The 71,911-nt window shown below is 33.8% G+C and overlaps 4 protein-coding genes across 11 annotated transcripts; 2 read left to right on the top strand and 2 right to left on the bottom strand.

Moving 5' to 3' along the window:
• The first annotated feature begins 6,298 nt into the window (after positions 1-6,298).
• On the top strand, positions 6,299-10,875 carry LOC110807885 (uncharacterized). Of its 3 annotated transcripts, none has more exons than XM_088211760.1 (9): positions 6,313-6,974; positions 7,251-7,882; positions 8,017-8,222; positions 8,819-8,899; positions 9,028-9,114; positions 9,207-9,339; positions 9,479-9,550; positions 10,225-10,362; positions 10,548-10,875. In XM_088211760.1, exons 1-9 carry the CDS (start codon positions 6,493-6,495, stop codon positions 10,679-10,681), a joined length of 1,965 nt encoding a protein of 654 aa, XP_088067886.1. In that variant the 5' UTR covers positions 6,313-6,492; the 3' UTR covers positions 10,682-10,875. The 3 variants fall into 3 exon arrangements, with proteins under 3 accessions (XP_088067887.1, XP_088067886.1, XP_088067885.1); XM_088211759.1 differs by having other exon boundaries at positions 7,245-7,882; XM_088211761.1 differs by lacking the exons at positions 10,225-10,362; positions 10,548-10,875 and adding an exon at positions 9,691-10,218 and having other exon boundaries at positions 6,299-6,974; positions 7,245-7,882.
• Positions 10,876-25,634: 14,759 nt separating this feature from the next.
• On the bottom strand, positions 25,635-27,491 carry LOC148240091 (uncharacterized). The gene has a single exon (XM_088210631.1). It carries the CDS (start codon positions 27,010-27,012, stop codon positions 26,110-26,112), a length of 903 nt encoding a protein of 300 aa, XP_088066757.1. The 5' UTR covers positions 27,013-27,491; the 3' UTR covers positions 25,635-26,109.
• Positions 27,492-29,164: 1,673 nt separating this feature from the next.
• Positions 29,165-34,107, top strand: WNK3 (WNK family serine/threonine-protein kinase 3). Of its 4 annotated transcripts, none has more exons than XM_022033151.2 (8): positions 29,165-29,634; positions 29,843-29,880; positions 30,037-30,264; positions 30,359-30,582; positions 30,664-30,821; positions 32,281-32,464; positions 32,562-32,699; positions 32,784-34,107. In XM_022033151.2, exons 1-8 carry the CDS (start codon positions 29,596-29,598, stop codon positions 33,575-33,577), a joined length of 1,803 nt encoding a protein of 600 aa, XP_021888843.1. In that variant the 5' UTR covers positions 29,165-29,595; the 3' UTR covers positions 33,578-34,107. The 4 variants fall into 4 exon arrangements, with proteins under 4 accessions (XP_021888843.1, XP_021888845.1, XP_021888842.1 ...); XM_022033150.2 differs by having other exon boundaries at positions 29,166-29,639; XM_022033153.2 differs by lacking the exon at positions 29,843-29,880 and having other exon boundaries at positions 29,165-29,639; positions 30,022-30,264.
• A 621-nt stretch (positions 34,108-34,728) lies between these two features.
• Positions 34,729-39,651, bottom strand: LOC110807867 (protein DEHYDRATION-INDUCED 19 homolog 6-like). Of its 3 annotated transcripts, none has more exons than XM_088210632.1 (6): positions 39,357-39,651; positions 38,316-38,772; positions 37,480-37,619; positions 37,022-37,099; positions 36,702-36,934; positions 34,729-35,108 (listed from the first exon to the last, which is right to left on the bottom strand). In XM_088210632.1, the coding sequence occupies exons 2-6, from the start codon at positions 38,629-38,631 to the stop codon at positions 35,006-35,008; spliced, it is 870 nt and encodes a 289-aa protein (XP_088066758.1). In that variant the 5' UTR covers positions 38,632-38,772; positions 39,357-39,651; the 3' UTR covers positions 34,729-35,005. The 3 variants fall into 3 exon arrangements, with proteins under 3 accessions (XP_088066758.1, XP_088066759.1, XP_021888849.1); XM_088210633.1 differs by having other exon boundaries at positions 37,480-37,616; XM_022033157.2 differs by lacking the exon at positions 38,316-38,772 and having other exon boundaries at positions 37,480-37,616; positions 39,357-39,644.
• Between the last annotated feature and the right edge of the window lie 32,260 nt (positions 39,652-71,911).

Here is a 71,911-nt window from a genome sequence, read left to right as displayed (position 1 = left end):
ATTCTTCATTGAAATGTTTGATTCTCATAACAAGTTTGTCTATTATTATATAAATTTAAAGATTATCAATTTTAATAATACCTTCATGTCAAAGAGACAACCAGAATGAAGTAAATAAGCTTATTACCAAGATAGTGAACACGATAAAATAAAGAGGTGATCACTATATCAATATTTATGTCAAATAAGCTTATAAGAACAATTTAAGAGTATAAATAAAATGATGGTGATGAAAGATATGAAGGAGGTTATTAATGAGTAAAGTGCAACCAAGGATGAAACAAAGGAGCGGCGACAAATGATGACAAGAATGTTCAACGACTGTTTCATGGTTGGGGAAGGAGGTATGATAGCTAAAAAGTAAAACAAAGAGTCGAAGCTGTGGGTGGCTAAAAAACTCTAACGTAGACAAATAATTAGGTGAAATGAAATTAGAACTTCTTGTTTCAACTTGAATTAGAGAAACACCATAAACACATTCAACCATATTCAATTTCACAGCGGTCTTAAAACAACCGCCTATAGTAGTTTTCTAACTATGTATTATGGCTATGAAATTTGGTCACTAGGTTGTGCATCTTAAGTAATATTGAAAAACTACTAAAGTTATATTATGATAATAACTCAGCAGTTCCATATTCTAATAATAGTAAGAGTTCGACTCAGTCAAAACATATTGATATAAAGTTACTAGTTATTAAAAAATGATACAGAGTAGACAAATTTTTATAGAGCATATTAGGACATAATTGTAGATATGTTTACTAAGGAATTAACATTAAAAATCTTTTATTGGTGTTATATCATTTAAGGATATTCTAGTCTAGTGGGAGTTTATTTGTGTGTTTTTTATTACTTTATTCTATATTATAGACACATTTTAAGTATTCGGATATTTTCTGCAGAAATAAAGTATTTAGTTTATTCATACTCTATCTTATTGTGTTAAAATTTGATCTCAATAAAGTTTAAAATAGAACAAGTTAGAAAAAGGCATGCTTGGATCATGTTACATGTAATTTCTATGCTACATATCTATGATTGATCTATGTCATTTGATTATAGTGTGACTACTAGTAAATTTAGTTACGTTAAGTATAACAAAAATTTCTTTAATCCCATATCAATATGGTCAATTTTGCGAGATTGTCTGTAATACCTAATATGAAAGTAAAGTTTTGAGTTTATAAGATTGTACACATTTATAAAGCAATATCTGTGACCCAAGTGAGAGATTGTTAGAAAAAATTTCAATAAATAAGCACATATATGTGATTTTATGTGTATTGTTATCTTAAAGTGTAATTAATTTAATTAGTGGTTTAATAAATTTTATAATTAATTTTAAGGTATTAAATTATCATAGATTTAATATGTAGAGACCAAATTGTCATTTTTAATTTGATGAGGGATTAAATTAGAAATAATAAAAACATATACCTTTTCATGTATTTTTTTACAGGATTATGGTCCCTAATTTAGTAGTCAAAAGTTTTTTCTTTCTCACTTTAATAGAAAAATTTACAAATCCTAACATTGTTTTAAATTAGAAAAATCAAACCCTAGCGATAAAAAATAATCAATTCCACAATGAATCAATGTATTTTTCTATTAGTTTTTTTCTTTTATTCTCATTAAATTGACAGGGAGGATGATTTTGTATTTTAAAAATTTATTTAAATCCAACAAAAAATTGACGCTCTTAAAGAAACTAATAGTTTAGATGTAATAAGAAGGATGGACAAATGATTTATTTAGGGTTAATATATTTTAATATTTGGTTCATAAAGTAAATCTATCATAAATATGACCGTATTAAAATTGACTACCATTAGATAAAAAATATTCAAATAACTCGAAATCTAAAAAAAAAAGAATCATACTCACTATTTAATGTTCAATCTAAATGGATAATAATATCAAAGTATCCATGCGAAACTAAAATTACATAGTACATATTCAATAAACTTCACGAATATGATAGGTATAATCAACTTTTATGTCTCTCAACAAAAATAATTTTGATCTTTGATTGTTTATCATAAATCTTCTCAAATTCTACAGAATATATACGTAAAATAATTGTTATGGAGACTGTGTTAAATTTTTATTATTTTAGGAGAAAAATTTACAAAGAAAATATTATTTTGTTACTATAAATTTTTTTTAAAAAGACACGTCTATTACGATACACCGTCAATATCAAATGAAAATTTTTAATTGGGTTTAAGAAAAAAAGTATTAAAAATTAAATTGAAAATCATTTGGAGATTCTAGAACATTAAGTGAGAGCACATACCATGATGATGTAAATTTAAATTTATTTTGATGAATAAAGAATTAATGAATTATGTAATAACCTAATATAGTTGGACCACTTTATTAATTGAGTTTGTTTTTACGAATGAACTAAATGTTTATGTATAAGTATGCATGTTACTTACAAGATACGGAATTTTCTAATTATATGAATGTATGTGTAGTGTTTTAAATGAGGTTACTATATGATGTAGTGTATTATATTTTATTAAACTAACTTTCAAATGCAAGTATGAGTTTCATTTATATCTTTGATGTTAAATTATCTTATGATTTAGACAAAATGCTACTTATGTAAATTATTGTTTGTTATTTAATTTAAGAATTAGTATGATAAGATGATGAATTATTTCTACAAACATTACAATTTTCTTTAGATTAATTTTTTATTCTAAGTAAAATAAAAAAAATAAATTGAATAAAATGCTAAAATTCTAAAATTTCCATAAAACTTTTTCAAAATTATTCATAAACTATATAATTTTTTCAAAATTCTCCTTATACTTCCTAAACCTTTTTCTTAAAAAAATTATTCTCACTTTTAAAAATAGTCAAAATTTTCAATCTACACTAAATTTAGCTTACAATATTTGCAAGATGTTATGATAATAAAATTAGTAGTGCAATTTCACTAAAATCATTTAACTTTTTAATCAGAACTGCCTTCAGTTGTTCTTTTTTTTAGTCCTTACAAATAACCCGTTTCTCAGTCCAAACCGAACTTAATCCACTTCTATATATTCAATTCATCCCTTCATTCCTAAACGACACCGTTTCACTCCCACATCTTATAGCCTTCTTCATTTCTTTCCTAGTACTCCATCAATAAGAGAAACAACAGCTCGTGCCATTCCTGAAAGATGATGATGTGAAGCAGAGAAGAGAGTCGGTGTGAAAAAGGAGGGAAAAACAAATGAAAAAGGATCAAAAGCGCATCAGAGCTATAAACATGGGCTTGGCCTCTCGTATGCTTTTAATTTCTTTCATCTTCTTCCTAATAGTTCCTTAGCATTGCCAAGACTTACAATTGTTGTCATGCGTGCTCCTCCACTATCACACAATGACCCCATCATCTTCGTCCTCTTCATCCAAGGCTTTATCAATTTCTTGCTCGTTTATTCTCTTTCCCTCTCTTTTCCTCTATTTTTTTTACCTGTCTACATTTTCTTGCTTTGCTTCTCTTTCTGAATTAGGTTTAAATGAGTTTTCTTTGGTCGAGCTTCTTTGTTTAGTGGGCCAAAGAAAAGTGATTCAGTGAGATGGCTTTTTGATTTTAGAAGAAATAATGAGATAAGTAGATAGGGCTTTAATGAAGGCATTAATATAAAAGGGTTTTGGGTAAATTTAAAAAAAAAAATTGAAATAAGTTTTGTATTAGGACCATGGTTTAACATGTAATTTACCATAATCTTAATTTTGGCAAAAGAAATTAATTTGTGACATTTGTGATAAAAATTAGAAAATAAGAGAAAGTTGGAAAAAAGAAAAAAAAATGATGGGGTTAAATATGGAAATAAAGGGATTAGTAAGGGCATAATTTGAAATTAAAGAAGGAATGGGGCCGAATTTAAATTTAACAAAATACTGAGGCAAAATTTAAAATTAAAAAAGTAGTAGAGGCAAAATTTTGATTTAGAGAAGAAAAGAAGATTTTGGAAAAAGAGAAAAGAGAGAGTCATGGAGAGAGAAGAAGAATTTATGTGTGAGAGAGAGGACTTTCTAGAGAGAGAAAGACATAAAGAAAGAAAGAAAGAATGCTTTACAAAGAGAGACTGATAGAGAAAGAAAGATAGAAAAATAGAGAGAGATAAGAGAGAACAGAGAGAAGAGTAGAAAGTTTAGAGAGAAAATATAAGATTTTATTTAACAAAAATTATACTCATTGGGTTTGATTTATAGTGATTATTTATAAATATGAAATAGTACATGAATAACCTTTATCAACAATTACAACTTTTCGGGTATATAATAATCTTTATCAACCATTAAAACTATTCATGATTTTTTAAAATCTCAGCAATTCACTCTCCTTGAACATTAATAGTTTCTTAAAGGTTAAGATTCAACTTCTAGCATTTGGTATCCAAGGATATTATTATTATTTATTATAATTATATATATTGAAATCGATATATATATATATATATATATATATTACTATGCTACCAAAAAACTCCTTTTGGATCTTTTGTATCTTTTTTTCTCCTTTCATTTTTTCTTTTGTTTTTTTTCCCCTTTTTCTTTTTTCTTTTCTTCTTTATTTTTTTTTTCTTTTGTTTCATTTTCATTAATGAGAGATCGAGAAAGAACAAAAGAATATGAGTGACAAAGAGATTGAGTGGTTTGGTTTGGTCCATTGGGGTATGACTAGTCCAATTCAATGAATTAATTCGATTTGAATCGGGTTTGGTCTGGCTCCATATTGTCTTTAGACTAGTCTAGTTTGAATTGGACGACTTCAGAATTTTTTCAACTAGCTCAGTCATTAAACTGAACTTAGGATTTTTTCCTTAAAACTTAATTCACCGTTTTTTTGTTTCATCTTCTTCATCGCATCGCAAAGGGAAAAGAAGAGTCTCACTTTACATTTCGTGCACGGCTGCAACAGCAGCTACTAATTTTGCATCCTCTAGAGAGGCAACATTGCTGCTTAACAACTGGATCATCATAACAAGTTTTTTCTCTAGTCAATCGAAAAGTTTTGCACCATCGGCCATTATCGCCTTCCATTGGGATCTGGAAGCTAGCTTTAATATCAAGTTATTAGGATCCAACCTTGACATGTAATTTACTGAAATCTTAATTTTGGCAAAAGAAATTAATTTGTGATACTTATGGTAAAAATTAAGAAATAAGAGTAAGTTAGAAAAAAGAAAAAATAAATAAAATAATGGGTTCAAATTTAGACATAAAAGAAGTAATAAGAATAGAATTTTGAATTAAGAAAATAGTAGGGCCAAATATGAATTTAAAAAAGTAGTAAAGTAAAATTTGAAATTAAGAAAATAATGAAGGAAGAATTTGAATTAAAGAAAAAAGAAAATTCTGGAAAGAGAAAAGAAGAGTCGTGAAAAGAGAAGAATAGAGTTTGTGTGTGAGAGAGATGAGCTTTAAAAAGAGGAGGAAATAAAGAAAGAAAGAGAGAATCTTTTAGAGATAGAGAAAGAGAAAAATATAGAGGGAGATAAAAGTAGCAGAGAGAAGAGAGAGATAAAAAGTTTAGAGAGAAAAAATATGATATTTATTCTACAAAAATTACATGTCTTGATTTTGATTTGCAATTATTATTTATAAATATAAATGATATATGAAAATTTTTATTAGCCATTATAATTGTTCATAATTTTTTGGAATTTCAACATTTTATTAAAAATTATATTCGGAATTCTAAATGTTAATCATGACTCTAAAATAAATTGAGCTTCATCCAAAATATACTATTGCATTTTTTTTTTTTTAAAAAAAATTATCATTGTAACAAGAACAAATGTTAATGTTGAGAAAATTAGAGTATAAAGATAATGTTATTACTTTTTAAAAAGTAAAAATTATATATTTTAATTATTAAATAATATATCTATACTATACTTATAATAATATAATGAAAGATATAATTTTATTTGAATTTATATTTTTATAAAAAAAATATTAAGTATCGAATCAAATGAAATTTAGAGGATATTATAGAAGTTATTTATATACTTAATGCATGGAGATTATGTAGAATAAACTCGAAATAATATGAAGATGTGCCTCTTTATTACTAGTATTTGCAGTTAATAATTCCAAGTAAAATCCCAATGCACTAGGTTGGTGTTGTGTGACAAATTAAGTTTCATTTTTAAATAAAAAATTACCTTCAAATTCTTATCAACTAACTAGGAGATTATAAGCTAGCTAGAAAACATGTCCTTTTAATTAAAATCGTGGAAGTAAATGTTTTGTTTTATTCTAAGAACATTGATCGTAAATATAATATACATATATACACCACAGCCACCCTTTGCCGGCGAAAACACTACTCGATCATGTCCACTTTCGACCTCTCTGATATTACCAATGTTTTCGATATTAAATTACGTACATGCAACCTATATACCTTTTCTTCCACAGTGTTGCTTATAAGCTGCAGAAGGTTTAACCCATACCTCTCTGCTCGTTTATGTGCGTCTCATGGAGAGGAGATATGGCAGCAGGGAGCTTTCAAGAGAGAGGACAGGCTCAACGAGCTTGCCAAAGAAAGTTGCAGAGAATCGAATAAGAGCCACCAAACTCCAACACCAACCGGATCTCACCGACTTCATGAACGACCTCTTCTTTGGGACTGTAGATTCCAACAAGAAAGCTTACAACTTGACTGGCAGTAATCATGATGATCATCATCATGCTACTGTAGCATCACTAATGGACGCTGATGATGATGACGATGATGATGATGATGATGATGATTTCGAGGACAGCAGGAGAAGCAACAGCAGTAGGTCAACGCAGGAGTGGCTAGAAGAAGCAAGACGTTTGGTGGGTTCGTCTCCATCAAGATGTGATTCGCCTTCCAGACTTGTTGGCTCCCCAAGGTTTGGAGCTGCTCCAGCTGCTGCAAGGTTATCTGCTTCTTCTTTAGATCGAAGGAATCCTCTCTCTAGGTCTGCTAGAAGGTATGCACGTAGCTACGTACACAACATATATATGCATATAGTATCACCGTACAAATATACTGATAATGCATATAAATATATGTACTTACAATTATATTGATAATGCATATACATAAATTTTATAGTATAAACATCTGTCGTCTCCCCAAAAACTTGTCTGATGAAGTAAATATTAAGCCTAAATAGTAACATATACAAATGTGTGAACAAGTAGTTTAGATTTTTCTACAGCGGTTAAACTGTTATTGGAGAGCAAACTGTTTCCAACAGGAACAGATCAGTGGAAGGTTTCAGTGGAGAAATCCTATCAAAATCAGCGAAACACACTCGTAATAGATCTGAATCTCTAGACTCCGCCACAGACGACTCATCCTCTTCCTCCGCCGTCCAAAAATGGTTCACAAACATCCTCAAACCCTCCCACGATCCTCCCTCTTCTCTTCAACCACATCGTTTCTCAACATACCGCAAGTCCCGCTTCAAGACAGATTCCCCTGCACCTCAGCCGCAGGCTCTTCCAATTACCTCCCGTCGGTCTTTCACTCTCCAACAACAAGGTCCATTACCGGGCACCCATTCCCAGTTGCTTTCCCCGCCCAAAACCCTCCTCGATTCCGCCCAACGCAGATCCATTTCCTCCTCCACTTGTTCTTTACCCGATAAAGCGCCGCTTTCCCCACCCAGAAATCTAATTGAATCTGCTCATCGCCGCTCCATATCCAAATCTACGTGTTCCCTCGAGAAAAAAACCCTGAGTACTAACTCAAACGGCTGGCCTAAGGAAGAAGATGAAGCTCGGGAACTTAGCCTCAACGGGTTCCTTAAGGAGCAGAGAATAAAGATTGAGAAGATTTTGAACGGTGATATTAATTCCAAGGCCAAGATTGTGCTCTCTGGACCTTCAAACAGTTAAGTAGTAATGTTGGATATCTAGTTTTTTGACCTCAAATGAAAACAAGAAAAAGAAAAGGCTAGGTTAACAAGCAAGGTAATCGTGAGATTAGTGGACAATTTTGGAGTAATTTCGTGTGTAAAAGTGCAGGCACGAGTTCAATGGTGGCAGCTCTGTGCTACGCGTGGCTGTTAGAAAATAGGGGAAGGAATAAGAAAGTAGAGGGTGAAGTGAAAGAGTACGTGGTGGTTCCTGTGATGAATGTGAGAAGGAGGAAGATGTCGAAGTATAGGCAGGCTGCATGGCTGTTCCATCATGTTGGTCTGGATGCAACCTCCTTGCTCTTTGCAGATGAGGTAACTGCACAATTGCCTCTAATTCATGCTTCATTGTTTTCAATCTTTGTGTCAAAAAGAAACATAACTATTTTTGCTGCTTGGGAATATATGCTTACGTTTGGAAATGAGAGACTTTCTGGCACAAATGGAAATTTCCCCTTTGCAGGAGAAATGCTCAGAAGGCCTCAGGATATACAAACCTTCTTGTTACATGACAGATCACAGCTAATTAGATATTGATGATTGTTCAGGCATATATGTTTTGTTGACTCGATTACACACGAATAGTAGCAAATGTTTGTCTTTGTTGAGTGATGAATGACTTTGTTCAAAGCATGAAGATATAGTTGGTCTAGATTAGCTGTTTATGAACTGACCAATGCGTGATGTCTTCTTTTCCATATTTGTCATTCTTATTTCCAAATGAGATGGTGCGTAGTACCCACTGTTTTTAATGTCATAGCCATAGATTAGATTGTGATGCATTCTGTTGAACCACTGGTAAGAATCCATTTTTACAGTACATGAGCTATTCATTGCTGTTTACAGTTTAATCTTCTTTTGAATGGACACAATTTTTTATCACATACTGATTGTGTTCCTGAAAACATCAGGTGGATTTGGAGACTCTAATCCTGTCTGGGCAATTGTGCATCCTTGTGGTTGGACAAGATATTCTCAAAACTAACGGAGAGGTCAGTAGATGAAAGTCAGTAGACATTTTGAAGTACAAATCAGGACTAGTGATTGTCGTGAGGAAGCACTTCATATTACATAACTTGATCATCTACATGAAAAGTAATCGCCGTAATTGTTTTTATAGGTCGGATCACAATGCACCATTCTTACGGACAATTACTGTGAAGATGCCTATGATCTACTTCAGACCCCCCTGCTGAAAAAACTTCTGGTGTGCTGCTTTATTAATCCACTAGAACAATCTGAATGCTAGTTCTACTGTCTCTTCTAAGTTAGGATACCAAATGGCCTTCTCTCATACAGCTTGCAGGTATCCTATTAGACACACAAAATCTAAATGCATCTGATAGATTTTCTATGACAAGAGATGCAGAAGCAGTTCAGCTGTTATTGGTTGGGTCATCTCCGAATTACAGAAATGCTCTTTTTGATCAACGTCTGTCTTGCTTTCCCTTTTTTTTTTTCATTTTCATCTTCTCCAGGCTTGAGATGAAGACTTTCAGTTTTACTTTCTCACTATTTCATATTCCTTTTCTTTTTTGGGGGGCCTGGGTGGGGGCGTGGCTCTGTTTCAGTGATGCAAGATCAAAGAGATAAATCCTTTTATGCCGCTTTGCAGCACAACTATGGCCAACTTCCCTGTGAGAGTAAGTTGTGGATGATTATGATCAGTCAAATTATGTTTTTTGATGTTATAGTAGTTAGTCGGAAGCGGGAATTGAATTTGGAACTGAATCTTTGTTTTTTCTTGTATTGTTGGCTACTGATTGATGGAATTTAACTGTAGACTCAGCATTCAATGCAGAGGGAAAACAATTATCATCATTAAGCTCAGGAAAGGATTTATCTTATCCTTCTATCTATGGAATAAAACATAAATGAGGATATTTAGCAAATACCACTTGTCTCAGTGATGAGAATCCTGTTTGCAACTTCTGTGAGCACTGCTTGCAGTTAGTAATGTTCTGAATGTAAAGCTTTATCCTTCTATTTGCTCAAAAAAATGGAAGCATGGTATTAGTTCTGCTTATGGAACTGAAGACAATGATACTTGTACTGTAGGCTTTATTGTAATCATAAAAATGGTGCACTTAGTTGGGTTCTTCATTTTCAACTACCTTTTGAAGTATCTCGAGTGACTTGTATACAATACTTGTTCTGTAGGCTTTATGAGTGATTTGTATATACTTTAATTATTATCAGAAAAATAGTGCATTTACTTGGGTTCTTCATTTTTAACAACCTTTTGAAGTACCTTGAGTCTTCCTATATAATGTCAGTGACTTTCTTATCTTCTTCCCTTTTTCTTGACAATCTCCAGATGGCCATGATGTTGGGGAAGCTCGAGTGAAGCATAGGGTTCCAGAGAGGAGGTCAACCTCCATATCTCAGCAAGAACAAAAATCAGATAAAAATTCTAATGAAGCGAGAAACGCAAAAACTGTTCCACCAACAACAGGTGATTATTTTCTGCTCTTTCCATACTTTTATTGCTCAATGATCGTATTGATATGTATTGGTCAAAAACGAATTAACATTGCCAAAGTTGAAGTTATCATAAGTTATTTTGCATGGTTCTTTTTCTGTGCATATCTTTGTCATAATTATCCTTCAAATCTGTTTATACAATTTTGAACCTTCCAGCTAAACCTAGTTCATTACCGGCACAAGCTCCTCCTTCAGCAGAACCAGCAAAACCAGCAAAACCAGTGACCGATGCTTCTCATGGAAAAAACAAGTTCTTCCTTGCAAGGTGGTTCGGTTTTGGATCAAAGTGAAGACTAATAAATTGGATTAGGTTATCTATTGTAAATTTCATGTGGAAATCTTAAATTATGATGAGCGGAAACCTAAAGCTGTGATGATTCAACATACAAATTCTATTATTGTTTTTATGTCAGATAATAATACGGATAGGTGGGTGTAGGAACATTATCTCATGCTATAACATAATCTATCATCTATATTTGCAGCTGTTTTGTTGTGTCCCTGTTGTCGAAGTTAATGTCAAGAATCTTGCTCTTAAAGAATTAGTTTCTTTCTGTCTGTCCGATAGATCAAGCGAGAACTGCTTTGGCATTTGCATTATTGTGAAAGATCAAGCATTTAACTTTTCGATATAAATTGAAAAAACCTATTTCTAGCTTCTCGACAAATAAATAAAATAACATGAAATAGCTAATTATAATGGTCTAGAGTGTATTGACCTGCAGATTACCGTTTTAAGACTCTTAACATGGTAATTATCTCTTGTTGAGACTATGAAAGCTGGGATTAAGAAATTTATGGGGAAAATTTTAGTCTCTTGATGAAGATCTAGGTGCCTATCATCATAGAAAATATTGGAATCTTTATCGCCCATATGGGCCACATGGAGATAAGTAGAGGACGGACACAATTTAAGACGGACTTGGGTCACATGGGAGGAATATCACAAGACTATATGCCAAGAAACTCAAGCAACCCTTTTAAGCTTATGTTAAAGAGTGGATTAATGAAAAAGGAAGACTTGGACTAAATTTGGAAGCCCATGGAAAGATGGAGGTTGAATCCATCAAGCCAAGGGGAGAGGCGGCCAAATTCCTCTCCTACAACCTTTTAGACTCTCAGTCAAACTCTCCTACAACTTGTGGTGGAATGTAGGACTCTTCCAAGCTGATTATTAAGCATCCCTATTCCTCTACAAGTCATGGTAACCAATCTTCAAAGAGTCATTACTCCTTAAAGAGTACTTATTTTTATGGAAGTCAATTATAGAGTCTCTATCCTACATGGAGGCCAATCACTAAAGAGCTTTTTTCCATAGATTATGGATGGTTTCAGCCCCAGTCTCAGAAGGAGTAAGAGTTCTTATTCTCCAAAACATGGTTGGATTTGTTGATGTATTAAAATTTTACTTAGAAATATTTAGATATTTTCTATTTTGCAAGTACAAAGTATTGTAGTATATGTGTGGTCTTGCATATTTCTAGTAGTAAAATATGCATTTAATATTTTACAGTAATTAGTGTTATGATGATCTTTTATAATTTAAGAAAATTGTTTACTTATGCAAGAAACCTTTGTAAATCAATCTTTTGTATCTTGAATGTTATCAACGAAAAATCACATTTCTTACCATATTTGCTATTATTTTTTCTCTTTTTATTTTCTACCAAATGATATCAAAGCCTTTTTTCTTGAAAAACCTATGAAAGGTGATTTTGAATGTTTGTTAGGTGAGAGTTCAAACACTTTGTGAAGCAATTGCTACATGGCTTCATCAAACTTTTTAGGAACTGATCCTTCATTATTTAATGGAGAGAACTACTAGATTTGAGCAATTAAAATGAAAGCTTATTTAAACGCTTTAAACTTGTGGGAAGCTGTTGAAAATGGAGGAGAACCTACACCACTTGGATTAGATCCAACATTGGCTAAAATTAAAAACCATGAAGAGCAGAAAGCCAAGAAACCAAGGACCTAACATGTCTGCATTCAGCTTTGTCTGAAACTATATTCTTAAGTGTGATGGTGTGTAAAACTCCTAAGGAGATATGGAACAAGTTAAAGGAAGAATATGAAGGAGGTGAAAGTGAAATCAGTGAAACATCTCACTTTGAAAAGGGAGTTTGAGATGCTATGAACGAAAGAGGGTGAGTTTGTTAAAGAATATGCAGTAAAGTTACGAGAAATTGTTAATAAAATTAAGTTATATGGAGAAGCATTTTCTGATTTCAAAATAGTTAAAAAGATTTTGATAAGTCTTCCAGCAAGTTTTGAGCCTAAGATTTCTGCTATAAAGGAATCATGTGATCTTAAAGTCCTCTATGTTGCAAAACTTATAAACAAATTGCATGCTTAGGAACAAAGATCAAACCTAAGAGAAAATGAAGCTGTCGAAGGTGCATTTCAAGCTAAGTAGAAATGGAGACCTCAAGGAAAGGAGTATAAGAAGGGGAGTGATAAGAAATGGAAGGGTGTTGAAACTTCAAAAGATCAAGGAAAGAGAAATAAGTTCCCTTCTTGCAATATCTATCAAATAACAAATTATCTTGAGAAAAATTGCAAGTTCAAAGATAAACCAAAGATTAAATGCAAGTATTGTAAGAAGCTGGGGCATATAAAAAGAATTATTGGGCTAAGAAAAATCAAGCAAACAAAAAGGCGGGCAAACATGCAAATTACACTGATGAATAGGATGAGGAAACATAAAAAATTTTTATGGTCTCTCAATGCTCTTTTGACACTTGCAATCACACTTGGTATGTGAATTGTGGTTGTAAAAGTAACATGGAAAATAAGGAGAACATGTTCTGCTAACTTGATAAAACAATCAATAACATGAGTCAAACTTGGAAATGGACAAATGGTTGAAGCTCAAGGCAAAGGTAATGTTGTTATTTAGTCTCTAAAATATACCAAAAATATTCAAAATGTTCTTTACATACCAATCTTAACATAAAATCTTCTAAGTATTGTAAAAATAATTTTCAATTGCTACTCTTTGGTTTTTAAAAATCACAGTTACTACATATTTGATCAAAATAATCACTTAGTTATTGAAATGAAAATGATAGATAAATATTTTCTGCTGAAATGGAATGTTGTCCTTGATAGTGCTCTTTATAGTAAATATGATGAAACATCGTTGTGGCATAGGAGATATGGACATTTCAATCTTGTATCATTGAAGAAAATGCAATATGGACATTTAAATAGAGATTTTCGAGGACTAAAATAATAAAAACTTATACATGTTATATGTCAGCTTGGAAAGTCTCATAAATAGCCATTTCATTCAAATTCTAAATGAAGAGCAAGAGAGAGACTTGAATTAGTACACAAAGATGTGTATGGACATATGAGCATTGAATCTTTCAACAAAAACAAATCTTTCATGCCCTTCATCGATGATTATAGTAGGATGACATAGACATATTTTTTAAGAAGTAAGAGACAAGTATATGATGTGTTTAAAAGATTTAAAGCTATGGTTGAACTGTAAAGTGGGTGTCAACTGAAGGTTATTAGATCAGACAATGGTAAAGAATATGTCTCAAAAGAATTCCAAAATTTTTGTGCAGAAGATGGCATTCAATATAAATTCACAGTTAATTATTCACCTCAAAAAACAAAGTTTGCGAATAGAAGAACATGGTTGTTGTAGAAATGGCAAGGTGTTTGATGAATGATAAGTCCTTACTTAAGTAATTTTAGGCTGAGGTAGTGTGATGTGAGCATGGACATGGATAATGAAAGGACGACTAAAAGAAGATGAGTGGCAATGGACTAGTCGGCAGAAAAGATATCCTAATGCTAAGTAGGCCCATTACAATAAGCCTTTCAAATCTTTTTTCAAGCATGGATCAATGAGGAAGATGGGCTTGGACCCAGTAAAAAAGGCCAAGGAAAGAAAACAATAAGGTCATTAACCTAATGGTATCAATATACAATTTACTCCAAGTGTAATAGGGAAATAAGCAAGAAAAAGAGAAAGAAATTTTTTCATAAAGGAAAAATTCTCCAAGACTCCAAGACATGAAAAAAGAAAAATTTTCATGAGATTTTATTTCCTAATCCTGCGAGAAACCTTCATAAATAAAGATCACCAAATAGGAAAATTGTTCCTAAATTGCAAGTTATCTTGAGAAATAAGAAAACTATTAAATGCAAAATCCTAGAGAATAGAAAAACACTTGAGAAAGAGAAAAATATTTTACAATAATTTCTCATCTAAATCAGCTACAATTAATTAAAACATTTTTTATTTAAAAAGGTTTCGTCATAGGGAAATCATATCTATTATATTTTAGTTATAATCTTCTTAATTTTGTTAGTTTTTCTATTATACTCTATATTTATTTTTCTATGTAATTTTACCATTAATTTAGGATATTGTTTTCTTATTATTTATATAGGCTACACTATAAATAATGTTTAATTTAGAGTTGTAAAGATTCAAAAAAAAATTAGCTTATTAATAAAATTTAGATATTCTTGTTTTAAACTTCCAATCTTTTAAGAGTGAATGAGTTGATCTTTGATCAACTTGTTGTGCCAGGAATTGGAATTACTTATCGAGGTAAGACTCATGGTATCTTTTTAATTTTAGTTTTTTATCTCTTTTCCTATAACATTGATTTTCACTTCCCTGTTGAGTGTGGATCAAGTAGGGAGGATTTACTTAGGATTTTGAATTTTTAGTTGTTGATGTATATGCGGGATTTTGGATTGTATTGTTGATCCTAGATTTCGCATCACAGTGCATACTTCGGTGTACTTATTGAACAGGTTACCAACTAAGACTGTGGATGGTAAAACATTTGTAAAAGCTTGGTCAGGGGTAAAACCATCAGTAAAGGATTTAAAAGTGTTTGGTTCAGCTTGTTATAAGCATATTCCAACTATAAAGCGAACCAAGCTTGATGAAAAAGCTTAAAAGGGAATATTTATGGGGTATGATGCTACTTCCAAAGAGTATCGAGTGTACAATTTGACTACTCAAAAAGTGTAAGTATGTAGAGGTATAGTTATTGATGAAATTTCACAATGGAATTGGGAGCTTAAAAGAATTGAGAAAGATAAATTTGAAGGCTAAAGACTAGTTCACTCTGGAGAAGTACTTCAACCAGTTTTAGCAAACAATGAACATGAAAATCTCAATTCTAAAGCTTTAAGTGAATCATTAAAGCAGAAAAAAAGGTTGTTGTCTAACATCTATGAAAATTTTAATTTCATGAAACGTGAACCTTCTAAATTTGAGGAGGCAGAAAAATGTGAAGAATGAAAAAATGTTATGTTGGAGTAGATATCTATAATTGTCAAAAATAAAACATGGAGCTTGGTGGAAAGACCTAAATCGAAGAATGTTATAAGTGTTAAATGGATTTTCAAAACAAAGTTAAATCCATATGGATCCATTCACAAACACAAGGTAAGGCTTGTTGTTAAAGGCTATTAATAACAACCAAGTGAGGAATTTAGAGATACATTTGCTCACAAAAATGGCAATTCTTTCATCTTGATATCAAATCTGCATTCTTGAATGATAAATTGGAGGAGGAGCTTTATATAGAGCAACCCCAATGATTCAAGGATGTTGGTATGGAAGACAAAGTGTATCGAATCCGTAAGGCTCTTGATGGGCTCAAACAGGCTCTTCGAGCCTAGTATAATAAGATTAACACTCACTTGAAAAGTGTGGATTTATGAGAAGTGAGAATGAACCCACTTTATATGTTAACTATTAAAATGGGGCAAGTGATCATTGTTTCTCTTTGTGTGGATGACTTATTAATCTCTGAAAGTTGTTCCAAACTTGTTTCAAAATTCAAATGAGAAATGGAAGACAAATTTAGGATGTCTGACTTGGGCCTCATGACGTATTTTCTTGGCATAGAGATCAATCAATCAAGTGAAGGTATTTTTATGTCACAATAAAAATCTACCACCAAATTATTGAAGAAGTTTAAAATGAAGAGATGGAAATAAGTTTCTACTCCCTTGGTTCAAAATCTGAAGCTATCGAAAGAAAACGAATGTAAAAATGTGGATGTTACTCTATATAGAAGTTTAATAAGGAGTTTGTTTTATATGAAAACTTTACGACCTAACTTGTTGTTTGTAGCAAGCGTTCTTTTAAGATTTATGCAAAACTCAAGCCAAAAGCATCTAGTAGCAGCTAAAAAGGTGCTTAGATATGTCAAAGGAATAATTAACTATGACATTGTTTATACAAAGTCTAAAAATGGTATTATTGAAGGTTTCTTTGATAGTGATTAGACAAGATATCCTAATGATTTCAAAAGCACTACTGGATATGTGTTTACACTTGGGTTAGGGGTGTTTTCATGGCTATTAAGAAAGTAAAAAGTGGTGGCACAGTCAACAACATAAGCTAAAAACATTACTACTAGTGCTGCTACAAATCAAGCTATATGATTAAGAAGAATTTTGAATGATTTAAAGCAAATTCAAGTTACTCCAACTATGATCAAAGTGGATAATCAGTCAGCCTTAGCTATGACTAAAAATCCAGTCAATCATGGCAGAACAAAACACATACAAGTCAAGTTCTATACTATTCGACAAGCTACAAAAAGAAGGTGAAGTTACTTTAGTTCATTGCAGCTCTAAGAACCAACTTGGAGATATCATGACCAAGCCATTTCTAAGAAAACTCGTAAGGAGGAGTGTTGATGTATTAAATTTTTTCTTAGAAATGTTTAGATATTATTTGTTTTGCAAGTACAAAGTATTATAATATATATATGGTTCTGTATATCTCTAGCAGTAAAATATACACCTAATATTTTGCAGTAGTTAGTGTTATGATGACCTTCCATAATTTAAAGAAATTTTTAACTTAGGCAACAAACCTTCATTTATCAATCTTTTGTATCTTGAATATTATCTAATCAAAAATCATGTTTCTTGCCATCCTTACTATTATGTTTTTCTACTTCTATTTTTTATTAGGGTTTTAACTCATCTACAAGCCAAACAATCTTATCAAATTTAGAGTCCTTGCCATTCACTCTTTTAAAAAGATGTAGTTGATTTTTCCACCTCAACATCATGAAGACTAAAGAGTCATATGTGATGTGGGAGTTCTGATTTAATTAAATGGTCCTTATAATTTGGTTCTTCTTTAGTCCAAAAGTAAAGAATGTTAAATTTTTTCAACAAATGGGCAATGTAGGTTTTACTATGTGTAACAAGCTATCAATTTATAGGTCCGTATAAAAGTGATTAAATACGGTTAAACGAAATTGGGTCTTAATGCATTAGGCTTAAGTATAGGTTTAATATGTGCGGATACTATTTTTGTAATTTTTTGTTTTATATGAACAAAATAGGAAATGTAAAAGTATGTCGATATAAATAGATGGTTATGGTTCGCGAATCAGATGCGTGTCATTTTATTTTTCTGAAATTGCGTCACTAGAAAAAGTTAGCTTTTGAGGTCATGCGTTGATTCAAAAGAATCTACCGCAAGACGTAATCGAATCTTTTGCAATAGATCCAGGTGCGCTTCCGTTTATCATTTCTTATTGATTCGGTACGAAATTGCATGTTTAGATTTATCATATCAGGTTTGATTTTAAAAAAAGTTTTCTAACAATTGGTACCAGAACTTTTCTCGTATTGGATTTTTTGAGATTCAAATTTTTTTTTATTTTTAATTTTGGATTCAAGATTTATGATTATAAATATATATATTAAAAATAGTAGAAAAGAAATATATATGTATATATATATATGAATATTAAAAATATATATGTATATATATATAGTAGAAGAAGGAAAAGCAGCGACTGACCGTCACTGCATGAAGAAGAAATCTTGGCAGTCACATTACCGTTCACCAACCGAAACAACTGTCGAATCTCGAGCGTAATGGCTGGGTTTTTTTTACTGTTACAGAAACAGCTCGAACGCCTTCGAGCGTGAGGAAGAATAAGGAGAAAAAAAAACATATTTTAGTTGGGTTTCAAGCCGAATACCCAAAATAGGTTTTCTTTTAAGTTTTAATTTTAAATTATATGGGCTCAAGTCCAAAAAGAAAAGGAAAAAAAGAAGAGAAAAGAAAAGAGGTAGGCCTGTGCATGGCTCACAGCCCAGACGAGTTTTGGGTTGGGTCGACCTGCACAAGACCCAACCCGCTTGACTCGACTAGAAGTTGAATGGTTAATGGTTAACAATCAACGTTTGACCCATCAATGCTAACTTTGACCCGTTAACAGTCAACTTGTTGACAAAAAAAAAAGTATTAGATTTATTTATTTATTTTTTAGTCATTTGTATGGTTGACTTTCTTTCTAATTCAGTTCAAATTTGATTTTAATTTTGAATTTAAATATTAATGTGTATAACCTATTGAAATAAATCGATTTATACAATATATTACCAAAGTGATATATCTTGCGGATAATTTATTTATTTCATAATATAAATGGTTACATGAGTAAAATTTATGTGAATGTTAATCAGTCCAAATAAATGTTAATATTTAACATTATTGTATTCTTATTTGGAATAATAAATACATGACAATTATTCAATATAACATGTAAACTTTAAATCGGTCCAAAGGAAGACTTATGTTTGATGTGTTCTTACTATATATATTTAGTTACTGTTATAGGGTACCCCACTTACAAGTTAATATTTTATCCAAAGATAGAGTGTTAATGGAGTGTTCAGTATCTTGAAAAGGGATATATATTTATTTAAAATTCATTATTAAAGTTTATGGTTTAATGTTTTTATGTGAGTATTAATTAATTAATTTGTTTTTGTATATTCTTTGTTCAGTTCTCTATACTGTTGGGAGTATCACCAAGAATTTTAATTCCATCCCAATGATGAATGGCACAAACTTCAAGCAATGGAAGAATAGTATTTGATTTGTGCTTTGAGTTATGGTTTTGGATTAGGCTTTACAGATTGATCAACCCAATCAGATTACTTCTAACAGTACCCCTAAAGAAAAGAAGGAGTTTGAAATATGGGATCAGTCAAATTATATGAGTATGTTGTTTATAGAACAGGTCATTCCATAGGTTTTTTAGGGCACTATGTCCAATGAAATCACAACAGTTAGAAATTTCTTTTATTCTCTATAACAATATTTCGCCAGAAGTGATAAGGGCAAGATATATATACTAATATCGACTCTTGTTTTCATGAGATATAAAGAAAATGAAAACATCAGAGAACACATAATGAAGATATCACATGTACATGCAAAACTCAAGGCACTTATAGTGGAATTGTTAGAAGAAGTACTTATGTACTTTGTTTTTATTTCTCTTCTAACACAGTTCAATCATTTTAAGATGATACATAACTGTCAAAAAGAATTTTGGAATCTAAATGAGCTCATTTCACACCGTGTTCAAGATGAAGAAAGGCTCAATCTGAGAGGACAGAGAGTGCTCAATTGGTAGTGATCTCAAAGGATAAGAAGAACAAAAAAAAAGGTAAATCTGTTGCAATTTCAGTACAACAGAAGAAGCAACAGAAGGTTCATACCGAAAATGTTTGTTTCTTCTGTAAAGCTCTGAGACATCAAAATAAGTAATGCACTAACTATCATACGTGGTGTGCAAAGAAATGTATGTTTCTTAATTTTGTTTATGAATTCCATCCCAATGATGAACGACACAAACTTCAAGGAATGAAAGAATAGTATTCGACCTATACTTTGAGTTATAGATATGGATTGGACTTTACAGATTGATTAACCCGATCAGATTACTCCTGACAGTATTCGTGAAAAAAGGAGTTTGAAAGATGGGATCAGTCAAACTGTATGAGTATGTGTGTTATAGAACAAGTCATTTTAGAGATTTTTCGGGGCACTATGTCTGATAAAATTGCAACAGCTAGAGATGTCCTTTATTCTCTATAATAACATGTCTCCAAAAGTGATAAGGGCGGGGCATATATACTTCTATCAACTCTTGTTTTCATGAGATATAAAGAAAATGAAAACATTAAAGAGCACATAATGGAGATGTCATATGTACACGCAAAGCTCAAGCCACTTAGAGTAGAATTGTCAGAAGAAGTACTTATGTACTTTATTTTGATTTATGTTCTATCACAGTTCAATCATTTCAAGGTGATATATAACTATCAGAAGGAATCCTGAAATTTGAATGAGCTCATTTCACATCGTGTTCAAGATGAGGAAAAGATCAAGTTTGAGAGTACAGAAAGTACTCATTTGGTAGTGATCTTAAAGGATAAGACAAACAAAAAAAAAGAAAACAAGTAAATCTATTGCAATTCTAGTACAATAGAAGAAGCAACAGAAGGTTCAAATCGAAAATGTTTGTTTCTTCTAAAAAGCTCTGAGACACCAAAATAAGCAATACACTAACTATCCTACGTGGCATACAAAGAAATGTATGATTCTTAATTTTTATTTATTCTGAGATTAATTTAACTTTTGTATCTATACGCACCTGGTGGATAGATTCTGGAGCCACAACTAACATCAGTGTGTCTATGCAAAGTTGTCCACATTGTCGCAAGCCAAATGATGGTGTTAGATTCATTTATGTCGGCAATGACAAATTAGTTAAGGTGGAAGCAATTGAGAAATTTATATTGTTGCTAAGAACTGAATTTTATTTGGATTTGGAAGAGATTTTTATTATACCATCATTTAGACAATATGTGATTTATGTTTCTATATTTGATAAATTTGGTTATTCATGTTTATTTGGAAATAAAAAAATTTAGTCTTTTTCTTAACTCAAATCTGGTTGGTTCTGGTTCTTTATCAGCACATGATAATATTTATTTGTTTGAAACAAATGTTTCTTATAATGAATCCTTAGATTCTATTGATTTTACATATTTTAACATATGTATCCATTGTATCAAATAGAAACAGATAAGTATTAAGAGATTCAGTATCAATAGGGCTATAGATGTATCAAAATTTATTCACACAGATATTTGCAAACCATTGTCTACGACTTCTTGGAATAGTCAACAATATTTCATAACATTCATAGATTATTATTCCATATATATATCTCATTCATGAAAAGTCATAGTCCCTAGATGTGTTCAAGGGTTCTAAAACAGAAGTTGAAACCAACTCAACAAAAGGATTAAGACTGTTAGATCTGACTGTGGTGAATATTATAGTAGATTTGATGGATTAGATGAATAGCGTCTAGGGATGCTTGCTCGATTCTTAAAGGAATATGGTATCGTCCATAATACACTATATCAGGTTCTCCTAGCATGAATAGTGTTGCTAAAAGGGAAAACAGAAACAAAACACTTAAAGATATGGTAAGAAGTATGATTAGTCATTCTACCTTACCTGAACCACTCTGGAGAGAAGCATTAAATATTACAACACATTCACTCAACAGAGTTCCAATTAAAGCAACTATAAAGACCCCTTATGAGCTTTGGACTGGCAAGAAGTATAGTTTGAGATATTTACACATTTGGGGATGTCCAATTGAGGCCAGACCTTATATACCACAAGAAAAGAAACTGAACTCAATAATTATTAGTTGTTATTTTGTTAGTTAGTTAGTCTGAATTATTCAGATGTTACAAGTTTTATGATCCCACTGCTAAGATAATTTTTAAGACATGAAATTCCTACTTCTTTGAGGATGTTAAGTTTGCGGAGGGAGAAAGAGTTTAAGACCTTGTCTTTGAAGATGAATGGATCAATACTCCTATTCCCTTAGTTGCTCTTGACAACAATCAAGATCAATTTTTTATACTTAATATTATTCAAGAAATAAATCTAGATCAAAATAATGTCATAGTATCTCCTATTCCTGTTTAGGAAACTATTTCTGAAGTATAAACTCTATATCTTCAAGAACCAATATCATTAAGGATATCCACTAAAGAGAGAAAAAGTATAATTCTAAATGATTATATTGTATTTATTTAAGAACATAAGTTTAACATTGGTATGGTGGAAGATAATCCTATCAACTTCCGTTAAACCATAGAAAGTTCTAACTCTCAAAAGCATATTGATTCCATAAATGAAGAGATAAAGTCCATAAAGGACAATGACATTTGGGATCTTATTCAATTGCCTAAGGATGCGAAATCCATTAGTTGTAAATGGATATTTAAAACCAAAAGGGATTCAAAAGGTAATGTGGAGAAGTACAAAGTCTGTATTGCTGCTAAGGGCTTTATACAGAAAAAAGGCATTGACTATAAAGAGATTTTCTCTTCGGTTTCATTAAAAGACTCTTTCAGGACCATCATGACTTTAATAGTGTATTTTGACCTTGAGTTACATCAGATGGATGTTAAGACAGCGTTTCTCAAGTGACATTGATGAGACGATTTATATGGTACAACCAGAAAATTTTGTATTCGAAAATGTAAAGCAAATAGTTTGCAAACTAAAGAAATCCGTCTATAGACTTAAGCAGACTTCCTATCAATGGTATCACAAATTTCATCAAGTCATCATCTCGTTTAATTTTGAGATGAATTTAATAGAAGATTGTGTATACCACAAGTTCAGTGGGAATAAATATATTTTTCAAGTTTTATATATCGATAACGTACTGATTGCCGATAGTGATATAAGTTTATAGTAAGAAACTAAGAGATTTCTAATAAAAATATTTGAGATAAAAGATCTTGGGTACATTCTTTTGTATTAAGGATTCAAATACATCGAGATCGCTCTCAGGGTGTTCTAAATTATTATAACAAAAGAGTTATATCAAAAAGTTTCTTAAAAGGTTTGGTATGCAGTATTGTAAACTAGGTGACTCTTCTATGTCTAAATGAGATAAATTTATTCTAAGTCAACACTCTAAGAATGACTTAGAGACTACGAAGATGCAAAAGATTCTTTATGTTTCAGCTATAGGGAGTCTTATATATGCACAGATTTGTATATGTTCACATATTGTGTACATTATTGGGATGTTAGATAGATATTTAAGCAATCTAGCTATGGATCATTAGAAAATAGCCAAATGTGTCATGCGATATCTATAGAAAATAAAATGTTATATACTCACATACAGGAGGTCAGATCAGTTGGAGATCATTGATTATTTTGATTCTCATTTCATCAGATGTCAAGACAGAAGAAAATCTACATCTGGCTATATTTACTTGCTTGCTGAAGAGCCATTTCTTAGTAGAGTACTAAGCAAATACTTGTATCCTCTTCTACTATGGTAGTAGAGTTTGTAGTTTGTTATGAGGCACCAAACCATAGAATATGGCTGTGAAATTTTATTACTGGGCTACATGTTGTTGATGGCATAAAAAGACCATTAAAGTTATTTTATGACAATAAGTCTGCAGTTATGCATTCCAACAACAACAGGAGCTTAACAAAATTAAAACATATATATATATATCAAGTTTTTCGTTATTAAAGAAAGAGTTTAGAGTAAGCAGATATCAATAGAGCATATTGCAACAAATCCATGATTGCGGACCCGTTCACTAAGAGGTTATTACCTACGCTCTTTTATGAGCACAATGCTCACATGGGTATTGTATCCTTAGATGATGTATATGTTCAGTGGGAGTCTTATACCATAGTTGCATTTATTTTGTAAGACATGTTATAAACTTTGTACTTTGATTTTTGTTTATAGTTATATGGTTTCATTTCAGTTATTATGTTTTAGTTTTTTGGGTTACATATTATTTCTAAATTTTCTTGCAGGTGATCTCCCTAAAGTTAAGGCAGAACCAATTGAAAATAAGTATACTTAGATCACATAGCATGTAATTTTCATATTGTGCATTCATGCTTAATCCATGTCATTCGGTTATACTGATATACGTGACCATTGATGAGTTTAGTTACGATTGCTATAACGAAGACCACTTTGATCTTAAGTCATTACGATTGATGGACGGGATTATTTGGTGATGCGTTCAAGTATCATAGCACAGTTCTAAATACTCCTACGACTATTTAACGCATAGTTAAAGTGTAATATATGTGGATACTATTTTTGTAATTTCTCATTTTATGATGGGTAAAATAAAAAAATGCAAAAGTATGTCATATAAATAGGTGGTTATGGTCCTCGAATCAGATGCACGCTATTATATTTTTTAAAAATCTTATCACTAGGAAAAAATCAACTTTTGAGGTTGTGTGTTGATTCAAAAATGTCTACTACAGGACACAATCGAATCTTTTGCGATGGATTCAGGTTCGCTTTCGTTTATCATTTCTCATTAATTCGGTACTAGATTGCATGTTTAGATTTATCATATCAAGTTTGATTTGAAAAAGTTTTCTAACAAAGAATCTTTATCATATAATTTAACATGTGAAAATTATGGTCGTTAAGATTTATGCATTGTATTTAGGCGTCAATGTTAACCTAATAGTCTTTTTTTCCTTTAAGTGTCTCACAACCTATCTCTATAAATATCTTTCATTGTATTTGTTTTTATTCATTCAAGAAATCAATAAAGTTATTCAAAATGTAGCTAATGGCTAGCTTGTTTCTTCAAGGTTTCTTCAACCTTCTTGTTGTATAGAGGATTGATTTCAACTTATCAAGATATTTCTTTTGGCATTTTAATCAACTTATTTATTTATTTATTTATTTTTAATTGATTTCAACTTATCAAAATATTATTGTAATGTTTTAATCAATTCATTTATCTTTATCTCAATTACCTTATTTCTAATTACAAATTGATTATTGGTTAAATAGAAAGGGTTAATTTATGAATTAAATTTTTATACTAAGAGCGTATGTGTGGATTTGAATGACAAATTATATCTTGGGTTCCACATCCATTGCACATGTATGAGGTTGGATTGCACTATTGATCTTAAGTTTCGCATTATTTCTCTTGTTTCATTAAAGACAAGTAATTCATGTGACATGTTGAGAATTAGATTTACAAAAAAAAAATTCTTAAACTCTCACCCAAAGAAATCAAACCTTAGATAGAAAATTAGTTTATTAGTAAACTTGGCCTAAGTCGACTTTTTCTCACTTACTCGGTGAATGATAACTAGCTTAATGGTTGAATTTGTTTTTCATGATTAATAAATAATTGATAACCGACATAGAAAGCTCTATAATAGACCTCGTGTAATTTAGTTGGATACCAGTAAGATTGATAGACTGTAATTAATATTTTTATGAAATATACATGTTAATTTATGAAAAATTTAATATTTGCAAGTTAATTATGTGAAGAAAACCAAAAAAAAAAAAAAAGGGAATCAGTTAATTTATGAAAGCATATCATATCATTATTTGTATGCAGTGCATGCATATGATACATAAGCCACCCAGCTCTTGCAGTTGGTGCTTCCATCATCTCCTTTATCCATCACATGCATTTGGCCATTGGCCATTTATATATATAGTGTATATATATATATATATTATATCAAATACAGACATTCACTAATCTCCGAATGAATTGTCAACACTTGACCGTATATATATTTATATATAATTTTAGAAAAAATACATATACCTCTCCTCATTATCAAGATCAGATCAAAAGAAGTTGCTGAGGATAGATTGGAGATACGACATTATTGAGCATGTATATGATACAATCTGTCTTGTCCATTTATACCCTCTTGCTCAATTCCAGCTGTAACAACTTTCTTGGGGCCCACTCCATTTCTCAACCAATCATCTCTCTCCTTCCCTCCCCTCCCCCTCCATCTTCATCCTCCCCATGGATTTCAATCTCATTCAACCTTCCAAGCATATAGAAACAAGCAAAATTCTGATGATCCACCTGCTGCATTTACCTCCTCCACTGAATTACCACTACTGCTTCCTGTCTGAGACTTCAATGGTGGGGAAGATGTAAATGGCTTAAATATGAACAAAGCATGTCTTAAACCAGGACTAAAGAGCCAGTCATGGACATCCCAGTAGATTTCTACTCTTGTTTTGTTCACATATATAGATTCATTACCTCTGAACTTCCATTGCAGATGCTTCACATGAATGACCAAATGTCCATCAATACTTATGTCCATTTCTGGCTCCAACCCACCATTCCCTCTGTTCTTGCACTCAATTAATATCTCATGAAACCTGCCTTTCTCATGAAACTTAACTCTTGTACCGAACTTCTTCTTCCCAAATATATGTTCCTTTCTTGAAACCAAGATTGGGTCTATCAGAGCTGGCCTGCATCCTGTTTTCTTATAAGCATCTTTCTTGAGGTCTCCCAGGAGTAACACAACCTCTTCATTGCTAATAACTGCAACGTAGTACTCCGAACCAGGCTCGGTTTCTCCGTTGAATTTAGCAGCCTTGAGGTCCCAGAATATATCAACAGCTTTACCCTCTACCATGAATCGCTTGGATCCTTGTTTCCTCCAGAAATACCATGGCTTCAGTTCAACTTTGCAGGTGTACTGATTTTCTCCTTCTGGACCTTCAACTGACACGGATAATCCATGGACTAACAAGTTTTTGCACCATGTGATGGTGATCAAACGACACTGATCGGCGATCTTGGTCCGATACACAGACATGAAAACACTCTGTCCAGACCTGGTTACTGCAGCAGCAGGGTCATGATCACTCGGCTTCTCACTTGACGAAAAGCAGGCAGGAATCCCAATTGGGTCTTGCATGTTTTTGAAACTTTGGTGTGAGTGAACGTGAAGTTGGGAGAAAGGAAGAAGATTGTGTTCGAGTTGGGGAAAACTGAATTTTCAGCGAGGAAAAATAACAGAGAGAGGGAGAGAGAGATCTTACTCACAGCCTGTACCAGTGATCATACAGAAGCTGCCAGAAGTGTTCTTGGCCGAATATAAATGGAAATGAAAACCAAAACTACATATTAAAAAGAAGATATCTATATAATACTATTATTTCCAAACTGGCAAGCGAGTGAGAGTGAGTGAAGAACAGCCCTTCTACTTACATACATACATATATATATATATGTATTGATCAGCTGATCTTGCCTGGATTCTTGTTTAGTTGTTTTTAGCAATAGAAGACAACTTCATTGAATCCGAGGTGGTTTTGCTTCTGTTTGAACTAAAAAACATATTTCCATGCATGTTAAAAGCATAGAATTCTAATTTTCACCAGATCTGGAGTATAGATTTCTACGTATACACATAAATATTCTTGGTTTAATTATCTTGGTAGCACATGTAATGTGGGTTAAAAGAAAATATTTTTTTAAAAAAAAGATGGCCAGTCAAAACTAGTGTTTCCATAAATAAGGAAATGGGTTTTCCGATGCAGGTTTTTGTACTTTTTAAGTTTTTGTTAACCACTCAGTATTTTTATTTACATATTGTATTATAATTATTTAATTAATAAATATTTAAAAAAGAAAGCAAATTAAAGTGAAATAGGAAAGTTGGTTTAGAGAAGAAGCCAACTTAATCCTAATAAGAGAGATACACAATCTGTTGTTGAAGATTTATGCAAGCAACAAAACATATATCAGCAGAAAATTATATATTTAAAATAAAGATATTAGAACTTTGGCAATAACAATATGATTAAGATTATAAAATTTTTATACCTCAGAATAATAATTAATTTATAGATATGTGGCTCAATTTTCTTTGAAATAAATCATTTTTAAAAAATTTCACTAATTGCATTGAACATGGTCTCGGTCAATATAGTGTGTGTATGTTCATTAATTTTGCAATTTTTATGAATTTTTTAATTAAAATTTATTAGAGTTTAGGGCAAATTCAGACTTTGGGCTTGGATCCCCATCCATCCATCATGTATTCTAACACATTTACGTATATACTTTCAATTAATGTTAATCACAAATTTTTAATTATTAAAAAGAATGCATATAACAAAGTGGGTGGTGATTTTTCAAATAGAATAGCTAAATTTTCATATTATATATTAATACTCATTCACTTTGCCTCTTTTAAGTTTCTAACCATTCACGAATCATGTCAAAATTGAAGTTCCTTTATAATCAATATTAATTAATGAAAAATAATATTAATGCACCCTTATTTAATGGATCAATAAATCTATAATTATTCATTTCGTATTTGTATTAAACACATAATGTTTAATTGATATGTTACTAAAAAATAATGATTAATAATCTCTAAACGTTAAAATTGAGATTGTATTTAAATAACAAGATACAATTTTTTTTTTTTTTTTTTATACTCACTCATATATTTATTTTATTTTATTTAATAAACTAAACATACTATTCATTTGAAATAGAATTTAAAAATCTTTATTTCAACAACTCTTAACATTTTCCCTAATCGAGCTATGCAACATTTTTCCATCATTAGAATCTAATTGTGTATTTTCAGATTTTGGAAGTAGTAGTAATTTTACTATTTATTCTTTGAAAATAGAAACTTAACCACTATTATTAGGATTGAAGTTCTTCTTGGTGGGATTAAGTTGTTAATGAGATGTTAACAATAAATTGAAAAGACATTCAATTCAGTACAAAAATGAATATGTTTTGTTTTGTTTTTTAAGCATATTTGTTAAAACGTCAATTACGTGATGACTTTATAATAATATAAAAGCCGGTGATTTTGTTTCTTCAAACATTTAAGTAAAGATAAAAAAAAAAAAAAAAAAAAAAAAAAAAAAAACTTTAATATATTTACTTCCCAACTCGATCCGACCCGATTCGTCTAATTAGTAAGAGATCGAGATCTCTCTCCACTATGGCGAGACGCAAGCTTGCATCACAGGATCTTGCCACGTATAGTGTCTAAATCCAAGATGATGGCTTACAAAACCACATGCTTCTGACGGCCACCATACAGGTTGATACTTGAAAGATCAAACCTTGCCTTTTTTTAAAAAACGACCTGAAGCCAAACGGAAATCCAATTTTTCTTCAATAATATATAAAGAAGAAATTAAGATATTAAAATGAAAATCCTTCAGTGTGTCAGTCGGCCACGTTCAGTTTTACTAACTCGACGACCCATCTAGACGTTTCTCCTTCACGATTTGTTTCTCTCTCCTGCCCCACCCCGCTGCTGATTCACTTTTCTCTTCTTTTCTTGTCCGCCTTCTTTGCATCTAATCAGGAAATTTTTTATACCCCAGAAAATTGTTCAAATCTTGACTTTGATTTCTGGTTATTCTGGGGGGAATCAAATCACGGGTATTCGTATTTTTTGCGTGTGAAAAGACGAGAATGCCACAGGATTCGTCGTCTGAGCAAGACCCTGACGATTCTGATGCGGAGTTCGTTGAGATTGATCCAACTGGTCGCTATGGTCGGGTCTGTCTTTCATTTGCTTTCATTTCATTTTCTCTGTTTGTTACTATTTTCAGCTTTCTACATATCTTTAAAGCTGAGTTCTGACAAATTAGTTAATCTCTTTCTCTTACTTTTCTTATACCCATGATGGATTGATTGCAATATTTCTTAGATAACTTTTTTTTTTTTTTTTTTTTTTTATTAAATCACATTGGTTTTTGCAGTATAAGGAGGTTCTAGGAAGAGGGGCTTTCAAAAAAGTGTATCCTTCCTTTATTTTGTTACTTTAGAATTGACATAAGAGATAACAAGAACTAAGTACAGAGACACATAGACATGCATATGTGTATGTGGGAATTTGATCCTTAATTGTGTTTAGAAGGTTCTTGTTATCCTTGACCAGGTTTTGGAAATTCAGATATAGAGCATTTGATGAACTTGAAGGAATAGAAGTAGCATGGAATCAGGTTAAGCTGTCAGATCTATTACGTAATTCTGAAGATTTGGAACGTCTTTATTCAGAAGTTCATTTGCTTAAGACTTTAAAACACAAAAATATTATAAAGTTTTACAATTCGTGGGTTGACACCAAACATGAGCATATCAACATTATTACTGAGATTTTCACTTCAGGGACATTGAGGCAGTAAGTGGCGAAATCACGCAAGCAAATTTTGTTTTATCCTTTTCTTTCTGCTCTTTTGTTCTAATTGAGGGCTACGTTAATCATCATTGTGTAGGTATAGGAAGAAACATAAGCATGTTGATTTGAGAGCATTAAAAAAATGGTCCAAGCAGATCTTGGAGGGGCTATTATATCTTCACAGTCATGATCCTCCTGTGATTCATAGAGATTTGAAGTGCGATAATATTTTTGTCAATGGAAACCAAGGCGAGGTGAAAATTGGTGATTTAGGACTGGCTGCCGTTCTGTGTCAGGCTCGATCAGCTCATAGTGTTATTGGTAAGGAGCCATAATATCCTGACCTTCTCCTGAGTTAGAGGCTTTGTTAACATGAAGCAATGTGATAATTAATGTAATTAGGTACTCCTGAGTTTATGGCACCAGAACTTTATGAGGAGGAATACAATGAGCTTGTGGATATTTATGCTTTTGGGATGTGCTTGCTAGAGTTGGTGACTTTTGAGTATCCATATGTCGAATGTGCCAATGCTGCTCAAATTTTCAAGAAAGTGACATCGGTAAGTATTTATTGTTTTTGTCCCATTTGAACTTTGTGCATTTTCCAAGGTACTTTCTTTGTACCTTGAATATCCGTGAATGTTTGCAGATCATGTCCTACTCCCAAGCGTCTGTTCGCTTTTGGAGTCCACTTTGTTTGTACGAGACCGATTTCATTTGATGCACCTTAAAAGAATCTCTTTACAGGATCTCTCTTTCCTTTGGTTAGTAGATGGCACATAGGATACTTCGTTGTCTGGTTCTCAAAATTCCAACTTTGAACAGTAAACTGAAAGCCTGAGTTGATTTCTCCGGATAGTTTGATGTTTTTTTATGAACATAACCTAATTAAGAAGTAATAATACAGAAATAATCTAATCATTGATATGATTCTTCAATGAGTATTCTTTTCGACATATGTCTTGACAGCTTTTATTAATTTTGGTGTATCCAACAAATTAATTAGCTGGGCTTTTGAGGATGTCACTTTTCTGTCTTAGATTATTTACTCTTGCTGCAATTCAATAACGCACTGAGTCGATGATGTGCTCAATAATGGCAATGGATGATGCAGGACAGCCCTAGCTGGTGCAAATTTGTCAGTGTTTAGGATTTAGTTGGAAGCATCAAAGGAGCTTTGGTAGATGTCTTTTCATTTTTCTCTTTCACCAACTTAATATTCATAGAACAATACTTTCATTTATATCTCTCGAGTTTGCTCTGTATAGGCTTGTACTTTCTCTTTATTTCCAGCAGAAACTTGCAATTTTTTTCTTTTTTTTTTTTTTTGTGGGAGATAAACTCCAAGATATTGTCCTGCTGCCAACCAGTCCTAAACACTTAATTGATAGAGTTCAACTTCAAACCGTCAAGCAAGCTACCATTTTGATCTTGTTTCAATCAAATAGGATTTTGATCCATGCCCTTTTGGGATATTAATATCTTCTGGGTAGCTCAAGCATTTTCCTTGAGTTTTTAGATTGTCATTTTTGTGCAAAAAACATGTCTAATTTATCTGTTCTTTTGTTTTTCCCCATATATTATATGCTTGATCTTCTGTTCAGTTTTACAATTCATTATCAACTAATTTCCTAGGCAGAACGTCAGTGATGTAGCCCAAGTACACAAGACATTTAGCAGAGAGCCGTGTTGAGACCGAAAGGGTATACTCTACTTTGTAAAATCATGTACATACCCAAAAAAAAACTAAGATAAATAGCTGTTGGAATAACAGAAAGGAGTCCGAAGTTGCTGTGATTTTTCCAATTAGAGAATAGTTATGATTCATTAGGAATTTAAGCTTCTCCAGCAACAGGTCTCTATATATCTATACACATTTTATATATATGTATATACACATTCAATGCCAATCCTTATCAACTTTTTATACCATGTGTATTTCAAAACAGAAGCAGTTAGAAGTATTGAACTAAATAATGTTTCTTCATAGCTATGGGGGGTGCCTTTTTTTTTTGTCAGGGAGTAAAACCTGCGTCACTTGCGAAAGTGACGGATCCTGATGTTAGAGCATTTATAGAAAAGTGTATTGCAAAAGTCCCAGATCGCTTGCCTGCCAAGGAACTCTTGAATGATCCTTTTCTTTGGTCAGATGAGGAAAGTGAGACCATAGGCTGTTCAATGAAACCTAAAACTTACAATTCAGGTAAATATGAAGAATTTCTAGGGTTAGAAAGATTTTAATTGTTTTGACTTCATTTCTGACTTGGAAGCTGATTTGTTTTTCTGAACTTGAACTGCAGATTTTAGTTGTGATCAACTTGATATTGATAAAAGCACTAAGAATTTACCTGCTGAGAGTGGCATTGACTTAACAGTGCAAGGTCAAAGGAAAGACATTCACACAATATTCCTGAAACTGCGAATAGCAGATTCTACAGGTTTTCTTTCACGCCGCTGCTTGTTTATGTACTTGTGTTTCCCAGACTCTTGGCATTCAAAATTATTTTCCAACGTGATTTCAGGTCATTTTCGAAATATCCACTTTCCTTTCGATATTGAGGCTGATACATCGACTGCGGTTGCTGGTGAAATGGTTGAGGAGTTAGACCTCACAGATCAAGATGTTTCAACAATTGCTGAAATTATTGACTCAGAAATTCGATCCCTTATTCCAGATTGGTCACCTCGGAAAACTTTTGGAGGTGAAATCAGTAGAGTGTTTGCAAATACTGACGACCATCTGGTGGCAAAGGATGATGCTTCTGTCGAGACTAGTGAGTCACCTTCTTCTCTTGGTAGTCTCTCATTGGAAAGATTGCCATCAGGTAGAAAATATTGGTCTGACTCACCAAAGGCAGCTGGTGCAAACTCTCTAAGTAGACCAGGTCTTTCAAACTTGTCTTCGCCGGCAGATACAAATAATACACGAGATTGTTTAATTGAACTTAATGAACAATCTCCGGTTCGCTATGCAGATGGAGGTAATCTAAATGGTACTGTATCAGTTGAAGAACTGGAGGTTGAACTCATGCTCCGTGCAGGTGAGGGAAACAAGGATAATGGCAATGAGACAACTCCATCAGAAGAAACCAACAAGATATTAAATGACACTGAAACAGAGGTAAAGAGAATAGCCAATGAGCTCGAGTCTGTAATTATGAAGCAGGAAAAGGAGCTAGATGAGCTAAGGAGGAAGCATGAACTAGCTATATCCAGCTTTCTAAACGAACTTTCTCCGGATCTCTGTCAAAAGGTGTTGCAAGCATGCAAGCTGAAGATTACGGATTATAAGAGGCAGGTTGAGCGACAATGCTAGCATTTGCACCGAGATCAAATTTTTTAACAATTGGAATGTTAAAAATTTGAAATTCAAGACAATCTAAAACTTGGGGGGGTGAAGATATTCTACAGTGGCCAAAGATTTTCCACATTCTTTGCTTGTATAGAAAAGGATGTAGCACTGAGCTGGGGGAAAAAGAAATGAAAGAAAATGTAGCACATGTTGAAAGGAAAGTCCAATATAATATGGATGTATCGTCATACTGAGACCTGACAGACGATGCAATGGAGGCCCAAGGAGTCGTGGTTTTCAAAGTTGCCTCCACTAAAGGTTAGCAGATATTGGGATATAGAAACAATTTACGGTGCACAAGCTTGGATTCTGTTCAGGAGATGCATACTTTCTTTAAGTTTTTCTGTATAGTGTATTTTTTATTATCAGCCTAGATGTATCAACACATGATTACACGCATTTTCTCTCCGTTCTTGTTTGTTTTGTCTGAAATGTGTTGCAATGCACTTACACTTGTAAATATTGCCCATCAATTTGTTCTATTTACATGGTAATCTACTGTTTAGGACTTAAAAACTGTCGTTGCATGGTTCCATTTGTCCTGTAATTTACCTGCTTTGTTCATCTACTCTCTGAAACAAGTGAGAGTTATGGTTTTCTGAAGCATTGATGTAATTTACCCGTTATGCTAAGCGGGGAATTTGTTTCTCTAGTGATTTAGAAGTGCGAGCAAATGTCCCAGATTGTTCAATCTCCAATATTCTAAGTACTGGTGAATAGAGATCTAAGGTGAAAGGATAAAGGATACCAATATCCTTACTATGATCATCCATATTTAAAATTATCAAGGAAATAACACTTATTTCAACTACCATATTAGCCACAAATTATTCTTATTGGATGATTAGTATGTTATCGTTCTCTGAATTCAAACTTTGACTTGTGCATCCATCCCTATTCGTAGGGCAATCAGAAAATCATCCCAGTAGTCTACGAGCCTCCCGAGGAGAGGCTTCAGTTCAATCCCTCCAGTGGGCCATTTATGCGAGGAACAGAAAAAAAAATACTATTGTATTAGCCGATGGAGCCTCTAGCAAGTCTGATGATATCTTGCACTTGAATTCGGGATTTAGAACTAGGAAGGAGATGAAGCCTTCCAGAAGATGTTTGGCAAATGGAGGAAGATGAGCTTCTCTACTCATTATAGATGGTAGCCTCTGTAACAGGTTAAATTTACATGGACATAATACATACAAATGATCATGCTGTGATCATGGGCCATTTTCAGCAACATTTTTTCCCTAAAACATCTAAAATATGAAATGACCCAATTCCTTAAAGTTACGTACTGGTACTCAAAACCCAGTTTTGTTGATACAGCATCCTGATCAATTAGTGATGCAAGGCTGGAATCAGTATAACCTGCAAACTTCATGACATTTGCTTACCGTTTTAGAAGATGGTTGACAGAATCAACTGTTGAACAAATGCTGCTCTCTTTCTTCGCTCCTCTTTATCCTGTTCATGAACTTCATCCAGGAACGAGTGCTCGGAACTGCAAATGGTTAAGTAATCAGTAAAATCCAATTTCTTTAGTACTGTGAGAACGGAATCGCAATGCACTTGCTCAAATTGTGGAGTTCAATACAAGGTGCGCACGCATTTAAAAATTTTGAGATCAATACAAGGTGTGGATACATCAATAAGATTCTGAGCATGATCTTAAGTGAGAAAGTGGTCTGCTACTAAGAAGAAAGACATCAATGCTCGAGAGTTCTAACAAAACCATTATTTTTTAGGTAACTAATAAAACCATTATGAAAGTTTAAATCTTTAAGACATGCAAAAAAGAAAAATTTATCTGATGAAAAAAGGAAGAGTTGCAAGCAGATAGCACATGCAGGAGAAAACAAGCATGATACAAGTAACTTTGAGAAATTCAATAGTTAAAATACATAAAAGAAGTCAAAAAATACTACTAACTATATACATTTTCAGCATAAATGTGATCCAGCATTATAAAACAATAATAAATGCTTAAGTATCATTTTGGAAGACTGAGTCTCCGCAATAACCTCACGTTAAACCAATAAAGCAGCAAAAGGTAAGTCTTTAGAATTTTTTATGGTAGACGGAACACATTATAGATAGTCAACAATGTTTTGCAAAGTTATTCTACATGCACAAAGTTACAACTCAAAGGAGCTCAAGCCAGTCTGGCTTGGTGGCAACACTACTGTTTAGTAGGGTTGAATGGCCTTGAAGTTACATGTCCTAGGGCTAAGCCAACAGATTTTATGGTTCTGCTGACATCCCAGAAATTTCAAATTTACTGAAATGAGTCTTCAGATGAAAGCTAATGGTTATCAATGGTCCAACTGAATGAACTGGAACTGTTCTTAGGGGACAGTACATCCACTAATTTTAAGGGAGTTATCACCAAACCCGGCCCTTAAACTTTTAACCATTCCTCAATTACTCACATTTTAAATAGATTAATAAACACTTACCAAATTGTTTGTGACCTTTCCATCCCAGAATTACAGTTCTAAGCATAATGGAATTTAGATTCGAGCTGTACATTTGGCTTAACAGATTTTTAAGGATTTAATTTACCCCTTTATCGTAATAAACCAATCTTCTTTATTTGTCTCATTATTAAGCTAAATCTTTCCAACTCAGTAAGTGAAATCCTACACAAAACCAGGCTCAAGTTGCCACCATAATACTTGAGCCATACCAATCAAATCAAATTTCTAAATGGAAACCCCTATCTCAACCAAGCTTACATATAGGCATTCCCAATAAATAATCAAAATTAAAGGGTAATTAATTTGCACAAAACAGTAATTAAACCTAATATCAAAACACCTTTCATTACATGATATTGTTTTAAAAGGCACTCAATAATCTGAATATTTCCTTAATTAGAATGGTATCTGCTGATTGGCAAGAAAGAATCAACTTTAAAATTCAACACCAAGGTCAAAAAACCATCTAAATCATATCCATAAGATGTGTTTCGTATCTGTTCTCCTCAAAGTTTTGACCTTTAACATGCAATGCATTCTCTTGAGTTAGCATTCAATGAATAAAGTCTCTGAGCATAGCACACACAATATACAAGTTCTAAGGAAAAGGAATGTACCTTTTCACTTCAAAGAAGCCAGAGACCTTGTCACTGCAGTAATCTTCTGGCTGGAAACCATTGGGGCCTGTGAAAGAAGCACTGCAGAAAAAAGGTGAAAGGACAGGATCAGGTATAGTTCCTCGCAAACTTCCCCCAGCATTCGTTGAAGATCCAAGAAATGAGATAAGTTCCCTGCCAAGCATTGCTGAACTACCCGTCAAGTGGCCTAACTTCTGAGATCTTCTCCTGCGCTGCAAAGCATAAAGAATATTCCTTTCTGCTAAATAACTCCAAAGAATAAGAATCTTTGAGAAATGTGCTAAATTTATAAAAGTTACCTTCAAGGAGCTAGCATGCTGCACAATGAAATGTCCAAGAACATCCCTTCCTAGATTTGCTGCACATAGAGGACAAACCTGAAATGGCAACAAAGAAGCATCTCTATCAAATTCTATAGAATCCTGATCAATTTATTGTGCCATAACCGCACATCACAAATATTTTTCCAAAGTTTCCTGGATCATAGATGAGGAGGTCTGATTTAGTTAAGGTCATAGATTTGGAAAGTTCTGATTCTCTAAACCAAATCTGGAAGAGCACAACACTAAGTATTGAATACTTATCTTCAGGTTTGGCAAACAGCATTTACAAACTAAAGAAGATATCTGACCCAGGTTAGGAGGTAATTTATTAATTTCCATGAAGCAAAATCACGTTAAACAATTAATAAATGGACACGATACATTCATTTACTCCCATAATTTAGAAAGCATACCAACCAAAGAAATGTACATACTGAATTTTTCAAATCGAAGCAGTGTTCTTCCTGCAGGTGGCCGCACAATAAGTGAACCTCGATGTCCACGTAACAAAAAGGACATGGAAAACAAGCTCTTGCATCATCGTCTCCCTCTGAATCTTCAAGGACACTTTCTGCTTAATAATTTGAACAAGAGAAAGTAGTAACTGCTTAGTGGAGAAAATAGTCAACAATCTACCGGCGCAATCAATCCAATGTGCAATACTACCATTTTACGAATGAAAATGAGCACCGTAACAGAAGAAGGAAGATGAAAGAAAATATAAGGAAGATGAGAGAAAATATAGGACGGTCAGTTTAAACAATTCATCTCCCTAAGCACCTTGAGAGCTCACTTCTGCTAAAAGATCTAGTTATCTACCCATCAAAAAATATCTACTGAACTTGTCAGGACTTCCAATCCAAAAAACCGAAAGAAAAAGAAAAAAAAAAAAGAACAGCACAAAATGCAGGACAGGTAAATGCAGATATAATCGCTACATATATACATTTTTCTAATAAGATCACAATAAAATATATAATACAAAGTTCAAAAATGATATTGGTTAACTGTTGATCTAGCCGCGATGCTATTTCTTATGATAAAAACTATTTCCCAACATCTAATGCGGTTGCGAAAAGGGAACCAAAAGAAAATTCACATGCCTCTCTTCATCACTAAAAAACACCATAAGAACAGCTAATAAACAGTGTAGGCAAGCAATAACCTATAAGTTCATTCTTATCCAAATTTTGTACGTCACTACCTCCCCTTTCATGACATTTTGGTCTCCAAAAATGTACTTGAACAGATAATTTCAGCCACCTCTCACCTTCATCAGAACCATTTTCACTATCTGATTCTCTAGAATCTTCTGATTTTTGGGAATAGTCTGATTCATCTACATCTTCATCTTCACTGACCCCACTGGATTCAGTATCATCAGATTCTGTATCACTGTCCAGTTGACTACTAGTTTCAGAGAAAGTGAAGGAATTGGACGAGACTTGTAAATTTGCGTTGGATATGTGCAACACTAAAGCCTCGAGACAATCCACAGACTGCTGCAAATTGGAGATACGCTCATCAACATCTACAAAATCTTCAGTGGGCCAATTGCGGTCAAGTACTTCATCTCCATTAGACATACCCGATACCTATGGTTAAGTCTGTTTTGGGGGATTATCAACTTTCTCGTTCTATAAATACCCCCGCTTCTTGGTTGTGTCTATCCATGGTTTAGCTAAAGAATATCGGTTGCAAAACCCTAATTTTCTTCCCTTTTTTTCCTTCAAAAAAAAAAAAAAAAAGATAACTGGCTAGTTGAATTGAATCTCCTTAAATTCTGTAAGGAATAGGATTCTTTAACATCCCAAAAATATAGACTTCCCAATTATGAAATTGCACTTGTCATTGGCATTATTAGTTTTATTTTTATTAATTATAACCGATACGTTCAAGCCATCTCACAACGTAAATGTTTATGGGAATTTTTTTGAAAAAAAAAAAAATCAACAATCAAAGAGGAGTCAACTCACGTTCAAAACCTTCAACCTGCAAGAGTCAAGGCCATTGATTCACAAATTTCAAAGAAAGAGAGAATAAGAATCTGAAAATTCAACTATTGAAAATGGAGAAATGAAACAATCAAATAAACTCCAGATTAGTAGTAAAATTTTAGACTTCACCTAAATAGAATGGCCAAAAGAAAAAGGCTCTTCGATACTAAGAAGCTGAAATCCCTGGAACAATCTATGTCTTTTGCAGGAAAACAACCGAAAGCCAAACAAACAGAAACGTGGTCTGAAAACAGAGGTAGTTACAAATCAAAGCCAGGTTTAGAAGCCGAAAAGCAAATGTAAAAGTAAAGTACCTGAAGAACTGAGATGAGCAGCAGGATGAACAAGAGGGAGGTGCTTGGAAGAGCGAACTCTCGGTGGCCACAATTCAATGTCCATGATGGAGTCAGATAGCCGGCGAGTGACGCGAACTTTCCCCTCCGGCGAGAATTAGTAGCAGGAAATGGAAAGTGATCTGCGATGAGGAGGGAGGCAGAGAGATACTGATGGATGGGATAGGAGTGACGTGTGCAGCTTATTTATCTTCCTGTCTCTCTTTGTCACTTCATCTTCGTCGTATATTGTTGCTCTCTTCTGCTCTGACATGGCGAAACGCTTCTGACTCACAAAAGCTGCTTTACGAATCACTGCCACGTGGCTTACATAAATTATAAGCCATAATAAATTTATTATATAATCATTCTTAAATAAAACTATTATATATATTTTTTAAAAGGGTTTGAGCTATCTTTAGTGCCATTAAAATCCTTTACATTTATGATCTACACTTTTCTACCCATTAATTGCTTTCTTTTTTCGTGTCTTTAATTTGCCAATTATATTTTCTTTTTTTTTCTTTTCAAATAAAATAAAATATTAATTATATCGCTTTTTTTTTTTTTTTTAAGTCACGTAATATAGTTTGAATCAAGATTATAGTTTACTTATTTTAATAAAGTTTATGATTGGTTCAACCAACATTTTAAAATTTAGACTGATGATATAATTGGTAAATATATTTTTCTTCATGTTAATATCTTTTATTATTTATAAAAAATTATAGTACTGATAATTATGAAAATTATTATAATTTTTTATTATCAACTCATTATTATTGATGTTTTTAATTTTTTATTTTACTGAAATAATAATTTTTTTTTAAATAAGAAACTTTTATTTTTTTATATGATATAATAATATTTTTATTTATTGATAGTAAAAATAAAAAAGATAAATAAGTTAAGAGATAATTTATAAATTTTTATTATTTTATTTATGTTTTTTTTAATGTAAATAATTGAAATTAACTCGATAAAAAATTAGATTAAATTTTTTTAATATGATGTAATTATTAAATTGACCAATATAATTTCTTCCTTGGTGATTCAATTTGGCTTTAAGTAATCTTTTTGATAATCACTCATATTTGTTGATGTAATTTCTTGAAAAAAAAATAGGAAACAAAAGGTTGTAATAAATTAATAGATGAAGAAGGAAAAGTGTCCTAAGAAAGAGAAAGGCACGGCCACCCCCCAAGAGTAACTTTAACCTCAACCCACTAAGCCCTATAGAGTCCCAAACCTCCCACAACATTCGAAAATTACCATAGTGGATACAAAATCATCATATCCATATATATATATATATTTATTTATTTATTAAATTTAGTGGTCACTTAAGAAATATAAATTTATAAAAATCCAAAAGGATATTTGGAATTAGGAAGAAAATTTTTCATTTGCCTTTTTGGTTTTTTCCATAGCTACACATTCATAATCATACAGTATTTCACTTGTAAGATTGTGAAATATATATTGCATGTAATTAAAGAAAAAGGAAAAGTTGCAAATATAGAAAGTCAACATTTTTTTTTTTTGGTGAGGTTGACAAATTTCAACCATTTTGTTAACAGAGAGTCAACATATTTTTATTTTTGTTTTAAATTATAAATTATAAATTTAAAAAAAAAATTACATTTTCAAAATGCTTTTAAAATTAGGAACTTTTGGTGGAGTAATCAACTAATTGAAATTATTCATAAATTAAAAAAGGGACTTTTTAAATCAAGTAATCAGGTCCATGTTTCTTTACATTGTGTTGATGCAATATATAATAGAATTTGTTAATTAATCTTGAAATTTTTAATTTCTTAATGGGTAAATTAGTCTTTTTATAATACTCTACTCCATTTTTCTGGCTTATTTCAGTAAAGAAAGCTCCCTAAGCCCAAGAAAGATTAACGAAAAACGCTGAGAAAACCTAAAAAAAAAAGGGTATTGTAGTAATTGCACTTATAAATACTTTAGGCTGAATTATAATGGTGTTCTTTAATTTTGATATCTATTTATAACTGAATCTCTTAAGAGCTTATATATTTTGAACATTAACACTTGATACAATTAACCCATAAATCTTAAAATTATTGTTAAAAGTAAACTATTTTTTCTTCAAGATGACACATCACAAAAAAACTTGATTGAAATTGGGAACAAACAGAAAACTATTATAAGAGAAAATTGATTAAAATTTTGGAATTTAGAAGAAAAAGAAATAATAAGGTGGGTTTGGAAAGTTTTAATCATTTTGCATGTTTGTTAAAAGAACTACAAGTGACAACACAAAATAACTTATATCAAAATTTCATGTGCCATTTAGTTACTCTTATTTTATTACTCTTTTCTCCTTTTTGTACATTTTCTTATACTCAACAAAATAATTGTTTCATTTAAAATAAAATAAAAAAAATCAAATTTTAGTTGCTCATGTCACTGGTATTTATTAGTATGAAACTAGATTATGCTCGATCAATGATTGATTTAAGGATGAGGATTTTCAGTCCAGGTCGAATTTAAATGCAATTTGTTAGTTTTTCAATTAAAAAATTAATAAAAATAAAGTTAAATTTATATTTTTATTCTTTTCTAAATTAGTCTATTTCAATCTAGATTGAGACCAGATTGAAATAAGTCAATTTTTTTTTCGTTCTATTAATGTCTAGACTAAGGACGAAAGTAAACAATGTTTAGTTCGATATAGTCCAAACTATTCAGTTTAATTTTTTAGTTTAAACTACAATTTAAACATTCTTTTTTATATTAAGAGTTTTTTTCTTTCAAATTTCTCAATTAAATTTGTAAATATGGAGTTTTAGTCAAGTTTCTTTAGTGATAATTTCTAACTTCTCTCTCTCAAATATTAGTTCAAATTCTTCAATTTTCTTCACTATTAAAATTTTTATATATTTTCTTTTAGATAAGAGTTTTTATGTTGTCGTATGAAACAAAAATATCAATTTATATTGTTATGTAAAATTAGAGTACCACGATCTCCACAATTCAAATTCTCGATATCCTCATCAAAAACATATACCCCAATAACAAATTATAATTCAAATATTTTACAATTATACCTATAAACACCCGGAACTTTAAAAGAAATGAATTTATAATTTAAATGCGAAAGTAAATAATAATGTTATGGTTTACATTCCTTGCATATTAAATTGAATTATCTAATATGATTACGAGAATGTCTCTTCTACGTCGTTCATAAAAAAAATGATAATTAAAGAAAAACGAATAAATAAGTATCTTATTGCAACATTTACTAACACTTAAAGGGAGTCCGGTAAATAAACTATTCACAACCCTCTTGCTGATCGAAATCTGGATCTTGGTCTTCTTGATCTGAAATGTTTAATGAAATAGTGAGGTACACTAACTCAGTAAGAATATCACATTAATTACTGATATAGAAAACCGAATGTTGGTAAAAATCAAAAAACAACTAATGGAGCCCTTGCTTTAAGTAAATACATTTAACTTTTAAAACTTTTTATTCGATACTTACCGTTACACTTTTTCCTAAAATCAACCTATGAAGAAAATTAACCAAATGACATTTCAGTTTCATGCATATGATCAACAATCCTTCCTTTTTAACCTACTTACTAGAACCCCTAGGAATCCATAGGGATATCCTTCTACTCGTGAATCCAGTATCAAGATTTGATAATTAACTTAGTCGTCCTCATACCCCGTCCATTAATGGGCGCCAAAAACACCATCGTCTTGATACCTCATATGGCATGAAAGTGAACTATATCTCCTAAAACCCTTTCGATATGAGACTTCTCAACCCCGTCTGACTGAAATAATGTCCACAGTAGGGTCTTTTATGTACCGGGTCCGTCCACCATTTCTCAGGATACCTAGTAAGCTTTTATTTATTTAGACTCTCATTATCCAAATAACCACTAAAGCATACCAATATCTCAATTCATATTCACAAATTAATTCAAATAGCACTTAAACAAGTGATACAGTTTAGCATAGCCAAATAACCAATAATTAGAATACCGAATAAATAATGCAAGACGAACCAAATAATCAAATAACCGAGAAGATCATAAAAATCATTAATTCGATTACGCAGTATAATAGCAAGCAATATAGGCAGTATAGAAAATAAACAAGGAATTAGGATCAATGTGAACTAACCAATTCTGCTTCACTAGTGACCTGTAATATTTTTAAGGGTTTTCTAATTTTTTACAAAACACAATTGTCGATTATTAATCATCAATTTACTGTAACAGAGAATAGGGTGAGAGATCCTTACCCAGATCGATGTTTCAAAACATCATGCTATTTATTATACCTCATAACGGGTTTTTGATTTTCTAAATTTTTTCTGCGGGAATCCAAAATACTCGTCACGTATCTAAAAATACCCTTAAAACCCAAAATCGGTGTTGAAAACCCTTTTCAGCCCATTTTAGGGTTCCGACACAGCGCTGTCGTCGTGCTCCAGTGCTGGCTCAGCAACCTACAATGGTGGTTCACCTTGGCTTAGTCAGTTTTGACCGATTTTAATCGGTTTTACCCGATTTTACACGTATCATTGCAAAAAAATACATTAGGGGACTTCAATTGGCCAAAAAATCACAAAACAACTGAACCTACAAGTGGGGGGACTCTGGGTGTGGCGACTTCACTAGTTCTCCTTCACGGTTGGGGTTTTTTCTTTAGTTAACCTGCATAGAAAATGACGGTGAACACAAGGATAGGAATTTTGTGTGAAACGGGAAACGAGAAGAGGCTCACCAGATGGGTTTTAGGGTTTTGGCCACGGCGGTCCCGCCGGATTTTGCCCGTGATTTTCAACTCACTCATCGTCCCTTTTGCTCCAATATGGCCATAAGAAAACTCAGAATTGAATTCCAAATGGGTAAGGGAGAATTTTACTTTTTTTGGCTATTAGCGGTGGCCATGGTTCAGTCTCCTTCTCTAGTGGCTGGTCCTTCTCTCCGGCGAGGGCAGGTGCGGATAGGGTTAGGGTTCCCTTGCGATGCGATATTATATACTTATCCCACGTCGATCTACACTGTCCATTCGTGTCGACATGGAGCGAGGAGAGTCGTTCGATCATTGCCTGTTTAGCCCGATTGCGTGGGCGAATCTGAATCGTTCATCGCGATTGATCCCATCCGTCTGATCGCACCTAACAAGGGAATGCATCTAAGATGTTCATGCGCGCGAGATTGAATCTGGGCTATCGGATCACAAGACACGTGGATCGCTTGCGTGGCCTCTTGCATGGCGCTGATGTCAACGTGTTTTGCCACGCAACATGCTCTACTTCGCCGTGTATGCTGACTGGGTCGTCCCACATGGTCAAATTTTTTCTTTTTATATTTTGACCCTCTGTTTTTAATTTTTCTTTCAAAAACACCCATCAAACTCAAAATTTCACTCATCTTTCCAAAATTGCCTTCAATGTCATCTCTAACCTATTTTCTCAAATAATTTAATAAAATTAAATTGAAATAATATTTTTAATTATACATATATATTTTATAAGTTATAAAATTTATCCCAAGGCATATTTTAGGCCTGGGTATTACAACTCTCTCCCTCTTAAGAAAAAATTTGATCCCTCAAATTTTTCACCCTCTCGCTTAATCAAACAGTTGGAGGTACTAGGATCTGAAGTCTGATTCTATCTCCCATGTGGCCTTTTGTGTGTGTGATTCTGTCATAGGACTTTGACGAAAGAAATTTTTCTGTTGCAGAGTACTCTACTCTTCCGGTCTACAATGCCTATCGGTACCTCTTTAAAGGATAGATCCTCATAGAGTGAAAGGGGCTCATTAGACAGGATATGCGAGGGGTCCGGGTTGTACTTGCGTAGCACAAACACGTAAAATACATTCTGGACTCTAGATAGCTTTATAGGTATTGCTAGTTTGTAGGCAGACGTACCAATCCTATCCAATATTTCAAATAGTCCAATGAACCAGGGATTTAAATTCTCCCTATTACCAAACCTACTAATTCCCTTAAAAGGGGTATTTTAAGAAACACCCAATCACTTTTCTCAAATTCCAAGTCTCTTCTCCAGGTGTCCCCATAACTCTTCTGACTACTCTGAGCTGTCTGAATGTTCTTCCTAATTTTAACTGTCTTAGTTGTAGTATTCTCTACAAGATCTAGGTCGAACAATTTTCTATCATCCACCTCTTCCTAATAGATTGACGACCTACAAGGGCAGCAATACAATGCCTCGTATGGGGTCATTTCGATACTTTTCTGGTTATTATTATTGTAGGTGAATTCTATCAAAGGTAGGTGATTATCCCAATGACCCCCGAAGTCAATAACACAAGCTCAGAGTATATCTTCTAGTGTGCGAATCGTCCTCTCTGATTGTCTATCGGTTTGAGGGTAGAATACAGTGCTAAGGAACAGTTTCATCCCAATAGCTTCCTGAAAACTAGAACAAAATCGAGAAGTGAACCTGTAGTCTCTATCGGACACCACTGTCACTGAAACTCCATGTAACTTGACTATCTACCAGATATAAATTCTTGCTAGCTTATCTAAGGGGTTGGTCATCTTGATAGTCAAGAAATCAAAAGACTTGGTGAGTCAGTCGATAATTACCTAAATAACATCATGTACTGAGCATGCCTTAGGCAACCAAATCACGTAGTCCATTGTGATATGTTCCCACTTCTATTTCGGGATCGGTAATGGCTGAAGTAGCTTGCCTGGTCGCTGATGCTTTACCTTAACCTGTTAACATACCAGATACTTAGAGACAAAATCGGCTATCTCTCTTTTCATCCCCCTCTACCAAAATTGGAGTCGCATACTTTGATACATTTTTGTACTTTCAGGATGTATGACAAACTTTGAGCTATGAACCTTTCTCATAATGTCCCTTTTCAGTTCACTGTCATTTGGAACACATATCTTGTCCTGAAATCTGAGTAACCTATTGGCGAAGACTCAAAGTTCTATATTTACTCCCTATTCTGCATCCTTGTTAAAAGCTGCTATGGTGGAATCGGTTAATTGGGCTTCCTTTATTCTCTGAATCAATTCAGGTTGGACAGTTAGGTGGGCTAAACATGTAACTCTCTTCAAGTCCTAAAGTCGTATTTATTATGCAACCCTTATTACCCTATATTTAGAAACTATTCGGTGAGCTAACATACCTACACTTTTCCTGCTGAGTACGTCGGCTACCACATTACCCTAGCTTGGGTGATACAAAATATTATATTCGTACTCCTTGAGGAGTTCCATCCAACGCCTCTAACGCATATTAAGATCCTTATGAGTAAATATGTGTTTCAAGCTCTTATGATCAGTATAAATCTCAAAAGTCTCTCCATACAAATAGTGGCGTCAGATCTTCAAGGTGTAGATAATGTTCGCAAGTTCTAAGTCGTGGGTGAGGTAATTTTTCTTATAACTCTTCAACTACCTGGACCCATAGGCTATGACATTCCCATACTCCATCAGAAGACAACCCAACCCCAGGTAGGAGGCATCACTATATACTGTATATCCACATATCTCACTCGATAAGGCCAACACGAGTGCAATAGTCAACTGCTTCTTGAGTTCCGTAAAACTCCTTTCGCAATTTTTGTTCCATTCAAACTTAATGTTATTCTTCGTAAGCCGGGTCAAATGAGTGGTTAGACTAGAAAGTCCTTCCACAAACCTGTAGTAATAACTATCATTCCCAGAAAGTTACAAATCTCCTTAACTAAAGTCAATTTCTCTCAATCAAGTACCTTATTAACTTTTTCGAGGTTTACTAATGCTCAATCCCTTAATATGATGTGCCATAAGAAGGTAGTCTGCTCGAGGCAGAAACCACACTTACTCAATTTTGTATACAATTTTTTCTCCTTGAGAACCTGTAAGACCTGAGTTAGGTAGTGAGCATGTTCCTCTCTGCTCTTTGAATAGATCAGGATGTCATCGATGAACACAATAACGAACTGATCTAAGAATTGTTTGAAAACTCTATTCATCAAGTCCATAAAAATGGCTAGTGCATTTGTTAGTCCAAATGGCATGACCAGGAATTCATAGTATCCGTACCTAGTTCTGAAGACTGTTTCGAAAATGTCCTCTACCCTGATCTTTACTTGATGGTAACCTGAATGCAAGTCTATTTTGCAGAAGACCTGAGCACCCTGCAACTGATAAAAAAGGTCACCAATCCTAAGGAAATAATATTTGTTCTTGATCGTGACTCTGTTCAATCTCTTATAGTCAATACATAATCTTAATGTCCCATCTCATTTCCTTACAAATGTGACTCCAACACCCCAAGGAGACACACTATGTCGGATGAACCCACTATCATGCAATTCATTAATCTGTTTCCTCAGCTCTTTTATTTCAAAACGACTCATGCAGTAAGGGACAATTGAGATAGATTGGGTGTTAGATCAAAGATATGTTGTGAACTCAATTTTTCTGTCTATTGGTAGTTTAGGTAGTTTATCAAGAAACACATTCGGGAAGTCTCGAATTATCAAGATCTCTTAAATACAAACTTCTTTCTTAGATTTGCCTAATGTAGAGAAGACAACGGAGTTCAAATACTATATAACAAGGAAATTGTCATAAGGAGATAATATTCAAAATTTTATCAACTTATAAATAACTCTTGATTAGAAAGGTTGAATACAAGTTTCTTATGGAAATAATCTACGGTGATGTGATACGCTATTAACCAGTTCATTCACAAAATTGTATCAAAATCCCTCATGTCAATCTCTATCAGGTCCACACTTAGTTTCCTATCTGTTATGTTTATGATACAAGCTTTGTAGATAACCTCCCTTAGTAGTGTTCTACTTCCAATAGTGGACACAAATATCATAGAATTAAGTCTCTCAAGTAATATATTCAAGTTTTGTGCAAAAGCATGTGAGACAAACGAATATGAAGTACCAGTATTAATCAAAACATGTGCAAGGTGATTACAGATAGTGTACATATCCTATATCATATCCGGATTACACATAGTATAATAACAAACAAATATAGGCAGTATAGAAAAATAAATAGGGAATCAGGACAAATGTGAACTAATCGGTTCTGCTACCACTAGTGACCTGTAATATTCTTAAGTTTTTCTAATTTTTTACAAAACACAATTATCGATTATTCATCTTCAATTTATCGTAACAGAGAATAGGGTGAGGGATCTTTACTCAGATCGATGTTTTAAAATATTGTGTTATCTACTACGTCTCCTAACGAGTCCTGAATTTTCAGAATTTTTCCTGCAAAAATTCAAAATACTCGTCACATACCTAAAAATATCCCAAAAATTCAAAATCGATGTTAAAAATCATTTCCAGCCCATTTTAGGGTTTCGCGATGGTTCGCATCGGCCTGGTCGGTTTTGGCAAATTTTGACTAGTTTTGGCTAGTTCTACATGTGTCCCTGTGTAAAAATACGTTAGAAGGTCTCAGTTGGCCAGAAAATTACAAAAAAATCGAACCTACCAATAGGGGGGTCTTCGGGTACGACAACTCTGCCGATTCTCCTTCACGGCTAGGGTTTCTTCTTCAGCTAATCTGCACAGAAAAGGGTAGCGAACACAATCATCAGAAAATTGTGTGAAATGAAAAATAGAAAAGAATCATCGGATGGGCTTTAGGATTTTGCCGCGGTAGCTCCGTCAGGCTTTTCCTGCGGTTTCTGACTCACCCGCAGTCCCTTTTGCTCCAACATGGCTACATGGAGACTCGGAATCAAATTTCGAGCTTGTAAGGGAGAATTTTACCTTTCTTGGCAGTCGGCAGTGGCTTCGGTGCAGTGGTGACTTCGGTACGGCGGTGACTGGGGTTTGGGTTAGGGTTCTCCTGCGACGCAATATTTATATATTTATCTCGCGTCAATCTAGACTGTCCATTCGCGTCGACTTAGAGCAAGGAGAGTCGTTTGATCATTGCTTGTTTAGGCCGATTACGTAGGTGAATCTAGACTGTTCATCACGATTGATCTCGTCTGTCCGATCGCGCCTAAGGAGGGAATGCATCTTAGCCGTTCACGTGTGCGAGATTGAATCTGGGTCGTGGGATCGCTGGGCACGTGGATCACCCGCGTGGCCTCTTGCGTGGCACCGACGTCAACGTGTTTTGCCACGTGGCGTGCTCTGTTTCGCTGTGGCTGCTGACTGGGCCGTCCCACGTGGCTGAATTTTTTATTTTTATATTTTGACCAATCACTTTTAATTTTTCTTTCAAAAACACAATTCGAACTCAAAATTTCACTCATATTCCCTAAAATTGCCTTCAATTTCGTCTCTAATATATTTTTCTCAAATAATTTAATAAAATTAAATTGAAATAATATTTTTAATTATATATATATTTTATAAGTTAGAAATTTATCCCGAACTAAATTTTGGGTCCTGATATCACAACACCAGTGCATAGTTATTAAGTTAGCATGTGTTTTTGGCACTATTTGTAAAAGTTTATGTTTAAATTATTAGCACTCAAAAATCAAGGTCAATGTCAAATCTCTATTGCTATTATCATGGTCATGTATCATAATAACAAATAACAATATAAAGCCTTATAAGGCCTTAGATTGCATCAATATAAAGGTTTTAAACTGGTGTATGCTCTTATGCCATTTGTAATGTTTGGGTCTCGAGAACGACTTATCAAATAACTTTTAGACTAAAACCATTAGATATTAAAACTTCAGCACAAATTATCAATAATGTATAATTTGAACCATCATATAAAATTTAATAATCATATATATTTTTTATATGAAATTGAAGTATCATAAATGAAGATATATATTACAAATAATAAAATACATCAAATAAGTTCATTGTTTAAATTAAAATGCTATAGATGAAATTGATACAAACAACAGAATATGAAAGGGTTTTATGATAATTCCCCTTAATTTATTACAAACATTTTGAAGTACTTACATACACTCATAAGCCTATTTATGGCTAGTTGATACACTTACACTCAAATCATCAAGCTCCATTTTTATTCTATTTCAAGAGCCATACAAATCATGTTTAAGTGAACATAAAACAAGACTAAACCAAAAGATAATTAATTAATGATAAGATTATTAGTCCTACATATCCTACACCCACTGGAAAAGAAATACGCAATAGCGAAGAGAAGAAAGCAACACATACGTGCATCATATACGTGACTGCTGCAAATCAGACAGGAGGAGGAAAACAAAAGAAACTAAGAAGAAATGGAATTAATATAGTTATAACCATATCGGACCAGGAGCGCTTGATTCCCCTTTGCATTTTGGAAAAGGTCGATTGCCTTATCGTTGCCACAACAAGACCAAAAGCTTCATCCAATTAAATCCACCCGTCTCGCCAAACTTATTATCATAAGAGTCACTGAGAAGGCTCTCAAACAGTGCAGCAGTAATACAAGTGGCCATGATCAGATGAGAGTCGTAAATGACCAGGTTGCTAATCAAAAGAAGGAGAGAAAAACACCCAATAGATGGTTTCATTGTTCCTATAAGATACATATATATACACTCACATATACATTAATATAAAGGAGGAAAGTATAGAATTAGATTGAAGAAAATGGTGGATTACGCATAGTATGGAGACCCTAATCTTATATTCCCGCATGCAGGGTTCCTTTTAGTATGCACAGTAAAGGTGGCACGTTTTTTCACAGGAAAAAGATAAAGAGAGAAGAGGAGGAAGAAGGAGAGATAGAGTGTACTAGTAGCAGCAAAAGCGCTTATGAAGAAAAAGCTGCATGGTGCATGCCGTAAAGCTGGGACTCTTTTTAATTAAAGCTTACATGCACCACCCAAAAAATAAAGAAAGTGGTTTTAATTTATAATGCTTTTGTACGTATGACAAAAGGGTAAGCTTAGGAGGTGGGGGAGCATTCGTTCAATTTGATTTTGGCTTTTCAGTCTTTGTGTTTTGGCCGATCGGTCTGTGGATTAATACATAAGTTATACGTTGTTTTCTTGCCTTGCTTTTTTTGTATTTGTGTTGCTTTCCCGTGTGGGGTTTGTGAAAAACGTTAGTCAAACTCACCCTAACTAACTATTCCTTTGCTGTACCTATACCTCTATATATCTTATTTATATATATATGTCTACATGTTTAAATCATTGGAGGCCAATCATGATATAGCCACATATACAATTGTTTATCACAAATTTATTTTTAATATCTTTTATTAATTAGGTCTTACATATATATATATATAAATCAAAAGATAATGATATATGCACATTAATTAGAACATAACTTTTCTAAAAAAATATATAAAAGAGTAGTCTTACCTAAACCCACAATATCTTATAGAATGAGAAAAATACTAATTATATAATCAAAAAATAGTTGGTATCTATCACAAAATTATTGACTATATAATATTAATATTTTTAGTGAAAGTTTATATATTTCGTTAATTATATGATATGTGTTAATCATAACATGATTTCTTAAAAAAAGACATATAGAGTTGTGTAGCATAACTTGAAGCCATAACCCCTTTTAAGATGAAGAAAGCATGAATCATATAGTTTAGTAATAGTTGATACGCTATACATGATATTGATATACATGATCGTGTTTGAAGGTATAATATTTATACTGAGTATATATTATAGTTAATATTGTGATGCAAATAAAAACATAAGAAAGTTAAACCTAAATTCTGATATTCTAATTTTTAGAGAGTTATGACATCCAACAACGAGAATCATTAGCCGTGAGAATGAGGTATTTAAAAAAGTATCTCATGAACATCAAAATTCATTTTAAAAAAAATTAAAATAAAGGAATATGCCCTCATCAAGATCATTAGAGGTTTAAGGATGTTGAACTACAAATCATACTATAAAGTATATATCTATTTTTATAAATCTATTTAGGTACTTAAGAAGTTAAACGTTGTAATACCCGGACCTGAAAAGCTGTCCGGCATAAATTTTTCTTATGAAACTATTTAATTAAAATAATTAATTAATTTATTTTAGTTTTAGTTTATTGAATTTTTGAAAAAAAAAAAGAATTAAGGACGAGATTGAAAATAATTTTGAGAAACATAAGTGAAAATTTGAGTTCATATGATATTTTTGAAAGAAAAATTAGAAATAAGGGGTTAAAGTACAAAAAGAAAAAATTCGACCATGTATGACGGCTCAGTTAGTAGCCCCGACGAACCGGAGCATGCTGCATGTCAAAACATGCTGATTTCAGCGCCACGTGGGAGGCCACGCAAGCGATCCGCGTGTCCAGCAATCTGGTGGCACAAGTTCGATCCCGTGCATGTGACGACTCAGATTCGTCCCATCCTTAGGTGCGATTGGACAGACAAGATCAATCGCGATGAACGGTTCATATTCATTTTCTTTTTATGTGTAATCAGACAGACGAGATCAATTATAATGAATGGCTCAGATTAACGCAGAATAGGTATAAATACCTCACGTTGTAGGGGAACCCAAACTCTAGTCGCCAGCCCCCGCCGGAGAAGAAGAATCAGGCACCAGAGAAAGAGGCCAACCGTCGACTGACATCGCACTAGAGCCACTGCCAACTACACAAAAGGTAAAATTTTCTCCTACCTGCTCGGAATTCAATTTCGAGCATCCGTGTGGCCAAATCAGAGCAAGAAAGACAGCGGGTGAGCTAAAAACTGCGAGCAAAGCCTAGTGGAGCCGCCACGGTCAAAACTAAAAAAATCTCACCGATGAGCCCCTTTTCACTTCTCGTTTCACCCGATTTTTTTATCATTGTATTCACCATCTTGTGCAGATTAGCAGAAGAAGGAATCCTAGCCGCGAAGGAGGACCGACAGAGCCGCCGCACTCGGAGAGCCCCCCACCAGTAGGTTCAACTTTTTTGTTATTTTTCAGCAAACTGAGACCCCCTAATGTGTTTTTCCGCAGGGATGTGTGTAAAATCGACCAAAACTGGCTAGGTCAAGGTGAACTACCCCCATGGGTACATGAGCACGGCACCATCGTCGTGCCAGAACCCCAAAATTGGTCAGAAAGAGTTTAGGATTCCGATTTTGGATTTTTAGGGTATTTTTAGGTACATAAGTGTTTTAGATTCTTTAAAAAAAATTCAGAAAACTCTGTACCCGTTAGAAGGCAAGGTAGATAGAGCAACGTCTTAAAATACCGATCTGGGTAAGGATCCATCACCCTATTCTCTGTTACGGTAAATTTAGGATTAACGATGTATAATTTTGTGTTTTTATCAAAAATTAGAAAACCCTAAAAATAATTACATGTCACTAATAGAGCCGAAACTGATTAGTTCACAATTGTCTTGATTTTCTGTTTATTTTTTGTATTGTCTTAATTATTTGTTATCGTATTGTGTATGTTCTTAATTTATAGTTTCATTGGTCTTATCGATTTATCTGGTTTATTCGATAATCTAGTTACTCGATCCCTTGTTATGATAAACTATATCCTCTATATAAATGTTGTCTAATTGATTTGTAAATATAATATGAGATATTGGTATGCGTTTGTTGATTGTTTTGCTTGATGAAAATTTTCATGTGAAAGACTTACTAAATACCCAGAAAAATGGCGGATGGACCTGGTAGATAAGGAACCCTACTATGAATGTTATCTTAGTTAGACGGGGCTGGAAAGTCCCATACTGGACCCCACATCGGATAGTGTATCGAGGTGACAGAACATTTGACGCCCATTATCGGACGAGGTATAGGAACGGCCGGTTAATTGTTAAAATTAAATATTGGATTCACGAGTAATGAGACATCCCTATGGACCCGCAGGAGTACTAATAAGCAAATAAGACAAGAAAATTATCGTCCTGCATTCTCTTATGCGTGAAAATAAAAAGTGGCGTGGATATGGGTCTTCATAGGCTTTGTTTATGAAAACTCGTAACAATAAATATCATTGATCAGCAAGAGGGTTATGAGTACACTATTCGAACTTCCTTCAAGTGCTAGTAAATGTTGTACTATGATACTTGTTTATTTGCTTTTCTTTAATTACTATTTGTCTTTTAGAAGGGACATTCTTGTAATCTTATTAGACATTCTAAATTATTGTGAAAGGTATGTAAACCCTAACCCTATTATTTGTTTCCATATTTAATTTATAAATTCATTTTTTTTTAAGGTTCCAGACCTTTACGGTTAGTATTAGAGTCGCATTTTTCGGAACCATTCTTTACACAAAGGCTTTTAAATATAAAATTTGAACAATCACTTAACCCTTCCTTATAAAATGTAGGTATAAAGATATGAGGAGAGGGAGGCCCCTACTAAACCGAGTAGCCCGGGACGGTTCACTTCGAAAGGATGTTGACCAATTCTTTGAGATATAGAAGAGACTCATTTCTACCCAGTAGGCCCGAGAGAAAGGAGGGAGCTATCTGACCCTCCACCGCTACAATAATTTGAGCCACCCTTGTAGCAGGAAAATCTGGAGTTACTCCGGTACAACCCTGCTCCTCTATTGTACCATTCGGCACTGCCACAGTACAATCTAGTACCTCTACTGCATCATCTGGCTCTGCCACAGTACAATCTGGTGCCTCCATCGTATCATCTGACACCACTACATGGCCACCCAATCCCTTCCCAGCACAATCTAGTCCATCTTCCACGGGAACCAGTTTCACTTACGATAGACCCAGACTACATTGAAAGATACAAAAAACTAAACTCATTTATCATTACAGGGGCATCCTCTTTTGAAGAGCCCAAATATTAGTTAGCTGAGACAGAGAAGGCCTTCGTGACTCTTGTAGTGGTTCCTGAACAGAAAGTTGCACTTGCCACCTATATGTTTGTGGGAGAGGTAGGTCGTTGATGGCAGCTCAAGCAAGCCACCCTGCCTGTTCCAGTCACTTGAGAACAGTTCTTGATGGCCTCCAATGCAGAGTACCTCCCAGAGCACCTCTAGTATTTGAAAAAAATGGAGTTTGTACACCTAATCCAGGGTGATATGACTATGTCGGAGTATGTCTGAAAGTTCCTAGAGTTAAGTTGGTATTCCCCTGAGAGCGTGATAGATGAAGGCAAGAAGGAAAAGAAATCCGAGTGGGGCTTCCATCCTGAGATTATACAATATTTGTACGTATTTGAGCTCAATACTTACTCAGCCGTTCTGGCTAAGACACAACTAGTAGAGATGAACTTTTGCATCTTTCCTCAAGTAGTGGGGAATCTTAGACCCCCGATTTCACACCGCATACTAGCACCAACTACACCGTTCAACAGAACAAGAGACCTAAGTAAGTGACTCAAGCTCTAGTAACAAGACACGGTAGGACTTACCAGCATTGTGGCAAGGATCATGGGGACTAACCCCGCTATCACCTCAACAATACCTATTGCATATGTGAGAGTGTCTAACACTACACGAGAGAGTACTCGCAAAATCAGAATTAGGCCAGACCTTCTATCTAAGGCAAAGCTTACAACCTCACTTAGTAGGATGCCAAAGCCAACCCAGACGTGATACATGGAATGTACATTGTCTATAATCATCTTACACATATTTTAATTGATACTGGTACTTCACATTCATTTATCTCACATGCTTTTACACTAAACTTGAATATATAACCTGAAAGACTTGATTCTGTATTATTTATGTCTACTATTGATAGTAGGACGCTACTAAGGGGGTTATATGCAAAAGTTGTATCATAAACATAGCAGATAGAAAATTGAGTATGGACCTAATAGAGATTGACATGGGGGACTTCGCTGCAAACCTAAGAATGAATTGATTAGTAGCGTATCACACTACTATTCATTTATCTCACATGCTTTTACACTAAACTTGAATATATAACCTGAAAGACTTGATTCTGTATTATTTGTGTCTACTCTTGATAGTAGGACACTACTAAGGGGGTTATATGCAAAAGTTGTATCATAAACATAGCAGATAGAAAATTTAGTATGGACCTAATAGAGATTGACATGGGGGACTTCGCTGTAAACCTAAGAATGAACTTATTAGTAGCGTATCACGTTACCATAGATTATTTTCACAAGAAACTTGTATTCAACCCTACAAATGAAGAGTCATTTAAAAGTTAATAATAATTTTAAATATTATTCTTTCATGACAATTTTCTTATTAAAAAGTACTTTAACTTAGTTATTTTCTCTACATTAGGTAAACTTAAGAAAGAAATTCACATTCAAGAGATTCCAGTAGTCCAAGACTTTTCAGATGTGTTTCCTAATGAACTACCCAGACTGCCAATGGACAGAGAAGTTGAGTTCACCATAGATCTTCAGCCTAACACCTAGCCTATCTCAATTGCCTTTTACCGTATGAGTTGTGTTGAGATAGAAGAGCTGAGAAAATAGATCATTGAATTGCGGGATAGTAGGTTCATCTGACATAATGTATCCTCTTAGGGTGCTGGAGTCACATTTGCAGGAAAAGTGGATGAGACGTTAAAATTATGTATTAATTACAGGGGATTGAATATGGTCACGATCAAGAACAAATACGTCCTCCCTAGGATTGATGAACTTTTTCACCAATTATAAGATGCCCAAGTTTTCTCTCAAATAGACTTGCATTCTGTTTATCATCAGATAAAGATCAGGGCAGAGGACATTCCCAAGATAGCCTTCAAAACCAGGTATAGACACTATAAGTTTCTAATCATACCATTTGGATTAACCAATACACCAACCATTTTTATTATCTTAATGAAAATGATTTTTAAACAATTCCTGAATCAGTTCATTATTGTGTTTATTGATGATATCCTTATCTATTCAAAAAGCATAGACGAACATGCTCACCACTTGACTAAGGTTTTACAGGTTCTCAGAGAAAAAAAGTTGTATGCAAAATTGAGTAAGTGTGGGTTCTGGCTCAAGCAGACAACCTTCCTAAGGCACATCATATCAATGGATGAAGTATCAGTGAACCCCAAAAAAGTTGAGGCAGTGCTTGATTGGAAGAAATTGACCTCAGTCAAGGAAATTCGTAGCTTTCTAGGAATGACAGGTATGTTAGTTCAACTAATAATTTCTGAATGCAGGATAATAGAGGCTGCAAAACATATACGACTTCAGGACTTGAAGAGAGTTACATGTTTGGTCCACCTAATGGTTCAATTCAAATTTATCTAGAGAATAAAAGAATTCCAATCCACCGATTCTACTCTAGTAGCTCTTAGGAATGATGCAGAACAGGTAGTAAATACATAAATCTGAGTTTCTATCGAAGGGTTGCTCAAATTATAGGATAAATTATGTGTTCCAGGTGATAATGAATTGAAAAAGGACATCATGACAGATGCTCATAGCTCAAAGTTCGCCATGCATCTCGAAAGTATTAAAATGTATCAAAGTATGCGACTCCAGTTTTAGTGGAGCGTGATGAAAAAAGAGGTAGTTGACTTTATTTCTAAGTGTCTAGTATATCAATAAGTTAAAGTAGAGCATTAACACTCAGGCGAGCTACTTCAGTCATTACCGATCTTGGAGTGGAAGTGGAAACATATCACAATGGACCTTCATGAGAGGGTTGTCTAAGGCACGCTCAGGACATGATGTCATTTGGGTAATTATCGACCAGCTCACTTCTTCTCACTTATTGGCTATCAAGAAGAGTTATTCTTTGTACAAGTAAACAAGAATGTATATGCAGGAGATAGTCAAGTTACATAGAGTTTCAGTGCCAGTAGTATCCGACAGAGACCCCAGGTTCACTTCTTAGTTTTGCTCTAGTTTTCATCAAGTTATGGGAACACAATTGTCCCTTAGTATCGCATTCCACCCTCAAACTAGTGGATAATCAAATAGGACGATTCGCATACTGAAAGATATGCTCAAGCTTGTGTTCTAGACTTTGGAGGCCATTGAATGATCATCTACCTTTGATAGAGTTCGCCTACAATAATAGCTACAAAGCAAGTATCGACATGGCCCCGTACGAAGCATTGTATGGCTGCCCTTGCAGGTCGCTGATATGTTAAAAAGAAGTGGGTGATAGAAAATTATTCGGCCCAAATCTGTTGGAGGAGACTATAGCCAAGATAGTTAAGATCAGAAAGAATATCCAGACAGCTCAGAGTAGGCAAAAGAGTTATGCAGATACCTGGATGAGTGATTTAGAATTTGAAAAAGGTGATTGAGTATTTTTTAAGATCACTCCTTTCAAGGAGATTCATAAGTTTTCCAAGAGGGAAAAATTAAATCGATGGTTCGTCAGGCCATTTGAGATCTTAGATCAGATTGGTACGATCCCTACAGACTGGCACTACTTCTAGAGCTATCCAGAGTTCATAATGTATTCTACATATCCATGCTACACAAGTACAACTCAGACCTCTCGAATATCCTGTCCCACGAGTCCCTTTTACTCTATGAGGATATATCCTATGAGGAGGTACCGGTAGACATTGTAAACCGGAAGAGTAGAGTACTTCGCAACAAAATAATTTCCTTCGTTAAGGTCCTATGATAGAATCATACGCTAAAAGAGGTCACTTGGGAATTGGAATTAAGCTTCAAAGCTCAGTACCCCCAACTGTTCGAGTGAGTAAGAGAGTGACCAATTTGAGGGACCAAATTTTTTTAAGGGGGAGGGTTATAATACACGGGCCCGAAAAGTAGCCTGAGATAAATTTTTCTTATAAAACTATTTAATTAAAATAATTAATTTATTTATTTTAGTTTTGTTTTATTAAATTTTTTAGAAAAAATAAATTGGGGACGAGATTAAAAATAATTTTGGGGCAAATGAGTAAAAATTTGAGTTCGGAGAGGTGTTTTTGGAAGATAAATTGAAAATAGGGGATCAAAGTACAAAAAAGAAAAATTCGGCCACGTGGGACGACTCAGTCAGCAGCCCCGATGAACCAGAGCACGCCACGTGTCCAAACAAGCTGATGTTGTTGCCACGCAGGAGGCCACACGGGCGATCCGCGTGCCAAGTGATCCAACGATCCAAGTTTGATCCTGCGTACGTGAATTACTCATATTCATTTTCTCCTTAGGCACGATCAGACGGACGAGATCAATTGTGATGAACGGTCCAGATCAATCCAATATGGGTATAAATACCTCATGTCGCAGGGGAACCCAAACCCTACCCGTCAGCCCCCGCTAGAGAAGAAGAACCAAGCACCAGAGAAGGAAGTCGACTGCCGACCGCCGTCGCACCGGAGCCACCATCGACCACCAAAAAAGGTAAAACTTTTCACTTACCCACTTAGAATTTGATTCTGAGCATCCTTGTTGCCAAATTAAAGCAAGAGTGATGGCGGGTGAGCTGAAAATTATAGGCAAAGCTTGGAGCACAGCGGCAAAAACTTAAAAAATCCCTCCGATGAGCCCCTTTTCGCTTCTCGTTTTACGCAATTTGTTGATCATTGTGTTCATCATCTTGTGCAGGTTAGTCGAAGAAGGAATTTTAGCCGCAAAGGAGGATCGGCAGAGTCGCCACACTCAGAGACCCCCCCACCAGTAGGTTCAACCTTTTGTGATTTTTCGGCCAACTAAAGCTCCCTAACGTATTTTTTCGCAGGGATACGTGTAAAACTAGTCAAAATTGATCAAGCCGAGGTGAACCGCCATCGTGGGCGAGGGAGCCGGCGCCGGAGCATAGCGGCGCCACCGTGCTAGAATCCCAAAATTGGCCAGAAAGAGTTTTTGACCCTGATTTTAGATTTTTGGGGTATTTTTAGGTACATGACAAGTGTTTTTGATTCTGCAAGAAAAATTCAGAAAATTCAGTACTCGTTAAGAGGTGTAATAGACAGCGCGACATCTCGAAACACCGATCAGGGTAAGGATCCCTAACCTTATTTCTCATTATGGTAAATTTAGGCTTAATGATGTATAATTTTGTGTTTTTGCGAAAAATTAGAGAATCTTAAAAATAATTACAAGTTACTAGTGGAGTCAGAACTGATTAGTTCACAAGTATCCTGATTTCTTGTTGATTTTCCTGTATTGTTCTTCTTGCTTGTTATTGTATTATGCATATTCTTAATTTATAGTTTCAATAGTCTTATCGATTTATCTGGTTTATTCGATTATTTGGTTACTCGATCTTTTGTTATAATAAATTGTATCGTCTACACAAATGTCGTCTAATTGATTTGTAAATATATTATGAGATATTGGTATGTGTTTGTTAGTTATTTTTCTCAATTGAAATATTTATTTAAAAGACTTACTGGGTACCCAGGAAAAGGGCAGACGGGTTCAGTATATAGGAAACCTTACCGTGAACGTTACCTTAGTCGGATGGGGGTAGGAAGTCCCATACTTGAAAAGTTTGGGAGATATAGTTCACTCTCATATCGGACAGGGTATCGAGACGATAAAATGTTTGGCGCCCATTACCGGACAGGATATGAGGTCGGTTGGTTAATTGTTAAAATTGGATATTGGGTTTACGAGTAGGGAGACATCCTTATAGACCCCTATGGGTACCAGTAAATAAGTAAAAAAAGAAAATTGTCATCTTTTGTTCTCTTATGCTTGAAAATAAAAAGGTATGTGGATATGGGTGTTCATAGGTTATTTTTTAAAAACTTGTAACGGTAAGTATTAAACAAACGTCTTTAAGTTAAATGTATTTAATTAAAGTAAGGGCTCTATTAGTTATTTTTCTGATTTTTATCAATCTTTAACTTTTCGTATTTGTGATTAGTGTGATATTCTTATTGGTCTGGTGTAGCTCACCTTTTTATTAACTATTTCAGATCAAGAAAACCAAAATCCAGATCTAAATCAGTAAAAGAGTTGTGAGTAGTTCACCACCCGGACTCCCTTCAAGTACTAGTGAAGGTTGTCCTATAATAGTTATTTATTCGCTTTTCTTTAATTACCATTTGTGGTTTAGAATGGACATTCTCGTACCTCTATTGGGCATTATAAATTATTGTGTAATGAATGTAAATTCTAACCATATTATTCGCTTCCATATTTAAATTATAAATTCATTTCCTTTAAGGTTCCGGACCTTTACAAATGTCATAGAGTTATTGACAATTAAATAAGTTATTTTATTAATAGGAAGAAATTATTTAGTTATTGAGAAAAGCTTGATTGTCAAGATTGGCTCTATTCTACATAGGATCTTTTTATATTTAGAAAAAGAAAATCAAAGCTTTTTTGGACATTAAATTTTGAGAAAAATGGAATAATGGATTCTCTTTCCACACTTATCTAATGTTAATCATGAAAAAAATTTACAGAGTGAATGACTTTGTAAATATAGGTATTTTTCATATGTTCTCTTTTTTATTAAATGACTTTAGTACTACTACTTAACATTATTGTTAAACTAGTTCTTTGTTAAGTGACAGTATATAATAGTGATACAATGCTAATACTCTGATTTTGTTTTACTTTTTTTGTTTTTTAAAATTGTGTGATCTGCTTAGTTTTTCTACTACTCTTTGAATCTATTATTTCACATATCTTGGGATGCATGAAAATAAGTTTGTGTTGCCTCTTTTTATGTTTCTATTTCTTTTTTCTTCCGTAATTTTATGTTTACATTGTATTCTTTTTGTTGGAATTGAATTGTGATAAAGTGAAACTCACAACATATTTGAAAAATACTCTTTAACTTTGTAAATGAGATTTAGAATTAAGCTTTTCTTCTATTATATTATTTTTTTGGACTTTTTTTTTTTCTTCCCTCTAATATGGATTCACACTTATATATAAGATTGTTAATAATTTAGTCAATAATAGAGCACCTATAATTTTCTTTTTGCAGCAATTCAAAAAATTAATAAATTTGATTTGTAATTGGTAAATGTTCCTTGTCAATCAATAAAATATTTATTATTTTTCAAAGAGAAAAATCTTTTTCGTTGCTAGAAGAAGTAATTAAGGAAGAATAATTATACTCATGTTAAACCTTAAATTAATGTGTAGATAATCATTAAAAAAAAAAACGAAATAAAATAATTTTTGGGAACTGAATTCCCTAAGTCATTGGGTATTTTTGTTAAAAGTGCATTTAGCCAAACTAAGTACATAATTTGAACTATAAATTACAGTGATTCTGATTAATTGCTAATTTATTAAGATATAAAATTTTGTTGCATATTATTTAACATGGTAATTATACTTTATTTAAAACATAAATTATAACTAACAATATTAATGTAACTATTTCCATCATCCTGTAGACGATTGACGCGTGTCAGACGGAGAAGAAAAGGACGAAAAGGGATTCTGGCGTGGAAGACAAATAAAAAAGGTTGGCTCCTTTTCTTTTAATGGAAAGCTGAACTAATTTGGAAATCACTGCTTTCTTTTCTTTATTTATTATTATTATTTTAGTTAACACTGTTGAATTATATGAGTCCAAGTTAATTCTTCAATATAGATAATAATTACACAAAATTGTTGGTTTTATTTATTTATTTATTTATTATTGATAACTCTCAAAAAGAATATGAATTGGGTTATTAAAATTTTTAAGTTTTTTAAGCAATTTTTTTAACTTTTTCTTTTTTGTGATATTTAATATAAGATAAAAAATATTTCTTTTATGTGAATATCTTTGTTAATTAATATGTGTAATGTGCTTAAATAATGATTAAATTTATATTTTATAATTAAGTTCTCAAAAATAAAAATAAAAATATGAACAAGTAAGAACATTGAGTTATTTTGCAGTTAAAAATATACATGTAATATTAGTGATGATGAATTTATGTAAAATTTGAGAAGGTATATAGTATTAGGTGAGATGAACAACAAACAAAGTAAAGAGTATTCAAGAGAAGAGATTGCAAATTCTTTCATAAAAGTTTAACTACATTATTTTTTATTTACGTACTCTTTTTTTAAGTCAACTACTTCAAATTTTACTTTTTTTTTTCTTCAAAGTGTTATATAGCAAGTAAGTTGTTTAAAATGTTTACTTCACTAATAACTCTGTTTTTTTTTCGAACACTATGTATTTATCTATCAATGTGTTAATGTCACTTTTAACTTGTGTTTCCTTATTATAAAGACTTTTAAAAATTTTCTCAAATATTTTTTACAAATTTTCATAAAATAAATAAAAAATTTACAATATTCTCTTTTAAAAATAAATACACAGATAAAAAAACTTATTTAATTTTCAATAAAATCTCAAGCGAACGAAAAAAAAAATATTTTTTTTTTATTTTCATATTTTTGTTCAAATCACCTAATCTGAAATTTGTTGGAGACATGTACTTATAAATAGAGATATTAAAAAAGTTACCATAGATAATTTGGATTTGTTTTGATCTTCAAAAAGTATTGTAATAATTTTGTCTAAAATGCACAAAAAATTATTTTTGATGTATTACAATAAAATCACTTAAATTAATATGTTAATCTTAAAAATGCAATCAATTCTAAAAGTTATAATTTTTCTAAACATTGTATTTTCCTAACAGTATAATAATTTTTGACTAAATAAAACTACATTTTTCTAACATTTTTATGTTCAAAAATATATTTTAATTTGAAATATCATATAATTTATACTAAAATATAAAGTAAACACATGATCATCACATGTAATAATAATAAACCATTCTTTTCGTATGTCTTGAGTAATATTTTGTTGAATCACTTCTCAAGTTATATCAGTTATTTAAAGTGATATCTTTTAAGTATATCTTGTTGGATTTTTGTATCAATAAGTGTGCTTAATATAAGTTTTGATGAGCGTAACAGATTATCAGTTTATTAAATCTATTTAAAAGTGATCAATTATAGTTAAATAGTTATGAGTCTTAATGCATCGGGTTCAAGTATGGACTTGTAATATGTACAAATATTATATTTGTAATTTCTCATTTTATGATGGGTAAAATAGAAAATGGCAAAAGTCGACAATATAAAATGTAGTTATAGTCATCAAATCATACGTGCATTTTGTTTATTTTTTATTATTCTGTCAGCAATGAAAATTAGTTTTTGCAACCACGTGTTGATTTGGAAGATTTACCGCAAGATGCGAAGATTTTTTTTGTTATGGATTCAGATACACTTACGTGTTCATTCTCTTTAATTCAGTATAAGTTTGCTTGTTGTTCTTCAGATCTTGTTTGATTTGATTTCCTACATATCAAAATATTAATTTGTATCATATCTGCTGACACAAATAAATATTTTCATAAAGTTTTTTTTGCTTTTAAAATATATGTAACATATAAATCTAAATTAAAAAATAATTTTAAAATTTATTTTTGACTAAAAATATTTCTTTATAAGTAATAATAATTTAACTTTAATAATAATAATATTTTTAAAGAAAACTTTTTGAGTCTTAAATTATAAATTTCCTAATTTTGTAGAAGACATACAAAAATAAATTTATTTTTTGTCTTTATTTGTAACGGTCCGGAACTTGAAAGGAAATAAATTATAAATTAAGTGCAGAAGCGAAATAAAAGCATTAGAGTTTACATTCTTTATACAATAATTCAGATCACCCAATAGGGCTACGAGAATGATCATTTTAAAAGAAATAACGAAAAATCAAAGAAATAACTAGAAAGTAAATTGGGCATCCTATTCACAACTCTCTTGTAGATTGGGCTCTGGATCTTGGTCCTCTTGATATAAAATGATTAATAAAAGAGTGAGCTACACTAGTCCAGTAAGAATATCACGCCACTTACCGATACAAAAATGAAAGTTGGTAGAAATCATAAAAATAACTAATGAAATTCTTAATTTAAGTAAAATTCATTTATCATAAATAAAATCATTTACCGCATGCTTACCGTAGCGAGATTTCCAAACAAGACTTATAAAGTCAATAACATAAACAACATCATAATTTCATATTCAATCAATCAGAACAACAACTTTCTCTTTTATCTGTCTACTGGTATCCATGAAGCTCCATAGGGATGTCTCAACTACGCGTGAACCCTTTTTCAATATTTTCAACTAACGGACCGTCTCCATACCCCGTTTGGTATGAGCGCAAAGAAATATCATCCATCAATACCCCGTCCGGTATGAGGGTGAAACAGGTTATCCCCATACCCCTTCCGATATGAGTACCAAATTACTAATCCTCGATATCCCATCCGGTATAAGCGCCAAATTACCAATCCTCGATACCCTGTTCGGTATGAGAAAATATTCACGGTAGAGTTCTCTATGTACCCGATCCGTCCACCATCTTCTAAGATATCCAGTAAGGCTGTCATTCATCCATTCACTTAATTAAACAATTTCTCACTTACCTTTAATTTCTAGTTTTCTAATTAACTAGAAATCACGTAAAACAAGTAATACATGCATCAAAGAAACAAAATCGAATTATCATGCATTCGAAACTGTAAAATCAATCAATCAGTGATGCATGACAAACAGTAATAAATAACTGGTTCTGGCTCCATTAGTAACCTTTAATTATCAATATTTTTAAATTATGCAAAATACTATATTATTTATAATTAAGCTTCAATTTCATAACCGGGAATAAGGTAAGAGATTCTTACTCAAATTGATGTTGAAAATGCTAAACTTTCAACTGCATCTATTGGCGGTCACCGGGTTCCCTGAATTTTTTTTCATGGATTAAAACACACTTCAAGTATCTAGAAATACCCCAAAAAATCTAAAACCAGCGTTAGAAACCCCTTTTGGCAAATTTTAGAATTCTGGCATAGCGGCTCCGTGGTGCTCCGACGACGGCAATGTCGCCGCGGCGGCAGTTTACCTCGGTTGGCTATTTTTAGCTAGTTTCGGTCAATTTTGACTGATTTTGTACCCATCCCTGTGAGAAAGCACATTAAGGGGCTCGGTTGGCCAAAAAAGTAAAAAAAATCGAAGCTTACCGGCAGCAGAATTTTTTGGTGTGGTGGCTCCACTGGCTCACCTTCGCGGTTGGGTGTTTTGCTTCGATTAACTTGTAGAAAAAGGAATGGTGATTATAATGGTGAAAAATTACATGAAACGGGAATTGGAAATGGCCTCATTTGAGGCCATTTTTGTGTTTTCCTGTGGCGGTGCTGCATAAATTTACCCATCGTTTCTAGCTCATCCGCTGATCCTTTTTCTCCAATTTGGCCGTGGGGTGTTCAAAATTGAATTTCAAGTGAATGGAAAAATTTTACCTCTTTTAGCGATTGGAAGTGGCTCCAGCACGGCAGCGGGTAGGGTTAGGGTTTGGGTTAGGGTTTGGTGTAAAGAAGAGTATTTATATCTGTCTCCTTTTAATCTAAACCGTCCATCGTGTTTGATTTGGACCGTCCGATCGCATTTAAATAAAAAGTGAATCTGGACCGTTCATTGCGATTTGATCTGGGTTGTCCGATCGTGTTTAAATAGGATGTGGATTTGGACAATTCATCGCGTTTAATTGCGATCGTCCAATCGCGTCCAAGGAGGGAACATATTCGAACCGTCTATGTGCGCGGGAATAAATCTGGACCGTCCAATCGTGGGCATGCAGATTACCAGCGTGGCCTCCCGCGTGGCACCGCATTAGCGTGCCTTGTCACGCAGCATGCTCCAATTCATCGGGACTGCTAACTGGACGTCCTACGTGGTATATTTTTTTTAAATTGCATTTTGACCTCAGTTTTTGACCATCAGAACCCTAATTTTCACCCCTTTCTCCCAAAATTATTTTAAATTTCATCTTCCACCTATTTTTTTCCCTAATTTTACATTAAATAATAATTTATAAAATTAAAAATTAAATTTTATACGTAAATTTTGAATTTTACAAATTAATTTTGGGTATTACAACTCTCTCCCCCTTAAAAGAAATTTGGTCTCTTAAATTTATTTCTCTCCCATTCAATCAAACAGTTGGGGATATTGGGCTCTAAAGTCTGCTTCTAGCTCCCATATGGCCTCTTCCTGTGTGTGATTCTGCCATAGGAACTTAACGAAAGGAATTTTTCGGTTGCGGAGTACTCTGCTCTCTCGATCCACAATACCCACCAGTATCTCCTTGTAGGACAGATCATTCTGGAGCAAAAGGGGCGTGTGGGCCAATACGTGAGAGGGGTCCGGGTTATACTTGTGTACCATGGACACATGAAATACATTATGGACCTTAGATAGTTCTGGAGGCAATGTCAGTCTGTAGGCAGCGGTACAAATTCTGTCTAAGATTTCAAATGGCCCAGTAATGATTCATTTAAAAGGAGTGACTTTAAGGAATACCCGATCGCCTTTCTCAAATTTCAAATCCCTCCTCCGGGTATCCACATAACTTTTCTGTTTGCTTTGAACCATCTAAATATTCTTCCTGATTTTAACTATTTTGGCTGTAGTCTTATCTACGAGATCTGAGCCGAACAATTTTCTATCATTTATTTCTTCCCAACAGATCAGCAACATGCATGGACAGTCATATAACGCCTCGTACAGAGCTATACTAATACTTACTTTGTAGCTGTTATTATAGGTAAACTCTATTAGGGGTAGATAATCATCCCAATGGCCCCCGAAGTCAAGAACACAAGATCGGAGTATATCCTCCATGTGCGGATCATCCTCCTTGATTGTCCATCAATCTAAGGATGGAATGCAGTACTAAGGTGTAGTTTCGTTCTCATGACTTGTTGAAAATTATACCAGAACCGAGAAGTGAACCTAGAGTCTCTGCCAGACACTACTATCACTGGCACTCCATGTAATCTGACTATCTCCCCGACATATATTTTTGCTAACTTGTCCAAGTGGTCGGTCATCCTGATGGCCAAGAAGTGGGAAGACTTGGTGAGCCGGTCAACAATTACCCAAATGACATCATGTCCCGAGCTTGTCCTAGGCTATCCTGTCACAAAATTTATTGTGATATGTTCTCACTTCTACCCCGGAACTGGTAATGGTTGAAGTAACTCGCCTGGGCATTGATATTCTACCTTGACTTGCTGACATACCAAACACTTGAAAACAAAGTCGGCCACATTTCTTTTCATCTTGTTCCATCAAAATCAGAGTCGCATACTTTAATATATCTTAGTGCTTCTGGGATGTATGACAAACTTTGAGCTATGGGCATCTGTCATGATGTCTCTTTTTAGCTCACTGTCACATGGAACACATACCCTGTCTTAAAATCTAAGGAACCCATTAGTAAAGACTCGAAATTCTTAATTAATTCCCTATTCTGCATCCTTCTTGAGGGCTGATAGGGTAGAATCGGTGGATTGAGCTTCCTTTATTCTCTGGATCAACTCAAGTTGAACAGTTAGGTGGGCCAAACATGTGACTCTCCTCAGATCCTGAAGTTGAACATATTGTGCAGCCCCTATTGCCCTACATTCTGAGATCATTAAATGAGCTAATATACCTGCACTTTTTTTATTGAATGTGTCGGCTACCACGTTACTCTTATCCGGGTGATACAAGATGTCGCAATCATAGTCCTTGAAGAGTTCTATCCATCTTATCTGATGCATGTTGAGATCCTTTTGAGTGAATAGATGTTTCAATCTCTTATTGTCGGTATAGATCTGAAAGGTCTTCCTATACAAGTAATGGCACCAAGTCTTCAAGGCGTGGATAATCGCGGCAAGTTCTAAGTCATAAGTAGGGTAGTTTTTCTCATGACTTTTCAACTGCCTGGACCCATAGAGTATGACTTTTTCATGCTACATCAGGACACAACCCAACCCTAGGTAGGAGCCATCACTATAAACTGTATATCCACCTGTCCCGCTCGGCAAGGCTAACACAGGTGCGGTAGTCAATCGCTTCTTTAGTTTTGAAAAAATCCTTTCACAATCCTCGTTCCACTTGAACTTGATGTTTTTCTTCGCAATTTGAGTTAAAAGAGCAGCTAGATTAGAAAATCCTTCCATAAACATGAGGTAATAAGCTGCCATTCTTAGAAAGCTACGAATCTTCTTGACCGAGGTTAATTTTTTTCAACCGAGCACTGTCTCAACTTTTTCGGGATTCACAACACTCTATCCCTTGACATGATATTTTCTAGGAAGGTAGTCTACTCGAGCCAAAACTCGCACTTACTCAGCTTTGCATACAACTTCTTTTTTTTAAGAACCTGCAAAATCTGAGTCAAATAGTGAGTGTGCTCATTTCAACTTTTGTAATATAATAGGATATCATCGATAAATACAATGATGAGTTGATCTAGGAATTTTCTGAAAACCATGTTCATTAAATTCATAAAGATGGCTGGTGCATTGGTTAATCAAAATTGCATGACCAGGAATTCATAGTGTCCGTACTTGGTTTGAAAAACTGTTTTAGGAATGTCTTCTACCATGATCTTTATCTGATGGTAAATTGAACACATATCTATTTTAGAGAAGACTTGGGCACCCTACAATTGATAAAAAATGTCATCGATCCTAGGGAGAGGGTACTTGTTCTTGATCGTGACCCTGTTCAGTCCTTTGTAGTCAATACATTACCTTAATGTCCCATCCTCCTTCCTTACAAATGTGACTCTGGCACCCCAATGGGATACACTGTGTCAGATGAACCCACTATCTTGCAATTCATTGATTTGTTTCTTCAACTCCTCCATCTCAACATGGCTCATGCGGTAATGGGTAACCGAAATAAGCTAGGTGTCTGGCTGAAAGTCTATGGTGAATTCAACTTATCTGCCACTAGCAGTCCGAACAGTTTATCTGGGAACACATCCGAGAAGTCTCAGACAACCAAAATCTCCTGAATACAAATTTCTTTTTTCGGTTTGCTTAGTTAGAGAAAACAACCAAGTTAAAGAACTTGTTAATAGGAAAAATTGTCATGAGGGAACAAATGTTAAACAATTTTATTAATTTATAAATGACTCATCATTAAGAGGGTTGAATACAAGCTTCTTATGAAAACAATCTATGGTGGCGTGATACACTGCTAGCCAGTTCATTCATAGGATTACATCGAAGTTCCCCGTGTCAATCTCTATTAGGTCCTCACTCAATTTTCTATCTGCTATATTTATGATACAAGCTCTGTATATAACCTCTTCTAGTAGTGTCATACTTCCAAGAGTAGATACAAATAAAATAAAATCAAGTTTTTCAGATAATACATTCAAATTCGATGAAAAAGCATGTGAAACAAATGAATGTGAGGTACCAATATCAATCAAAACATGTGCAAGATAATTACATATAGTGTACGCACCCTGTATCACGTCTGAGTCGGCCTCTACATCCTACTGAGTTAGGTTGTAAGCTCTATCCTAGATAGGAGGTCTGGTTTGGTTCTGATTTGTCGGGTACTCCCTCGCGTAATGTTGGACACTCCCACATATTCAGCAAGTATTGTTGAGGCAATAGCAGGTTCGGTTCCCATAATCCTTGCCATAGTGTTTGTAAGTCCTACCGCGTCCTGTTGTTGGAATCTGGGGAGGAGTCTGAGTCGTTGGCCTAGGTCTCTTGTTCTGCTGAACAGGTATAGTAGGTGCTGGTCTGCAGTGTGAAACCGGGGGCCTGAGGTTCCCTACTACTGGAGGAAAAATACAAAAGTTCCTCTCCACTAGCTGTGTTTTGGCCAGAATAGCCGAGTAAGTACTGAGCTCGAATACATACAGCTGCTATCTGATCTCAAGATGGAGGCCCCATTCGAACTTTCTTGCTTTTCTACCTTCATCCATCATGCTCTCATGGGAATACGGGCCCAACTCTAGAAATTTTTAAGCATACTCTGATACAGTCATGTCACCTTGGGCCAGGTGCGCAAACTCCATTTCTTTCAGATGTTGAAGATGCTCTGGGAGGTACTCTGTATTAAAGGCCATCTAGAATTGTTCCTAAGTGACTGGAACGGGTATGGTGGCCTACTTGAGTTGCCACCAGCGGCCTGCCTCTCCCACCAGCATGTAGGTGGCAAGTATGACTCATTGTTCGGGAATCACCCCAAGAATCGTGAAGGCTTTCTCTGTCTCAACTAAGCAGTACTCGGCCTCTTCAAATGAGGATCCCCCTAGAAAGGTAGATGGATTTAGTTTTTTATACCTCTCAATGTAGTCTGGGTCCATCATGTGAGGAACTGAGTCCCGTGGAAGAGGGACGGGATTGTGCTGAGGATGGACTGGATAGCCCTGTGGTGGTACTGGATGATACGATGGAGGCACCGAATTGTACTGTGGTAATGTCTGGTGATGCGGTTGGGGCACTGGACTATACTGTGGTGGTGCTGGGTAGTACTGTGCCTAGAGCATCAGATCATACTGTGGTGGTGCTATATGGTACTGTGGAGGAGTAGGATCGTACCGGGGTAGCTCAAGATCCTCCCGTTGCAAGGGTGGCTCGACTTGTGGCAGCGGGAGAGGGTCAGGTAGCTCCCTCCTTTCTTTCCGGGTCTACTGGGCAGTGATGAGTCTCTCCAGCATTTCAAACAACCGGTCAACATTCTCTCAAAACAAACCCTCTCGGGCTGCTTGGTTTAGTGGGAGTCTTCCTTTCCTCATCTATCTGTACCTGCATTTCATAAGAAATAGTTGGGTGATAATTCATTCTTTGGTATTTTCTAGGATTTTTGTGTAAGAAATGGTTCCGAGGAATGCGACTCTGATATCAACTGTAACGGCCCAGAACTTGAAAAGAAGTAAATTA

Source organism: Carica papaya, chromosome 9, assembly GCF_054855325.1.
Source record: "Carica papaya isolate Zhongbai chromosome 9, ASM5485532v1, whole genome shotgun sequence".
Lineage (NCBI taxonomy): Eukaryota > Viridiplantae > Streptophyta > Magnoliopsida > Brassicales > Caricaceae > Carica > Carica papaya.
This window is presented reverse-complemented; position numbering and strand designations above follow the sequence as displayed.

Coding starts and splice junctions, on each gene's coding strand:
- LOC110807885 (XM_088211759.1), top strand. CDS start 6,493: ATGGAGAGGAGATATGGCAGCAGGGAGCTTTCAAGAGAGAGGACAGGC. Junction 7,883..8,016: donor GCTCTCTGGACCTTCAAACA/GTTAAGTAGTAA, acceptor GTAAAAGTGCAG/GCACGAGTTCAATGGTGGCA. Junction 9,551..10,224: donor TGGCCAACTTCCCTGTGAGA/GTAAGTTGTGGA, acceptor GACAATCTCCAG/ATGGCCATGATGTTGGGGAA.
- LOC148240091 (XM_088210631.1), bottom strand. CDS start 27,012: ATGCAAGACCCAATTGGGATTCCTGCCTGCTTTTCGTCAAGTGAGAAG.
- WNK3 (XM_022033150.2), top strand. CDS start 29,553: ATGCCACAGGATTCGTCGTCTGAGCAAGACCCTGACGATTCTGATGCG. Junction 29,881..30,036: donor AGAGGGGCTTTCAAAAAAGT/GTATCCTTCCTT, acceptor TTGGAAATTCAG/ATATAGAGCATTTGATGAAC. Junction 32,465..32,561: donor ACCTAAAACTTACAATTCAG/GTAAATATGAAG, acceptor CTTGAACTGCAG/ATTTTAGTTGTGATCAACTT.
- LOC110807867 (XM_088210632.1), bottom strand. CDS start 38,631: ATGTCTAATGGAGATGAAGTACTTGACCGCAATTGGCCCACTGAAGAT. Junction 36,935..37,021: donor AGCATGCTAGCTCCTTGAAG/GTAACTTTTATA, acceptor TATGCTTTGCAG/CGCAGGAGAAGATCTCAGAA. Junction 35,109..36,701: donor GGCTTCTTTGAAGTGAAAAG/GTACATTCCTTT, acceptor AACCATTTGCAG/TTCCGAGCACTCGTTCCTGG.